At 33.4% G+C, this 72089-nt stretch overlaps 2 protein-coding genes across 2 annotated transcripts; both read left to right on the top strand.

Moving 5' to 3' along the window:
• The first annotated feature begins 44291 nt into the window (after positions 1 to 44291).
• LOC120165337 lies at positions 44292 to 45456 on the top strand. Its single transcript, XM_039174883.1, has 2 exons — positions 44292 to 44699; positions 45024 to 45456. The coding sequence occupies exons 1-2, from the start codon at positions 44308 to 44310 to the stop codon at positions 45130 to 45132; spliced, it is 501 nt and encodes a 166-aa protein (XP_039030814.1). The 5' UTR covers positions 44292 to 44307; the 3' UTR covers positions 45133 to 45456.
• Positions 45457 to 46196: 740 nt separating this feature from the next.
• Positions 46197 to 46700, top strand: LOC120165413 (LOB domain-containing protein 16-like). The gene is made up of 2 exons (XM_039174937.1): positions 46197 to 46286; positions 46383 to 46700. The coding sequence occupies exons 1-2, from the start codon at positions 46197 to 46199 to the stop codon at positions 46698 to 46700; spliced, it is 408 nt and encodes a 135-aa protein (XP_039030868.1).
• The last annotated feature ends 25389 nt before the right edge of the window (positions 46701 to 72089 follow it).

Genomic DNA, 72089 nt, shown 5'->3' with positions numbered 1-72089 from the left:
CTCTGTCAACTATAATAACTGGGCGCATGCAAGTAATAAACGAACGAATCTACAAAATCATATACACAAGAAATATAATCATTTAAATGTGAAATGCATGTAACTAACAAAAATGAGTCAAAAAAATTATATTGATTTACTAATCGCAACACCAATGGTGATAAACAGCAACTCAAAATGTCCATCTCTATCTGTTTTGATATGAGTTACCGACCCAGGATTTTTCAGCTTTAAATTATGACAATAAGCCGACAGTTGGGCAAACGATGCTTCTAGCGACCCCCTCAACAATTCCAAGGTATAAAATTTGGCTCTCCAAGCTTGAGAATATGAGATACTAATCTTGAACCGAGCATTCATGTCAGTTATAATTTCATGTCCCCGATATACCCTACCATTCAAAAATATTAACTTAGCCAGAAAACCACCCAACACCTTTTTGTTTGCCTGTCTATGGTGAGGAAAAACTTGGGTTCTTGAACATGTATGTTTATCAATAAAAGTCCTAACTTGAAACATTTCGTAATCTTTTATCCTCTTTGCAATCATACGCCACATACAGTTTTTGTCAATCATACACCTTGTTTCGAAATGATCTTTGCTTGATTTGTTAACTTTTAGTTGATAGCCATCTTCCACACATTTCGTATACAAAGCTATCTTCAAGTCTTCCTTTGTATCAAAACAATCATCTTTCTTGATACGAATAATTTTTGTGCAACAATCAACTGCTATTTTTACCAACTCTTCTTCCGGTATCTGAAGTAATTCTGGCATATTCCAGTTATACTCCCGTGGCATTTTCTTCGGGGACTTTTCTTCGGGGATTTCTTCTTCTTCTTCTTCTTCAGGGTTATATGAATTACAAAATGGATGTTCAACATGTTCATTCACAGTCGTAACTTCCTCCTCATTATCATCAACAACATCTTTCTCGACAGCGGCTGTTTCACCATCAAAATTCGGGTATTGACCAATATCAAAATCATTACACGTAGGGTCTGTTTCTTATTCTGAAACATCATCAAAATCCGAGTATTGATCAAGATCAAAGTCTGGGTATTGACCAAGATCAAAATTTGAATACCAACTAGTACTCACAATTTTTTCTGTTGGCTCATCATCGTCTAACTAGTTAATACGAAAACCGGAATTTGGTGCTGAAAGTTGATTAGGATTTGGATTAGGGAAATGTTGTGGGTTTTGAGATTGTGTTTGGTATTGGAAATGTGGTGAAACAAAATTTGCTTGGTGATGAAATTGTGGTGGAACCATTAAATTTTGAGCACCATAAACCGGGGTTGAAAAACTTAGTTGATTACTACCCGCTACTGACCCAACTTCACTAATTCTAGGTTCAACAACATACAATGTAACATCATCTTGCGAAACACTAATATAAGCAATGAATCGTTCAACATCTTCATTGTCGGTTAACAAATAAACTTTACCTTTTCTCTGATAAGATAGCCTAAATCCACTTAAGGGCTCTAAATTCAATTTATTTGCAACACGTAACATTAGAGTTTCATAAGTTAACTTTTTTAATGACAGTTTTAGTTGAAGATTCATGGGTAAAGGAATATATTGTAAAACACCATGAACATTCTCCCATGACCCTCCAAAACACAAATCTATCCAAACATGATCAACATTAGATGATTTCATTATTGTAAATTAATTTACTAAACAAACGAGCTGCGAAACTAAAACCTGTTGCCGGATGGGGAAGGATGTCGTTGGATATAGGAACGGATGTCGCCGGAGAGAGTGATAGATGGAGATGGAATGAGTTGTGATTTAGGGATTTAGGTTATGAGTTGATGCTGCTGCGTAGTAGTTATATACCCATTTGTTTTGCGAAACTAAAATCTTTTGCGAATTTGAAATTCAGTGATGCGTTAGTCAGAATCGCGTTGCGATAGTCTGAATCGCGTTGCGATCACGTATTATCGCGTTGCGATAGTCAGAATCGCATTACGATCACGTGTTATCGTGTTGCGATTTACATATTCGCAATGTGATTTACATATTCGCATTGCGATTATCTAAAATCGCAATGCGGATTTCGAAAATCGCAATGCGATGGTCAAAATCGAGTTGCAAATCTGGAAACTGAATTGCGATAATGGAGATCGCGTTGCGATTTAGAGATCGCATTGCGATTTTGTTGGTCATTTTGGCAAATCATAAAAAAGTTGATTAAAATCGTATATTGTAAGGAATTTTCGGCCATTGAGGTTATTTTCTCTTATTATAAACATAGACATACACAAGAATATTTCATTACCATTTCTAGTCGTAATTTAGGTTACTATTTGTTGTTATCTTAAATAACAAATTAATATAGTTAAATGTTATCTTTAGATTCAATACACAGTCCCTACCATGAAATATATTCAAATGCAAAAGCTATAAACAAGACAATTTATAATTTTTCTTAAACACTAAATTGAACAAAAAGAAACTAATGAAGAAACATATAAATAATATTTGAATCTTTGTGCAATAATATTCAAATCCTTAATCCAATCCATACATTATTTCTCCTATTAATACTTTATCAATCGAATTTGCAAACCTACAAAAACATTATTGATCTTTCACTAACTCTTGGGTAAATCATTTGAAATTTTGAAAATATCACTATTATTTATCATACTTGCTAGAACAAAGGTAACAAATCATATATTAGAGGCTACTGTTTTTCTTTCATAAAAACACAACTATATTTTTAATATTTTATTTTACCATTTCAATTACCGTAATAAACTATATCAACCAAATCACCACTATTTACTTTATAATATATTCTATTATTATATATTTTATTTAATTTTCCACTGTTACCCTACGAAATCAAAGCTAATGGAAATTGGACCTTGTGATTTGTTTTGGCTAGGAATGTAAAATCGGGTAATCGTTCAGGTTTCAGTCGGATTTACTAAAAATTAACTGACCCTATTCCCATATGTAATGGGGTAAGGGGAGGTAGGGTAGTAGGTTGCTCCCAACACCAAGTTGAGAGCAGCTTCCGTGAAAGACCTCCGTTATGAATTGCCCTCAGTGGGACTCGATCCCACGACCACAAGGTTAAGAGCCTTGTGCTCTACCAACTGAGCTAGACATGCAAGACATTTAGAGTAAATTACTAAGAATATAAATAATCATGGTTTAATTTTATGAAAAATACAAATTTAAGAATTAAATTGAACAAATATGAAATTACAAATTAAAATTTTAATAAATTAAACAACACACATTGATGAGGGATTAAATCGAAATAATTTTAAATTGTGAGCTTTAAATTAATACAAAAAGTACTAAATTATACCCATTTAAAAAGTTATGGGCAAATTAAAAAATAGAAATAAGTAATAAGTATGGGTCAATTTCATATGCAAATATAATTTTAAGGCCTAAATTGAACAAATATGAAATTACAAATTAAAATTTAAATAAATTAAAAAATACGAAGGGATCAAATCGAAATGATTGCAAAATGTGAAAAAATACTGTAAAATGGACTAAATTGCATTCATTTCAAAAGTTGAGAAAAAATTGAAACAACTAATATATATATATATATATATAATATAATATAATATAAACTATATAGTTTATTTTTATATTATTATATACTATATATTATATATATATTATGTATAAACTATATATACCATGTATAAATTATAATATTATATAGTTTATATATGAACTATTGAACTATATAGAAACTACATAGTTTATATATAAATTATATATGAATTATATATAAACTACAATTTATATTTATATATTATGTATAATTATAAATAATATATATTGTATAAATTATATAGTTTATTAATATAAACTATATAACTTATAATATATATATATAGATATAGTATATATGGTTTAAGGTTTAGGGTTTATGATTTAGGGTTAATTTATGGAATTATATATAAATTATATAGTTTATAGATGGTAGTATTTAAACTACATATAAACAATATAAACTAACCTATATGTAAACTATTTATACTATATAGTTTACATATGAACTATATGTATAAACTATATATATAAACTATGTAAACTATATAGTACATATGACCTATATATATAGTTTATTAGTGAACTATATAAACTATTTATATAGTATATACTATATATATAAATTATAGTTTAGATTTATATACTACATATTATATATATTTATATACTATATTTTATACTATTAATATAAACTATAGTTTATATTTATATACTATATATATGAACTATAGTTTACATATAAATTATAGTTGATATTTACATATGAACTATAATTTACATATGAACTATATATATAATGTATTAGTGAACTATATACACTATTTATATAGTATATACTATATATATAAACTATAGTTTATATTTATATACTACATACTATAGTTTATATTTATATACTATATATTATATATATAAACTATATATACTATATAGTATAATTTACATATGAACTATATATAAAAACCATATAAACTATATACTATAGTTGATATTTATATACTATATAATATAATTTATTCTATAGTATATATAAACTATATAAACTATATATTATATAGTTCATTAGTATATATAAACTATATGGTATATATAAACTATACATTATATAGTTTATTAGTATATATAAACTATATATATATATAAACTATATGGTATATATAAACTATACATTATATATTATTCATTAATATATATAAACTATATATTATATAGTTCATTAGTATATATAAACTATATAGTATATATAAACTATATATTGAAAAGTTCATTAGTATATATAACCTATATATTAATTTATTAATATAAACATATATATTAATTGAAAGAATTGGAAAATATATAAGGATCAAATTGAACAAATTTTAAATATGAAGCTTAAATTAATAAATTGTAAAATTAATTTTGGACTAAATTGAAAAAAGTTGAAATATAAAGCTTAAATTAATATATTGCATCATTAAATTTGGACTAAATTGAACAAATTTAAAACTAGGAGACAACGCTACAATGCCAAATGAAATTAAAAAACACGTAGGTCAAAACCCAAACTCGAAACCCAAACGAACCCGTATAAAAGGATTTTTTTTTCATTTTCACCCATTTTCCTTTCTTTTTCTCAGTTTGTTATTTTGCTCTCTCTCTCTAACTCTCTAATTCTCTCAAAATAATATGCATTCTCTCTAGAAATTCATCTATGTTCATCACTTGTTCATCCCAGTTGTTCCCCAAAATCCTCTTTTGATCTTAAAAAACACCAAAACCCAAACCATTTCGTATTGTTTTCGATCAAACACCCAAAAATTCATCCGTGTCCATCCCAGTTCTTCCCCAAAACCCTCATTTGATCTTCAAAAACACCAAATCCCAAACCATTTCTTGTTTTTTTTATCAAACACCCAAAAATTCATCTGTGTTCATCCCAGTTCTTCCCCAAAACCCTCCTTTGATCTTCAAAAATACCAAAACCCAAACCATTTAGTGTTTTTTTAGTCAAACACCCACAAATTCATCCATTGTTCATCAGTGTTCTTCCCCAAACCCTTACAAACACCCAAAACTTAAAACCAACTTGGTTTTTTTCGATCAAACACTAAACTCAAACATCATTTCATCACTGGTCATCTCGAAACACTTCTTTGATCCTTACAAACTCTGAAAACCGAAACCCAAACTGTTTATCTTCTCTAACCCTAACCCAAACCCAAACTAAAGCCCGAACCAAACCCAAACCCAAACCCAAACCAAACCCAAACCCGAACCCAAACCCGAATCCAGGTATTTCACATTCCCTTTTTTCTTTTTTCATTTTTATTTTAATATTCGAATTAATATATTCTTTATTTGTTTTGTAGGTGAAAACCCAACATATCAGAATGACGAACATTCTGAAAGAGGTAAAATGTCCATTCATTTTTTTGTATATTCTTGATATATATATATAATGGTATAAAGTGATGTAAATGATATACTATCAGAAGCAGTTAATGCAAAACTAACCCTGGCTTTTTATTGCAAGATGATGTAAATGATATATGCTGAAAACATTTTGATGTTTCGATATAACAAATTAAGTATAAATGAATTTTAAGATTTTACAAATGATTTTCTAAGTATATTCGATTTAATTACTTGAATATCAAATTAGTATTCTAAGTCTTCAAGATCAATTTCAAACCTTACTAAATGTGTAAAACTGTGTTTTATACTTAATATATTTTTGAAACAATTTTCACAAAGTATTTTGAACCAAAATCAAGCCTAAAATCAAATTTTCAAAGTGATGCACCGATGCACCAATCCATGCATCGATGCACCATGGAATAAATTGAACATCGAATGCATTTCATGCATCGATGCACATATTATGCATCGATGCACTCAGAGTTTTATGAAAACATCGAATGCATTTGATGCATCGATGCACCAGCCATGCATCGATGCACTCTGGCTATTTTGAAACATCGAACGCATTTCATGCATCGATGCACTCTTAGTGCACCGATGCACTAAGGGTCCAACAGTCAAAATATTTGAATTTTACACTTGATGCACCGATGTACCTTGGGTATGCATCGATGCACTGACGCTCCCAACTGATTTAATTAATTATTTTCACACTTAAACGGCTCTATTAACTTCACTAATCATCCCCAACGTTCATAATCATTTGAAGGTGTATTTAAACAAGCTTAGAAGCCATTGATCAACAACAAGAAAACACAAGAAACAATAATCAAGAGAGAATCAAAGTGAAAGTATCAAACCTCAAGTTTGAGCATTTCAAGACTATTTTTCATTCAATATTCATTTTGCTTTCAAGAACACTACTTGTACTCAATTGTATTCATTTTTTAGTGTTCTTTTCTTTGTTCTAGAATTGTGCAAACAATCTACCTTGTGAGAATTTCCTTGTAAGTTTGCAAATTTGTAATCTTCTCTTTGAGAAAGAGTGTTCTCAAGAATTGGGGTATATTCTTGAGGGAGTTGTAAGGTTATCTCTTTGGCCTCAAAAGAAAGAACAAAATAGTGAATTTGTTGGAAAATCCTTAGTGTGGATAGCTAAGGTAGTGGACGTAGACTTTGGTTGAGAAAGTCGAACCACTCTAAATCGCTGTGCAAATTTTTTCAATTTTCTGTAAAAGCTTCTACCAAAATTTTTATTGCAAATTCACCTCCCTCTTGGCCAATTCCATCGATCGATTAACTCAACAATTGGTATCAGAGCCTCACTCATTTGAAGGTTTAATCGCCTCTTGAGTCGATTCGGGAAGAGTTACATCGATTATCAAGTCATCAATGACATCTACTTCAAATGTCGACTCCGGTCTCGATTCGATGCCCGTCAACAAGCCTCATTTCTTCAATGGAGCTAACTATGCCTATTGGAAGAATAGGATGATGTATTTCATTCAAGCAAGTGACATGGGAGCATGGAATATTGTAGAAGACGGATATATCAAGCCTCTCACTCATTCAAGATTGTGGAGTGAAGGAGAGACAAGAATGTTCCAGCTCAACTCCAAAGCCATCCATATCATATTTTGTGCTCTTGGACCAGATGAATATGAAAGAGTTTCATCTTGTACAACCGCCAAAGAAATATGGGATAAACTACAAGTCACTCATGAAGGCACCGACGAGGTAAAAGAATCTAAAATTAGTCTTCTAACACATAGCTATGAAAATTTCAGGATGAAACCAAATGAAGATATCAAAGCTATGACGGATAGATTCTCAACGATTGTCAATGGTCTCAAATCATATGGAGAGATCATTCCAAAGGAAAAGCTTGTGAGGAAGTTAGTTTACTCACTTCCAAAATCGTGGCAATCCAAGAAGACGACAATCATCGAGGCTAAGAACCTAAAGTCCTTAACTCTTGAAGAGCTAATCGGTTCCCTCCTCACTCATGAAATGATACTTGAAGATGAGGTGGACCTCGATAAGATTGACGAGACACCGAAGGAGAAGGAGAAGAAGAAAAATATTGGAGTTGCTCTCAAATCCACAAAAGATGAGAGTAATTCGGATGAAGATGATGATGATGAGGAAATGGCATTGTTTGCCAAACAGTTCAGGAAAATGATGAGGCCTTATCGAGGAAGAAAATTCAAACGAAATGAAGGCCTCAAAAATTAACCAAAAAAGAAGGACCCTATCATTTGCTATGAATGCAAAAGACTGGGGCATGTCAAATATGATTGCCTATAATTGAAGAGAAAGGGTTAATCAAAGAATAAGCACAAGGCTCATATGGCTACATGGAACGATGAAGAAGGTTCCGATGAAGAGGAACAAGAAGTAGCAAACTTGTGCTTGATATCATTCGCGGAAGATTCTAAGGTAACCTCTAACTCATCTGAATTAGATGATTTATCTTATGATGAGTTATTAGAGGAATATAATGGGTTGGCTTAGGATTATGAGAAATTATTTTTAAAATATAAAAATGATGTCTCAAAATTAAAAAATTAAAATAAGCTCATATCCAAGACCAACAATGATTTTGAAAGTAAAATCAAAGATTTGCAAATCAAACTAGAAGAGTTTGAAAAGAAAAATTCAGATTTGCAAAATTTACTTTCAAAGGTCAATGACGATCATCAAAAGAAAATTGATGATCTTAAAGCTTCTTTTGATAAAGTTGGATAAAACATTTTGAAAATGGAGAAAATTCAAAATCCAACTTTGTTAGAAAATGTTTTAAAAACTACAATCATAGAGGTCCCCGAAGAACCTCTAATGGAAAAATCGTTAGAAGTATCTGGGCTCCTAAAGGACTCATTACTACTAAAGATAAGGATATCCTACACAAATGGATACCTAAGGGGACTAGGATTTTGGAAACTAATGAATATAGGCCCAAAATAATTTGGGTACCAAAAATGTAACACCCCAATTTAGGGGCTAAATTTTAGGAATTTTAAAGTGGTGAATTTAATTGGGTATTTTGGAAGAAAATTGAGGATTAAATTGTAAAATCATAAAGTTGTTAGACCATTTTAAAAAGTGCAGGAAGTTCAGTGACTAAACCCATGATTTAACCACTTTTAATTTGGAGAGAAATATAAACTCTCCCCCGTGCGCAAGTTCAACAGAATTTTCCCAGTTTTCCCTCTCCAACAAGCCTCCTTTCAACTCCAATCTACTCGCTGTCCGACCTCCGATCGACTAACCGAAACCACCATCGTGTTCGTTGTCGACCGAGGAACAAAACCCCTCAAACCTTTCTTCGTGAATCGTCATCGTTCGTCGTTAATTTCAATCGGAAGTATCATCGGTAATAACTCGATTTCAGTTGGTTTTTCGTCGATTCACGATGATCCGACCATCCTTTTTCGACACCTCCCGCACCATCGTGTTCCTTGCATCCTTCCGAGTCCTCCTGTGTTCTCTGTTTATCCGTCGTCGACGGCGCGTGAAGGGGTGAGACCGTCAAAGTTTCTGACATTTCGGAATCGAGCTCTCCGCCGTTCAAAATTATGAACCGAGATTTGTAAGTGCCTTAAAATCGCTTAAAATAATTTTTAGGAATTTTTCCGAGAATTTTCCGACACCGGGTTACTGTTCATGCGCCGCACGTGCCACCCCTGAGAGTCGGCATCGTCTGGGTGTTAATTTTGTAATTAATTTCTGTTTGGGGTGCTATTTGTGTAAAATTCAGGCGTTAGTTTGGTAAATATGTGTAGAATGTTGCTAATTTGGAAATTAATTTCTGTTAGGGTGATATTTGTGTAAAATGGTCGACTGTTGACCATTGACTATTGACCACAGTTGACTAGAACTTTGACCAGCTTTGACCGGGCATTAAACGACCTTTGACTTTGACCGATTATACCTATCCTGACGTTTTTCGACATTCCAAATCCGATTCCGCAGTCCGTTTTTCAAAATTCGGACCCGAAGACCTCAAAATTACCAGTCAAACCCATTGAATTTGATTTTGACCAAAAATTCCAAATTTTTGAAAAGTCATATTTTATGCTTTCGACATCATGAATCCGAATCCGAAGTTCGTTTTGTCAAATTCAAACCCGGTAAGTTGGTTTTCACTTATTAATCACCCGATTCGATCCGTTTATCGTAATTAAGCTCCGTTTTTTATATAATTTATGTTGATATGTATCTGAGGCATTATTGGAAGTTGAATTAAAGATCAAAGGCGTTCGAATGGAATTTTTATGGTCGATCAGTATGGCACGAAAATTAAGGTAATACTTTACTACCTCTTTATGCTTTATGGAACATGTGAATATTGGTAAATGCATGATTAAGATAATGTTAGTCTCATTTGTGTAGTTAATTAATTCCTACACTCGATCTGAATACGGTAAAAAGGTTCAGTAATTGATTATGGTTTAAATGATTAATATAGGAGATTGAGAGATTGTTAGAATTAAATTACAAGTTTTGTGATTAGTGATAAAGGAATCATCCCTGGATCTGTAACTTATATGTTATATCAACAAAGGTTAAATATTAAAGGTACTCGGATGAGAAATTATGAGAATATTCTAATAAGGTAAAATTACGAAAATACCCTTATGTTGTAGGATGACAAGAATTATCCCTGGAAGTTGGTTAATAACTCTGAAAAGGCATATTGATCTGATAAATTTACAGATGTGCATAAGAAATGCTAGTTTTGCTTGGAAAATTCAGTTAACCAGTTTTTAACACCAAGAGGGTTTATGTACGATACTAGAAGTCTGTTAAGGAATCATTTCAAGATTTGAGAATGTTCCGAAAAGAAATTAACCATGGGATCTCTAAATTATATTTATTTTTGTTAAGAGTAAATACTGAAATTATCTGGTTAAGAATTACGAAAATGCCGTTGTGAGGTAAAATAGTCTGAGATGACCCTGAATAAGAAAGTTCTTTGAGGATTCATATTTAACTCGATTAAGTACAGATTTGATTGTTAAGATCCTGTCTTAGTGCAGAAAAATTCATGATATTCCGTTTGTAAAATCTAAGAAGACATTTGACCCGAAAATATCCGAGTTATGAGTAAATACATAAAGAACAATTTATCGAAGGGTGCTCTTTTATCAGTATTGTTCGAAGGGACTGAAATAAATGATAAATTGAAATTAAATAATAAGACTAGATGGAAGGAAAATATTGAAATACCGTAGATCTGTAAAATGACCAGAATACCCCTGTAATGGAAATGACCCAAGAATATCACCAAGCTCAGAAATGATTGGATATCATCGAGCTCTGAAATGAATGAAATAAAACTAAACACCAAAATACCCTTATGGCCTATATTAAGTAAATGTCTTGGATTAATTAAGGAATCCAAATAAGCATAGGTGTTGGACTACCTTTAAAAGTTATGGAACACAGCTTAAGTGAGCCGATCAACCTTAATGATATGTTAGTACCTGAACGGCATAAATATTACTTGAATGCGTGTTTGTCTACTCAAGTTTGGCTCGATGATAATTTTGGAAGTTTTCAACTCAGCTCAACTCTAGATCGCATTCAGCACTAAGAATTGAATATTTGTTCGACAAATCAACCACAAAGACCGAATTGAACTGAACAAAAGTACAATATGTATCCGAAATTCAGAAACGTCTGAATTACTCTGGAAAACCCCAAAGTAACTATAATGGACTTGACTGCTAAATAAGCTAAGTAACCTCAATGACTGATGATTAAGTAAGTGAATTGGATAAGTCTGGAAATTCTGATGAGTTTATAAGATGAATTGTCCTTATGGAACATGAACTACAAATCAAGCACGTCAGTATTTCATGATATCGTAGAAGCTTGGAAATGAAATAAAGATAATTGAAAGATCTATTCAGGGATGATTCTGAAGATGATCTATGGACAAGAATTTGTGGCATTACAGAGTAAATACCCTAGAAGGAAAATGAATTGACCAGTCGACATAAATTGCTAAGGTTCTGAATCTTCATTCTCAAGTTGTTCGATTATCTGATCAATTGACATGGATGTGAAGGATTCTAAATACCCTTCTAATTACGTACAACTTCTGAAAACTGTCCGAATAAGATATGATCCTGATAATTCACATTCTGAATAACTGATGATTCTGTTAGTTAATGAACTTTTCCAATAGTATTTCTAACTTCCGGTATTTTATCGGTATACTGAAAATCCATGTTTCTCTACCTGCTAAGATTATTCAGTACCTCTGAATAATATTTATAAACTCTGGTGTGTTCCCTAATCATATAAATATTTTATCTGATTTCCGACTTGAATTCTGTTATGGTACATTGCCTGAATTCTGTTATGATTTCTGATCTGGATTCTATTCTGATATCTGATCTGAATTCTGTTTTGATTTCTGATATCTTCGTTTATCGACGGAGAAATGTTTTATCTGGGTGGTTTATTATTGGAGAAAGATTATCTACAGGCTTCTCGGCTGTGTGCTTAGGGCCTCACTGTTTGTGCGGGGTGTATGGTTCTGGGGAACCTACACAAACAGACTGTGAAATGATGGGGGTGTATATATATATGTTTTAAAATAAAAATCTGTATATTTTTATTGGTTTTACGGGAACACACTAGATAACCTATTCTGATCTCCTGAACTCAGTCATTCGAAATATTTATCTGAACATAAATCTCATTGTCTGTTACCATCTGAAATATCAGTAGGATCTCCGATCAGCATAAAAATTTGTACATGTTCGGAAACAATAAGAAAACGTATGTTTATCTGTATCTGCACATTCTTCAGCATCATCTGGTAGTTCTGTATTTCTGAGCTTTCTAAAGCTCACTATATTACTCAACATTGCAGGTTAAAAGAATTGTATCATTGCAACTATCGTCATCAGTAAGGGAGTTCTTCGGGTTCTGTTTCCAGAGTACGGTACATGTGATTAGGGGGGCATGTAATTGTATTTTGTTTTATACGTGAGTCTGAAAATCTGTTTTAAGTTTACATACCGATTAATGATTTTATGAATTTACATGTTTTGATAAAAAGTTTTAAATTTTCCGCTATTTTTACAGTGGGTTACTCCGGTGGCCCTAATGTGACACTCCACATTGGATCGGGTTACCCGCATCGGTATGAGGGGGTTACATTTAGTGGTATCAGGGCTATGGTTTGAGTTAAAAAAATTTCAAGATAGACCACCCCGGTCGAATGTCAAAATATGTCTGATCAGTACATGCCCCTAGACTGCAATCGTACCTCTCTGAGCCTAAACTCCAGGGCTGAGCCCCTATCTGTAGTGAGTAAACCGAAGTTTCTATCCGTTAAGTCTATACTTGTACAAAAAGGAATACCAGTAACATCTGTCTAAACGCTGTAAAGTACCTCACGAGCCATGTGAGAGTTATTTATCTGAGAAATTCTGACTCGACTCCGGAAATGAAATTGGGGTATGCTACAACTCTATGAGCCTATTCTCATGACAAAGACTGAATTGATTACTCAAGGAAATTTTCGTTCGGATTCTTTTATTGAAATGAGGAAAAGTTATGATAAGAATGTATGCTCAGCTGGTTAAGTCCGTACTTTTGTAAAAGCTACATAAAGATATGAGAGAACTGATGGAAGTTTTATTTATGCAATTATGTGACATGAATGAATTTCAGGATGAAATTCTTTTAAGGAGGGGAGAATTGTAACACCCCAATTTAGGGGCTAAATTTTAGGAATTTTAAAGTGGTGAATTTAATTGGGTATTTTGGAAGAAACTTGAGCATTAAATTGTAAAATCATAAAGTTGATAGACCATTTTAAAAAGTGCAGGAAGTTCAGTGACTAAACCCATGATTTAACCACTTTTAATTTGGAGAGAAATATAAACTCTCCCCCGTGCGCAAGTTCAACAGAATTTTCCCAATTTTCCCTCTCCAACAAGCCTCCTTTCAACTCCAATCTACTCGCCGTCCAACCTCCGATCGACTAACCGAAACCACCATCGTATTCGTTGTCGACCGAGGAACAAAACCCCTAAAACCTTTCTTCGTGAATCGTCACCGTTCGTCGTTAATTTCAGTCGAAAGTATCATCGGTAATAACTCGATTTCAGTTGGTTTTTCGTCGATTCACGACGATCCGACCATCCTTTTTCGACACCTCATGTACCATCGTGTTCCTTGCATCGTTCCGAGTCCACCGGTGTTCTCTGTTTCTCCGTCGTCATCGGCGCGTGAAGGGGTGAGACCGTCAAAGTTTCCGACGTTTCGGAATCGAGCTCTCCGCCGTTCAAAATTGTGAACCGAACTTTGTAAGTGCCTTAAAATCGCTTAAAATAATTTTTAGGAATTTTTCCTGGAATTTTTCGACACCGGGTTACTGTTCACGCGCCGTACGCGCCACCCTTGAGAGTCGACATTGTATGGGTGTTAATTTTGTAATTAATTTCTGTTTGGGTGCTATTTGTGTAAAATTAGGGCGTTAGTTTGGTAAATATTTGTAGAATGTGGCTAATTTGGAAATTAATTTATGTTAGGGTGATATTTGTGTAAAATGGTCGACTGTTGACCATTGACTGTTGACCGACGTTGACCAGAACTTTGACCAGCTTTGACCGGCCATTAAACGACCTTTGACTTTGACCGAGTATACCTATCCTGACGTTTTTCGATGTTCCAAATCTGATTTCGCAGTCTGTTTTTTGAAATTCGAACCCAAAGGCCTCAAAATTGCCAATCAAACCCGTTGAATTTGATTTTGACCAAAAATTCCAAATTTTTGAAAAGTCATATTTTATCCTTTCGACATCCTGAATCCGAATCCGAAGTTCGTTTTGTCAAATTCAAACCCGGTAAGTTGGTTTTCACTTATTAATCACCCGATTCGATCTGTTTATCGTAATTAAGCTCTGTTTTTTTATATAATTTATGTTGATATGTATCTGAGGCATTATTGGAAGTTGAATTAAAGATCAAAGGCGTTCGAATGGAATTTTTATGGTCGATCAATATGGCACGAAAATTAAGGTAATACTTTACTACCTCTTTATGCTTTATGGAACATGTGAATATTGGTAAATGCATGATTAAGATAATGTTAGTCTCATTTGTGTAGTTAATTAATTCCTACACTCGATCTGAATACGGTAAAAAGGTTCAGTAATTGATTATGGTTTAGATGATTAATATAGGAGATTGAGAGATTGTTAGAATTAAATTACAAGTTTTGTGATTAGTGATAAAGGAATCATCCCTGGATCTGTAACTTATATGTTATATCAACAAAGGTTAAATATTAAAGGTACTCGGATGAGAAATTATGAGAATATTCTAATAAGGTAAAATTACGAAAATACCCTTATGTTGTAGGATGACAAGAATTGTCCCTGGAAGTTGGTTAATAACTCTGAAAAGGCATATTGATCTGATAAATTTACAGATGTGCATAAGAAATGCTAGTTTTGCTTGGAAAATTCGGTTAACCGGTTTTTAACACCAAGAGGGTTTATGTACGATACTAGAAGTCTGTTAAGGAATCATTTCAAGATTTGAGAATGTTCCGAAAAGAAATTAACCATGGGATCTCTAAATTATATTTATTTTTGTTAAGAGTAAATACTGAAATTATCTGGTTAAGAATTACGAAAATGCCGTTGTGAGGTAAAATAGTCTGAGATGACCCTGAATAAGAAAGTTCTTTGAGGATTCATATTTAACTCGATTAAGTACAGATTTGATTGTTAAGATCCTGTCTTAGTGCAGAAAAATTCATGATATTCTGTTTGTAAAATCTGAGAAGACATTTGACCCGAAAATATCCGAGTTATGAGTAAATACATAAAGAACAATTTATCGAAGGGTGCTCTTTTATCAGTATTGTTCGAAGGGACTGAAATAAATGATAAATTGAAATTAAATAATAAGACTAGATGGAAGGAAAATATTGAAATACCGTAGATCTATAAAATGACCAGAATACCCCTGTAATGGAAATGACCCAAGAATATCACCAAGCTCAGAAATGATTGGATATCATCGAGCTCTGAAATGAATGGAATAAAACTAAACACCAAAATTACCAAAATACCCTTATGGCCTATATTAAGTAAATGTCTTGGATTAATTAAGGAATCCAAATAAGCATAGGTGTTGGACTACCTTTAAAAGTTATGGAACACAGCTTAAGTGAGCCGATCAACCTTAATGATATGTTAGTACCTGAACGGCATAAATATTACTTGAATGCGTGTTTGTCTACTCAAGTTTGGCTCGATGATAATTTTGGAAGTATTCAGCTCAGCTCAACTCTAGATCGCATTCAGCACTAAGAATTGAATATTTGTTCGACAAATCAACCACAAAGACCGAATTGAACTGAACAAAAGTACAATATGTATCCAAAATTCAGAAACGTCTGAATTACTCTGGAAAACCCCAAAGTAACTATAATGGACTTGACTGCTAAATAAGCTAAGTAACCTCAATGACTGATGATTAAGTAAGTGAATTGGATAAGTCTGGAAATTCTGATGAGTTTATAAGATGAATTGTCCTTATGGAACATGAACTACAAATCAAGCACGTCAGTATTTCATGATATCGTAGAAGCTTGGAAATGAAATAAAGATAATTGAAAGATCTATTCAGGGATGATTCTGAAGATGATCTATGGACAAGAATTTGTGGCATTACAGAGTAAATACCCTAGAAGGAAAATGAATTGACCAGTCGACATAAATTGCTAAGGTTCTGAATCTTCGTTCTCAAGTTGTTCGATTATCTGATCAATTGACATGGATGTGAAGGATTCTAAATACCCTTCTAATTACGTACAACTTCTGAAAATTGTCCGAATAAGATATGATCCTGATAATTCACATTCTGAATAACTGATGATTCTGTTAGTTAATGAACTTTTCCAATAGTATTTCTAACTTCCGGTATTTTATCGGTATACTGAAAATCCATGTTTCTCTACCTGCTAAGATTATTCAGTACCTCTGAATAATATTTATAAACTCTAGTGTGTTCCCTAATCATATAAATATTTTATCTGATTTCCGACTTGAATTCTGTTATGGTACATTGCCTGAATTCTGTTATGATTTCTGATCTGGATTCTATTCTGATATCTGATCTGAATTCTGTTTTGATTTCTGATATCTTCGTTTATCGACGGAGAAATGTTTTATCTGGGTGGTTTATTATTGGAGAAAGATTATCTACAGGCTTCTCGGCTGTGTGCTTAGGGCCTCACTGTTTGTGCGGGGTGTATGGTTCTGGGGAACCTACACAAACAGACTGTGAAATGATGGGGGTGTATATATATATGTTTTAAAATAAAAATCTGTATATTTTTATTGGTTTTACGGGAACATACTAGATAACCTATTCTGATCTCCTGAACTCAGTCATTCAAAATATTTATCTGAACTGAAATCTCATTGTCTGTTACCATCTGAAATATCAGTAGGATCTCCGATCAGCATAAAAATTTGTACATGTTCGGAAAAAATAAGAAAACGTATGTTTATCTGTATCTGCACATTCTTCAGCATCATCTGGTAGTTCTTTATTTCTGAGCTTTCTGAAGCTCACTCTATTACTCAACATTGCAGGTTAAAAGAATTGTATCATTGCAACTATCGTCATCAGTAAGGGAGTTCTTCGGGTTCTGTTTCCAGAGTACGGTACATGTGATTAGGGGGCATGTAATTGTATTTTGTTTTATACGTGAGTCTGAAAATCTATTTTAATTTTACATACCGATTAATGATTTTATGAATTTACATGTTTTGATAAAAAGTTTTAAATTTTCCGCTATTTTTACAGTGGGTTGCTCCGGTGGCCCTAATGTGACACTCCACATTGGATCGGGTTACCCGCATCGGTATGAGGGGGTTACATTTAGTGGTATCAGGGCTATGGTTTGAGTTAAAAAAAATTCAAGATAGACCAGCCGGTCGAATGTCAAAATATGTCTGATCAGTACATGCCCCTAGACTGCAATCGTACCTCTCTGAGCCTAAACTCCAGGGCTGAGCCCCTATCTGTAGTGAGTAAACCGAAGTTTCTATCCGTTAAGTCTATACTTGTATAAAAAGGAATACCAGTAACATCTGTCTAAACGCTGTAAAGTACCTCACGAGCCATGTGAGAGTTATTTATCTGAGAAATTCTGACTCGACTCCGGAAATGAAATTGGGGTATGCTACAACTCTATGAGCCTATTCTCATGACAAAGACTGAATTGATTACTCAAGGAAATTTTCGTTCGGATTCTTTTATTGAAATGAGGAAAAGTTATGATAATAATGTATGCTCAGCTGGTTAAGTCCGTACTTTTGTAAAAGCTACATAAAGATATGAGAGAACTGATGGAAGTTTTATTTATGCAATTATGTGACATGAATGAATTTCAGGATGAAATTCTTTTAAGGAGGGGAGAATTGTAACACCCCAATTTAGGGGCTAAATTTTAGGAATTTTAAAGTGGTGAATTTAATTGGGTATTTTGGAAGAAACTTGAGCATTAAATTGTAAAATCATAAAGTTGATAGACCATTTTAAAAAGTGCAGGAAGTTCAGTGACTAAACCCATGATTTAACCACTTTTAATTTGGAGAGAAATATAAACTCTCCCCCGTGCGCAAGTTCAACAGAATTTTCCCAATTTTCCCTCTCCAACAAGCCTCCTTTCAACTCCAATCTACTCGCCATCCGACCTCCGATCGACTAACCGAAAACCACCATCGTATTCGTTGTCGACCGAGGAACAAAACCCCTAAAACCTTTCTTCGTGAATCGTCACCGTTCGTCGTTAATTTTAGTCGAAAGTATCATCGGTAATAACTCAATTTCAGTTGGTTTTTCGTCGATTCACGACGATCCGACCATCCTTTTTCGACACCTCATGTACCATCGTGTTCCTTGCATCGTTCCGAGTGCACCGGTGTTCTCTGTTTCTCCGTCGTCATTGGCGCGTGAAGGGGTGAGACCGTCAAAGTTTCCGACGTTTCGGAATCGAGCTCTCCGCCGTTCAAAATTGTGAACCGAACTTTGTAAGTGCCTTAAAATCGCTTAAAATAATTTTTAGGAATTTTTCCTGGAATTTTCCGACACCGGGTTACTGTTCACGCGCCGTACGCGCCACCCCTGAGAGTCGACATTGTATGGGTGTTAATTTTTGTAATTAATTTCTGTTTGGGTGCTATTTGTGTAAAATTAGGGCGTTAGTTTGGTAAATATTTGTAGAATGTGGCTAATTTGGAAATTAATTTATGTTAGGGTGATATTTGTGTAAAATGGTCGACTGTTGACCATTGACTGTTGACCGACGTTGACCAGAACTTTGACCAGCTTTGACCGGCCATTAAACGACCTTTGACTTTGACCGAGTATACCTATCCTGACGTTTTTTGATGTTCCAAATCCGATTTCGCAGTCTATTTTTTGAAATTCGAACCCAAAGGCCTCAAAATTGCCAATCAAACCCGTTGAATTTGATTTTGACCAAAAATTCCAAATTTTTGAAAAGTCATATTTTATCCTTTCGACATCCTGAATCCGAATCCGAAGTTCGTTTTGTCAAATTCAAACCCGGTAAGTTGGTTTTCACTTATTAATCACCCGATTCGATCCGTTTATCGTAATTAAGCTCTGTTTTTTTATATAATTTATGTTGATATGTATCTGAGGCATTATTGGAAGTTGAATTAAAGATCAAAGGCGTTCGAATGGAATTTTTATGGTCGATCAGTATGGCACGAAAATTAAGGTAATACTTTACTACCTCTTTATGCTTTATGGAACATGTGAATATTGGTAAATGCATGATTAAGATAATGTTAGTCTCATTTGTGTAGTTAATTAATTCCTACACTCGATCTGAATACGGTAAAAAGGTTCAGTAATTGATTATGGTTTAGATGATTAATATAGGAGATTGAGAGCTTGTTAGAATTAAATTACAAGTTTTGTGATTAGTGATAAAGGAATCATCCCTGGATCTGTAACTTATATGTTATATTAACAAAGGTTAAATATTAAAGGTACTCGGATGAGAAATTATGAGAATATTCTAATAAGGTAAAATTACGAAAATACCTTTATGTTGTAGGATGACAAGAATTATCCCTGGAAGTTGGTTAATAACTCTGAAAAGGCATATTGATCTGATAAATTTACAGATGTGCATAATAAATGCTAGTTTTGCTTGGAAAATTCGGTTAACTTGTTTTTAACACCAAGAGGGTTTATGTGTGATACTAGAAGTCTGTTAAGAAATCATTTCAAGATTTGAGATTGTTTTGAAAAGAAATTAACCATAGGATCTCTAAATTATATTTATTTTTGTTAAGTGTAAATACTGAAATTATCTGGTTAAGAAATTACGAAAATGCCATTGTGAGGTAAAATAGTCCGAGATGACCCTGAATAAAAAAGTTCTTTGAGGATTCGTATTTAACTTGATTACGTACATATTTGATTGTTAAGATCATGTCTTAGTGCAGAAAAATTCATGATATTCCGTTTGTAAAATCTGAGAAGACATTTGACCCGAAAATATCCGAGTTATGAGTAAATACCTAAAGAACAATTTATCGAAGGGTGCTCTTTTATCAGTATTGTTTGAATGGACTGAAATAAATGATAAATTGGAATTAAATAATAAGACTGGATGGAAGGAAAATATTGAAATACCGTAGATCTGTAAAATAACCAGAATACCCCTGTAATGGAAATGACCCAAGAATATCACCAAGCTCAGAAATGATTGGATATCCTCAAGCTCTGAAATGAATGGAATAAAATTAAACACCAAAATTACCAAAATACCCTTATGGCCTATATTAAGTAAATGTCTTGGATTAATTAAGGAATCCAAATAAGCATAGGTGTTGGACTTCCTTTAAAAGTTATGGAACACAGCTTAAGTGAGCCGATCAACCTTAATGATATGTTAGTACCTGAACGGCATAAATATTACTTGAATGCGTGTTTATCTACTCAAGTTTGGCTCGATGATAATTTTGGAAGTATTCATCTCAGCTCAACTCTAGATCGCATTCAGCACTAAGAATTGGATATTTGTTCGAAAAATCAACAACAAAGATCGAATTGAACTGAGCGGAAGTACAATATGTATCCGAAATTCAAAAACGTCTGAATTACTCTGGAAAACCCCAAAGTAACTAGAATGGACTTGACTGCTAAATAAGCTAAGTAACCTCAATGACTGATGATTAAGTAAGTGAATTGGATAAGTCTGGAAATTCTGATGAGTTTATAAGATGAACTGTCCTTATGGAACATGAACTACAAATCAAGCACGTCAGTATTTCATGATATCGTAGAAGCATGGAAATGAAATAAAGACCATTGGATGATCTATTCAGCGATGATTCTGAATATGATCTATGGACAAGAATTTGTGGCATTAAAGAGTAAATACCATGGAAGGAAAATGAATTGACCAGTCGATATAAATTGTTAAGGTTCTGAATCTTCGTTCTCAAGTTGTTTGATTATCCGATCAATTGACATGGATGTAAAGGATTCTGAATACCCTTCTGATTACGTACAACTTCTGAAAATTGTTCGAATAAGATATGATCCTGATAATTCACATTCTGAATAACTGATGATTCCGTCAGTTAATGAACTTTTCCAATAGTATTTCTAACTTCCGGTATTTTATCGGTATACTGAAAATCCGTGTTTCTCTGCCTGCTAAGATTATTCAGTACCTCTGAATAATATTTGTAAACTCTGGTGTGTTCCCTAATCATATAAATATTTTATCTGATTTCCGACTTGAATTATATTCTGATACATTGCCTGAATTCTGTTCTGATTTCTGATCTGGATTCTATTATGATATCTGATCTGAATTCTGTTTTGATTTCTGATATCTTCATTTAGCGACGGAGAAATGTTTTATCTGGGTGGTTTATTGTTGGAGGAAGATTATTTGTAGGCTTCTCGGCTGTGTGCTCAGGGCCTCACTGTTTTTGCAGGGTGCATGGTTCCGGGGAACCTACACAAACAGACTGTGAAAGGATGGGGGTATATATATATATGTTTTAAAATAAAAATCTGTATATTTTTACTGGTTTTACATGAACACACTAGATAACCTATTCTGATCCCCTGAACTCAGTCATTCGAAATATTTATTTGAACTGAAAGCTCATTGTCTGTTACCATCTGAAATATCAGTAGGATCTCCGATCAACATAAAAATTTGTACATGTTCAGAAATAATAAGAAAACATATGTTTATCTGTATCTGCACGTTCTTCAGCATCATCTGGTAGTTCTGTATTTCTAATCTTTCTGAAGCTCACTCTATTACTCAATATTACAGGTTAAAAGAATTGTACCATTGCAACTATCGTCATCAGTAAGGGAGTTCTTCCGGTGCTGTTTCCAGAGTACGGTACATGTGATTAGGGGGCATGTAATTGTATTTTGTTTTATATGTGAGTCTGAAAATCTGTTTTAATTTTACATACCGATTAATGATTTTATGAATTTACATGTTTTGATAAAAAGTTTTAAATTTTCCGCTATTTTTATAGTGGGTTACTTCGGTGACCCTAATGTGACACTCCACATTGGATCGGGTTTCCCACATCGGTATGAGGGGGTTACAAAAAATTAGAAATTAATATATGTTTGTAGGAAAAGGAGCATTGCTACAAGGCACGGGAAACAAATTCAAACTCATGGTACCTTGATAGTGGATGCTCAAGACACATGACTGGGGACAAAAACCGGTTCATATAGCTTAACGCCAAAAATGGAGGAGAAGTGACTTTTGGTGATAATTCAAAAGGTCACATTGAAGGTATAGGTACAATAGGTAATACCTCTTCCATACAAATTAAAAATATTTTATATGTGAATGGGTTATAGCATAATCTTTTGAGTATTAGTCAATTATGTGATAAGGGATTCAATGTCATGTTTGAAACTAATGGTTGTAAAGTCATTGACATTACATCCAATCAGATTATGCTTGTTGGTCATAGAATAGGAAACATTTACATGGTGCATTTAGATTCTATTGATATGACTAATTTATGCCTAGTTGCTAAGGATGAGCATGATAGTTGGTTATGGCATAGGAGCTAGGACATGCTAGTATGAGCGTTTTGCAACGGCTAATTCAAGGTGATTTAGTTCGAGGGTTGCCTAAACTAAAATTTGATAATGATAAAATCTGTGATGCTTGTGCTAAAGGAAAACAGAAGTGAGTTTCTTTTAAATCCATTAACGATGTATCAACTAGTATAGTATTACAATTGATCCACTTAGATCTTTTTGGGCCATCTAGAACTACTAGCTTGGGTGGAAAAAAATATGCATTTGTCTTGGTAGATGACTATTCTAGATATACTTGGGTTCTATTCTTAAGTACTAAATATGAAGCATTAGAAAAATTCATCACGTTTTCAAAAGTAATCCAAAACGAAAAAGGTTACTCTATAACTAGTGTTAGGAGTGATCATGAAACTGAATTTGAAAATCTTGGATTTACTGAATTTTGTAATTCAAATGGTATTAGCCATAATTTTTCAGCACCTAGTACCCCTCAACAAAATGGAGTTGTTGAGAGGAAAAATTGAACTTTAGAAGAAATGGCTAGAACCATGCTTTGTGAAAATAATTTGCCAAAATATTTTTGGGCAGAAGCCACAAATACCGCTTGTTATATTATTAATCGAGTAATGATTAGGCTTATTTTAAAGAAAACTCCATATGAACTTTTTAAAACTAAAAAGCCTAACATTATCTATTTCATCCTTTTGGATGTAAATGTTTTGTTTTAAACAACGGTAAAGACAATCTTGGCAAATTTGATGCTAAGAGTGATGAAGGAATTTTTCTGGATTATTCCTTAAATTTTAAAGCTTATCGAGTATTTAATAAAAGAACTTTGGTTGTAGAAGAATCTATACATGTTTTCGATGATAATCTCCTTCCGAGAAAGGATTCTTGTTTGAATGATGATGTAGGTGTTATAAATACAAATGGCGTTAGACATGACGTTGGAGAACCATCATCAAAGGAAGAAACGAAAGATGAGGAAACCCATGATCCTCTCGAGAATCCAACCATTGAAGAAAGGGAAATATCTTACCCAAGAGAGACAACTATGTCAAGGATGGTGAAATTATAGGTGATCCATCCAAAGGGGTAACAACTCGATCTTCTCTTAGAAATATTTGTAATTATGTTGCATTTATCTCATGCATAGAGCCTAAGAATATTAAAGAAGCATTAAAAGATGAACATTGGATTATGGCTATGCAAGAAGAGTTAAATCAATTTTGAGAGAAGTAAAGTTTGGACATTAGTTGAAAGGCCTAGTAATAAATCTACTGTAGGTACTAGATGGATATTTAGGAATAAGCTTGATGAGAGTGATAATATAGTGAGAAACAAGGCTAGACTTGTTGCTCAAGGGTATACTCAAGAAGAGGGCATAGACTATGATGAAACATACGCTCCCGTAGCAAGGATGGAAGCAATTAGAATGTTATTAGCATTTGCATGCTTTCATGAATTTAAATTAGATCAAATGGATGTTAAAAGTGCATTTTTAAATGGTTTTATAAAAGAAGAAGTGTATGTGGAACAACCTCCAGGTTTTGAAGATTCAAAATTTCCAGATCATGTTCTTAAATTGACAAAAGTGCTTTATGGTTTAAAACAAGCTCCTAGAGATTGGTATGAAAGATTGTCAAACTTTTTAATTGAAAAAGGTTTTTTCAAAAGGGAAGGTTGACAATACATTGTTTTTAAAGCATAAAGGTAAAGATTTATTAGTAGTTCAAATTTATGTTGATGATATAATATTTGATTCTACAATGATGTTCTTTGCCAAGAATTTTCTATGCTAATGCAAAGTGAATTCGAGATGAGCATGATGGGGAAGCTCTCATTTTTCTTGGGACTCCAAATAAAGCAAAGAAAAGATGGCATCTTCATCAATCAAGCTAAGTACGTCAAAGACATGCTCAAGAAGTTTGGACTGGAAAATGGGAAACCGCATGACACTCCAATGAGCTCATCAACAAAGCTTGACATAGATGAAGGAGGTAAATGTGTGGATGTTAAATTATATAGGTCAATGATTGGTTCTTTGCTTTATCTAACTGCAAGTAGACCGAACATTATGTTTAGTGTTTGCTTATGTGCTAGATTTCAATCATGCCCTAAGGAATCACATTTATTAGCTGTTAAGAGAATCTTTAGATACCTTAAGGACACTCCTAATTTAGGACTTTGGTATCCTAGAGACTCTAGTTTTAGCTTGCATGCCTTCTCTGATGCAGATTATGAAGGATGCAAAATAGATAGGAAAAGCACCTCCGGTACTTTCCAATTCCTTGGAAATATGTTGATTTCTTGGTTTTCAAAGAAACAAAATTGTGTTGCATTATCTACCACTGAAGCGGAATATATTTCAGCCGGTAGTTGTTGTGCACAAGTTTTATGGATTAAACAACAACTTTTTGATTATGGAATTGAAGTAGGTACCATTACTATCAAGTGTGACAATACTAGTGCTATTTGTCTCACTAAAAATCCCATCCAACACTCTAGAACTAAGCATATTGAAATAAGACATCACTTCATTAGAGACCATGTCGCTAAGGAAGATGTAGTTCTAGAATTTGTTGATACTTTGCATCAATTAGCGGATATCTTTACAAAACCTTTAGACAATGAAAGATTTTGGACACTTAGGAGAGAATTAGGTTTAACTGACCTATCTTCACTTAATGTTTAAAATAATTTTAACATTTTTAAGAATAAATGAAAAAATGCTTATAATAGTAATTTTTATTGCATTCATTGCTATTAGTTAGGGGGAGTTTATGTTCTTTGGTGAAAATTAATTTTATGTTCAAATGTTGTTTAAGGATTAATTTGATTGATTGAACATGATTAATTTTCAATAAATGAGTTGCTAATACCACTAGAGCTAATTAATTTAGCATTTTTGAGTGTTTAAAATGGATTTTTGTCATTTTTGTGCTTCTTGAATCGATACACTTAACAGTGCATCGATGCATCCCTTTGAATGTGCATCGATACACCATGAAGGTGCACCGATGCACGCCTTGAATGTGCATCGATGCACAAGGCCATGCATCGATGCATCCATCAGGTTTTGTTTAAAAACCCTGATTTTCTTCTTTATTTCAAAACCCTCAAAAACACTCCCTTGCCCCCTGTCTCTCTCTAAATCTCCATTTGCTCAAAATCAACAAAATTTTGTCGGAATCATCAAGCTTTTCATCTCTATATCCTGCTACTATCATTAAATCGTGCAACACACCATCTCATTCTCATCAATCCGAAATTTTCAAGGTATTTTTCTAAAAACTTCTAGTTTATCATATTTTGATCTTAGGACTAGTCTTAATTAGTTATAGGACGAACATTATATTGGGCATTGATTGTTTGATAATTTTAAACTAGATTTTACAACCAATTTCATAAAAAACTCACAAATTTTCAAAAAAAAATTGAATTTTCGAAATTAAAAAAAAAACGAAAAATTTGAATTTAATTTTTAAATTTGATGTTTTTGATTTAATTATGTTGTTTTCATGAAAACTATACATATTATGATTTTCAAAAATTATTTTCAAAACCTTACCCATTAGGATTCGGTTTAGAGAACCTTGAATTATTGAGGACTCAATTGAGTTTTGGAATTGATTATTGTGTATACATGTGTTTCAAATTGCTGGTTTCATTCATTTTCCGATTTCTAAATCATGTCTAATCCCAAATGCCCTAGAACTTCGTTGAGTCATTCTCGTTCAAACCAACCTCCTAATCCCATTCCTCCTCCACCTACATCTCTTATAGGATCCTGTTTTAATATGCCTGAACGTCGTAAAGATGACTTGTACCCTAGGTATATAAATTCTTTCCAATCCTATAGAATCCGGAAAGAGCGTATTCCTTCTCTTCAAGCCATGATAGATATTGACTTCAAATACCTTTTGATTCTTAAAACTCGGAAGTTTGATAAAATGTTTCACCTCAAACCTATTGTCTATCATCAGTTAGTCAGCATTTTCTACTCCAATGCGGTATGCATTCAAAACCAAACTCAATGTGGGACTATAGCAATTAGATCATATCTTTTAGGCCAATATATTAATATTGACCCCGAGACTATAGCTTTCCGTTTTGGGTTAGATGACGAAGGTTTATTTAATGAGAATGAAACTGTGGATTATCCCTATGTTCTAAACGCTAGTGTTAGTACTCTACGTTCTCATCACGATCGTTTTCTTTATTTGATGATCTCTTGGTGGTTTAAACCATCCAGAGGTAGGTACTCCACTCTTCGTGCTAGGGATTTATGGTGGATTCACTGTCTCAAGAATAAAAACAAAATAAATCTACCCACATTATTTTTAGTCAACTAGTGGATATCATAAACATTGTTCCTTCAAAACATGTTGAAACATTAGTTTATAGATGTCTTCTTAGTAACATTTTTATCAAACTTGGTCTAAACATCTCTCTTGACAATCCAATTCCTCTCCAAAACCCAATCAATCTCATCTCGTTAAAGAAAGCCGATTGGAAACAAGACGAGGTAACCGGTCTTTAGGTCGGTCTTTCGACCCGGTAAGAAAACTCTGGGAGTGAGTTCTTCACGAGCTGCTCCTAGCTCTTCTCGTGCTCCTCCTCCTCCTCTGGCATCAGCTACTGACGATGATCCAGAATTTCAACAGCTCATGCAAGATATCGACGATCAGGTACCAGACGATGAGCCTGCACCGGAACCAACACGACAAGAAGATCAAACACCACCATATTTTTGATCTTTCTTAGAGTCGTTTGATCTGAGGTTTGCCTCCATGGAGTCTCAGATTACTGAGTTTCAGTGGGAGATGCGTGAACGAATGGACGCTCTCACTCTTGAAGTTCGAGCTCATTATCCTCCTCCTCCCGATCCTCCGATGGAGTAGATTTGTTTCCTTGTTATTCTTTCTTGGTTTTCTAAAACTTGGATTGATTTTGATGTTTCTGGATTGTTTATTTTGGATCCTTAAATGTTTGAATTTGTTAGGAGTTATGTTTTGGATGCTTGGGTGACTGAACTTATTATATATATATTTGGTTTGATTTTAACTTTATTATTTTGAGCTTAATGTTTCTTAATTTTTGCATCATATTAGTTCATTATGACCAATTATGCCATTTCACATTTGATTATGAAACTAATGGCTAATCTCTCTTTTGATCTTTGATCTTAGCAGCTTAAGCTATATATATATATATATATATATATCAATTGGCTATGTTTTTCAAAACCTTGTTTAAATCAATTTTTAAGTCTTTTTGATTTAACAAAAAGAGGGAGAAATGTTAAAGTGTTAAAATGTTTTAAAGGGGAGAAGTGTTAAAGTAAGGGGGAGTAATTTCAAACTTAATTTTTCAAAATTTATTTTCAACGAAAATCTTAAAATTACACACATGTTTTGTTATATCAAAAAGGGGGAGATTGTTGAAAACATTTTGTGTTTCGATATACAAATTAAGTATAAATGAATTTTAAGATTTTACAAATGATTTTCTAAGTATATTCGATTTAATTACTCGAATATCAAATTATTACTCTAAGTCTTCAAGATCAATTTCAAACCTTACTAAATGTGTAAAATTGTGTTTTATACTTCATATATTTTTGAAACAATTTTCACAAAGTATTTTGAACCAAAATCAAGCCTAAAATCAAATTTTCAAAGTGATGCACCGATGCACCATGGAATAAATTGAACATCGAATGCATTTCATGCATCGATGCACATACTATGCATCGATGCACTCAGAGTTTTATGAAAACATCGAATGCATTTGATGCATCGATGCACTAGCCATGCATCGATGCACTCTGGCTATTTTGAAACATCGAATGCATTTCATGCATCGATTCACTCTTAGTGCACCGATGCACTAAGGGTCCAACGGTTAAAATATTTGAATTTTACACTTGATGCACCGATGCACCTTGGGTATGCATCGATGCAATAACGCTCCCAACTGATTTAATTAATTATTTTCACACTTAAACGACTCTATTGACTCCACTAATCATCCCCAACGTTCAAAATCATTTGAAGGTGTATTTAAACAAGCTTAGAAGCCATTGATCAACAACAAGAAAACACAAGAAACAAGAATCAAGAGAGAAAGCATCAAACCTCAAGTTTGAGCATTTCAAGCCTATTTTTCATTCAATATTCATTTTTCTTTCAAGAACACTACTTGTACTTAATTGTATTCATTTTTTAGTGTTCTTTTCTTTGTTCTAGAATTGTGCAAACAATCTACCTTGTGAGGATTTCCTTGTAAGTTTGCAAATTTGTAATATTCTCTTTGAGAAAGAGTGTTCTCAAGAATTGGGGTATATTCTTGAGGGAGTTGTAAGGTTATCTCTTTGGCCTCAAAAGAAAGAACAAATTAGTGAATTTATTGGAAAATCCTTAGTGTGGATAGCTAAGGTAGTGGACGTAGACTTTGGTTGAGAAAGTCGAACCACTCTAAATCACTGTGCATATCTTTTCAACTTTCTGCAAAAGCTTCCACCAAAAATTTTATTGCCAATTCACCCCCTCTTGGCCAATTCCATCGATCGATTAACTCAACAATATACTGTCAAAAGTAGTTGATATCAATAAATCATCTAAGAGGAAGGCTAAATGTGCAGCCGATTTCGGGAGAAGAACTTCTCCTGTTTGGGACCATTACACCTTCATCAAATTTGTCGATGGTTATGTTTATGCCGAGTGTAAGTATTGCAAAAATAAAAGGTATAAAGCTGATTCTTATATTGGTAAATCTAACCCTATAAGGCATACTGAGAAATGCTAAGCATATAAGGATTTTCTTGCTGAAAATCCTGTTTGTGTAGCTTCTTTTGATCAGAACAAATACTGTGAATTGTTTGCTGAGCCTATTCCGTGTCATGGTTATGCATATAGTATTGTTGAGCATGAAAAACTTAGGGATTTAGATCATTACCTTAATTCTTCTGTTAAGGATATATCTAGGTATAATGTTACTAAGTATTGCATGTTGGAGCATGAAAAGCATAAGAAATTTCTACTTGATTCAATGCATACTATTCAAGTCGTGTTTGTTTTACATGTGATGGTTGGTCTGCCTACACTTCACGTTCTTATTTTGCTCTTACTGCTCATTATGTTGATAATAATTGGAAACTTCAGTATAAAATTCTTAATTTTCGTCGTTTTCCTCCTCCTCATGATGGAGAGTCAATATTTAAGTTTGTTAAAAAGATGATATGTGAGTGAGGACTTGAAAAAAAACATTTACCATAACACTTGATAATGCTTCTGCAAATGATAAAATGGTCAGGAGACTGAAAGATGATTTGAATGTCATTTCTCCTCTTCCATGCAATGGTAAGTACTTCCATATAAGATGTACTGCCCACATTTTGAACTTGATAGTTCAAAAAGGTTTGAAGGTAATTGATTCTTCTATTAATAAATTGCGTGAGATTGTTAATTTGATTGATTCTTCTGATTCTCGACTTTGTGCATTTGAATTAACTATTAAAGACTGTGATACTTCTTTCTCTGGTAAGTTAGTATTGGATGTTCCTACTCGATGGAATTCTACTTACTTGATGGTTCATAGGGCACTTGAGGCTAGATTAGCTATTAACTTGTTTGTTAATAGGGAAAATGAGTTGGATTTCATTAATGATCATGAGTGGGAAATTGTTCAAACAATCTGTGATTTTCTTGAGCCTTTTTATGAAATTACTACTCTGTTATATGCTTCTAAGTATCTCACTTCTAACTTGTATTTGGCTAATGTTGTTACAATTGAAAAATTATTGTGTGGTGCTCATAATGATCTCTGTGAAGGTATTTCTGCAATGGCTAAACCCATGTTTGAACTATAGGAGAAATATTAGTCTGATCACTCAATGATTCTGTCTTTTGCTGTTTTACTTGATCCTCGATATAAATTACAACTTCTGAAAGAGTTGTACAATGTTCTTTATGTTGAGGATGAGGTTCAAATGAGGGTAAGTCTCATTTATAATGGGTTTCTTGATTTATATGTATTTTATTCAAAAAAATGAACCTTGTGGTTCTTCCTCTTCTTCTTCTGCCCAAAGTAACACATTCTTAGGCAGAAGTGACTCAAGTTTCAATCGGCCTCGAATATTTAGAAAATCATATATATTTCAGGTTAGTTATTACAATTTTAAGTTGAATTTTATCTTATTTATTTCTTGTTTTCATTTACTAATTTTTGTCTTTTATTTTTTTAGACTTTTGATGCCAATTTAGTTGCTTCAAGGAGTGCACGATATGATGTTGATTCTTACATCAGTTTGCCTCTTGTCCCTCTTACTGGAGAAACTGACTTTGATATTTTGGATTATTGGAAAAATCAAAGTATTTCATATCCGGTACTTTCTCGCATGGCGAGAGATATATTGGCTATTCTAATTACTTCAATTGCATATGAATCGTCCTTTAGTATGGGGGTCGAATTTTGAACAAATTAAGAGCTAAACTCTTACCTAAAAATGTTGAGAATTTTGTAACAACTCGTAATTGGTTGTATGGTTTACTTTTCTGTGGTTAACGAGTCTTTGTTGTAAAGGCAATCCAAATTGTGTTTTTATGTTAATGACATTAATATTTTAAATTGTTTATTAATTATTTTATTTTGTTTTTAATTTTAGGGTGTTTAATGGTCCCTAAAATCATTCGAATTGGAGATTCTATCTTTGTTATTCCTCTAAAAGGTAACTTAATATTTTATATTTATTATGTTTATTTAATAAAAGTTTTAAATAGTTCATTATTAATTCTTTTTTTTTGTAGGGTGCCTTACAAGATGCAATACTTGGTGCTTGATTCTGCTTGATTCTGTTTTATATTGTTTGCTTTTGTTTGATATTGCTTGCTTCTACTTGTTATTTGTAAGGGTTTGGTAAAGTCGGAAATGTTTGGCATTGTTGGCCATTGAATTCCCTTTGGCTTTACCACTGATTGTATGCTTTCTTAATGCAGGATGCTTGCTGAATTGGTACATTGATGCTTGCCAGTTTTTTCTGTCTATTACTCACTGATGCCTTGTAAATTATTGTCGTTGGTCTGACTTAAATCAATTTTTGAACCTTATAAATTCTTATCTAAATAGTTACTCATGTGGAATTAGGTTGGTGGCATTTTGGCTTTTAAACCTAGAAAGTTGCCCATAATTAAACATGTTGGCAGCATTTAGGTATAAAGGCTCGATGATGATATTTCTGGTAGTATAGTTAGGCTTTTTAGCCTTGTAAAACATTAGCTATAAGATCTGAGAGCATTTATTTCAACATAAATATATTTTGTTTAGTTGATTTTATTGTAATTTTAGTGTTTTCAAGTGTAATAAAATTAACTTCATTTATAAAATTTTGTTTTAGTATATGTAATGTTATTCAAGTTTTAAATCTTTAATAAGTCCATCATTTCAACTAATATATTTTGATTTTAAAATTTCAAGTTAAGTTATACTTAAATTATTAATCAATTTTCACATTAAAAGTAAATTAGATTTATGAATATTTTAACTCAATTAATATAACTTAATAAAATCAAGTTTAATAAGATAATTGTAACCCCCCAGACCCGGTCTGTAAGTTAGACTCAAACCTAAGTGGTCACATATCCCATTCAGAGAGATATTTTTTAAAATAACTTATAAAACATTACAGGTAATACTAAACAAAATATCAGTAATACAAATATATCCAAAATGATAGAAAAATACATGTCACCAAACACAACTAAAAAACATATTGAGATATACGTTTGTACAAAATAAAGTAGTTGATCTCCTCTGATGCCAAATCTGATGCTTACTGTCTGCTGTTATCTGAAAAAGGGTAAAACTATAGAATGAGCTAAAAAAACCCAGTGTGCTTCAAACAGTGTATAAAAACATACTAATAAAATATTCCAGTAAAATCAGTTCATCAAACATGTTTGTTTTTTTTAAATATGAACACTACATCCATCTGTCACGAACAAAATGTGTAGGTTCCCCAGAACCATACACCCCGTCACGTCCAGTAAGGCCCTGAGCACAAAGCCGAGGAGCCTGCAAGTATTCTTCCTCCAACAATATTCCCCCAATGTCAGTAATAAACAAGTATGTATTCAAGTGAAATTGGTGAATAATTCATGCTTAAAAAAATCATATACCGAAATACATAAATCAGATATCAGGTAACCAATATTCAGAAATCAAGTATCATGTATCATGTCATAACAGTATTATGAATTATCACCAATCTAAAACAATTCAAATAATATTTTTAAAATAGTAAAATAACACTGTCATGAAACACACATGTAACAGTCTGAGAAATCAGATAGGGAAGCCTATTACTGGATTTGTTGATCACGCTCTGCTGCAGCGCTAGATCCTACGAATTGGAAAAATCCATATTGGAATCCTAATATAAATAATCTTAATCTTTATTTAAATAATATACGGAAACCTACGGGTAATTCTTGTAGTACGCGGTTCGGGCTGATTTGACGAACGTACAACTCCGGACCTAACTGATCCTCGCTCAGGTGAAATACGAATACCTTCATAAAATATTTTATTGAATCAATTTCTTAACCAAATTTCAAATAAATAATCAAAAATGCTAAAATACTAAGCTCGTTCGGTTTACAAGCTTGATTCGGGAATTTCGGGTCAGAATTTTGCAAAACGGACTTCAAAATCGGATTCAGAATGTCGAAAAACATAAAATATAACCTTCCGAAAATTTGATTTCTTGGTCAAAATCAAAGTCAATGGGTTTGACTGACGATTTGAAGACTTTCGGGTTTAAATTTGGTGAAACGGACCCCAAAAACGGATTCGGGACATCAAAAAATGTCAGGATAAATATTCCCGGAAAAGATTAACGGTTGTTTAATGGCCGGTCAAAGTTCTGGTCAAAAGTGGTCAATAGATGCTCAACCATTTTACACAATTATCACCATTTTCAAAATATTTTCCAAAATATCACCATTTTAAAAATAATTACCAAAATATAACATTTTACAAAATAATTACCAAAATGTCACTTTTTTAAAAAATTATAAAAATATCACTTTTAAAAAAATTACGAAAATAACATCATTTTAAAAATAATTACCAAAATACCACTATTTTCACAATATTTACTAAAATATCACCCGGTCAACGATCAACAGTCAACGGGTTAGGTCGGGTTGGAACCGGTAAAACTGGTCAAACCCGTTCAAAACTGGTCAAACCGATCATTTTGTTATTCCTCACGCGCAGTGGGGGCGCGTGAGAGCTCCTCCGCCTGCCTAAAATTCACGAAAAAATTCCTAAAAATTATTTTGAGCGATTTCGAGATACTTACAAAGCTCGGTTCAAATTTTTGAACAGCGGAGAGCTCGATTTCAACAAATCGAAAACTTTGGCCGCTTCACTTCTTCATGCGCCGCCGCCGCCGGAGACCAAGGATGACACCGGCGGACTCGAAACGGCACAAGGAACCCGATAGTGCGGGAGGTGTCGAAAACGGAGCAACGATCGGCGACGAATTTAAGATTTTCTCATCGATGGAGCTAAAAAAACGTCGATACTTTGACTTGAAATTCCCGGCGTTTGGCAGCGTTTCACTTCAATTAATTTAAGGGATTTGTTCCTCGCTCGATGATGAACACGATAGTGTTTTCAAAACAATGATCAGAGGTCGGACGGCGTCGAGATCGTGGTTGGAAGTTGAGATGCGTGGAGGGGTAAAAACTTAGCAAATTGTTCTGGTATGAAACCAGAATCAATTTGCACGCATATAAGAAAAAAATATGTCGACACTCCTTGGAAATATTCAGTGATCGGTCACTGAATTTCCTTCACTTTTTAGAAGAGTGCATCGATGCACTTCAGGTGCATCGATACACATAGCCCAGAATTCCAATTAATACCCTTCAGGTGTTCGATATTCGTATTTTAGAAGAGTGCATCGATGCACTTCAGGTGCATCGATACTCCTTGAACAATTTCTGGGATTTACCCTTGATGCATTGGTGCACATTGAATGTGCATCGATGCACATAGCCCAGAATTCCAATTAATACCTGAAAATCCACTCTTTGCAGCTTAATTACTTCATATATCATCCCCTTTCTTATTATTAACTTACATATACAAGTTTAAACTCATTTATATTCATTTATCTCGTCTTTAACCTTAATATCCTCTCATCTTCATTAACTTCAAGAATCATACCATATTTTCAACATGTTTTAAAACTTATTATATCACTTCACATCTCTTAATTTAACCATTGACAAGTCAAATTCAACTTCAAAATCTATTAACTCCTTCTATTTCAAAAATTCACTTAAAAACTATTTTTCTTTAATCTTTTCTATATCTTTCATCTTGTTGTTTTAGAACAAATTAAGCTTTCCTTAAGCTTAATTATCCTCTAATGATCATAACCCAACCTTAAAATCAATAATTAATCCACAAGCAAAGAAACTCACCTTTGAGCTTAGAGATACGGGAGGAAGAAGAAGAAGAAGAAGAAGACTAAAGAATGCTCTGGAGAAATTATCTCCTTCCCACGTGCTTATTACCCTTTATAAAGGGAAATAAAAATCTTTCCTGAAAAATGACCATAATACCCTTGTTACTTCAAACTTTGTTATTTAAATCCAACATCAATACTTTTCATTTAAATCCCTAAACTTTTAATCTCTTCTGAGATTGGTCACTAAATTACCAAAAATTCTATTTTGGTCATTGACCCGACTTTTGGGATGTTACAAGCCCCTCGAAATTGGTCAAATAAATCATCGATTCTGGGCAGAGTATATTTGTTTTTAACCGTGAGCTTGTTCAGTTTCCTATAATCGATACAAAGTCTTAATGTCCCATCTTTTTTCTTGACAAAGAGAACTGGGGCTCCCCACGGTGATACACTGGGTCGGATAAATCCCCTGTCTAACAACTCCTGGAGTTGGACTTTCAGTTCTTTAAGCTCTACTTTGGAGCCATACGATAAGGAGCCATTGAAACCGGGGTGGAACCAGAATAGACTTCAATTTCAAACTCAACCTCTCTATCTGGCGGTAATCCAGGAAACTCCTCGGGAAAAACTTCGGGAAATTCCTTGACAATCCGGATGCCTTCAATATCATATTGAGAACTCCTAGCATCCAATATATAAGCAAGAAACGCCTCAGAACCTTTCCTAATCATCTTCTCAGCTACGAAAGCAAATACAACATTTGTCATAAATCCACGACGTTCCCCGATCATTATAATCTTTCGATTATCTGGGGTCTTCAGAACAGCTCTCTTGGTTTCAAAATCAATATTTACTCGATGTTTGTCCAACCAATCTACGCCGAGAATCAAATCAAACTCTTCCAAAAGTAACTCCATCAGGTCAGCCAGAAAAATCTCCCTATTGATCTCTATAGGACACTTTCTAAAAATACGATCCAACATTATGGACTTGCCTAAGGGACTTTGAACTATCACCGAATGCTCATTATTCTCAACAGGAATATTTAGACCCTCAGAAACGGAATGCGATACGTAGGAATTAGTAGAGCCACTATCAAACAATGCAAAGTAAGGAACTGAATGAATAGTAACAGTACCTGCAGTCACATTAGGCCCATCAAGATCTTGTCGAAGTCTGGTAGTGTAAACCAATACAGGTTGTCTGGCCTCAGATCTGACTGGACCCTACTCTGAGAGATACTTGGCCTCTATTAGTCGATCCTGGTGCTCTTCCCTGAATACGACTCATCGCTGGAGTCTGAACAGTACTCTGAGTACGAGCGAGAGTACGAGCTGGTGTCTAAACAGAATGAGGTATCTCTGGATAATCCTTCAAATGATGGTCACCAGACCCATATTTATAACAAGTGCCCAATTTTATCCTGCATTCCCCAAAATGATATTTCCCACAATAATTGCATGTTGGCAAGGACTGTGACCCAAAAGAACCACCATGTCTAAAAGATTGAACATCTGAAGAACCAGATGCAACAAGTCTGACACTCTTACCACCTCTCTGAAATAACTCACACCTACCTCTCTTGCTAGGGTGTGTAGAAGAACCAACAGAACCAGAAGGCCAACCTCGTAGTCCATAACAGACATGCTACCATACTCCAGATTCTGAAACTCCTGACGTCGCTCCTACAGGTATCTCTCTCCAATGTAACGACTCCAGAAGCACGTCTTGAAAAGATCCCATGTTAATTGGTTTCTCGAAATACTACCATAAATTGATTGCCACCATCTGAAGCTCTATTTCTTCAACATAGTTAGGGTCACCTTCAACTTCTATTCAGGTCTGAGGTCCATCTCATCATAATCCTTTATGTGTCATCCAGCTAATATTCAGCGTCTGTCGGAGGTCCACCAGTAATACCCTCGAATGGAACTACACCAGCAGCAACCAGAGAATTTGAAATCTCAACCGCAGTCATATTACTAGGGGCTCTGGAAGCTCTCTGAAACATGCGGAATATAGCTCTATTAATGGCATCTTCGTTCATGTCAGTATCCTCATCTCCAGTGACGAGAGGATCTCTCACAGGAGTAAACTGATCATCATGAGAAAGGGTCGGATCTACTTGCGGAACAAGAGGATCACGTGGAGACATCGGATCGTCTATCGTAACAGAAGGTCGAGTGACTCGTCCTCTACCATAGCCACGTTCTGTCCTACGACCTCTAGCAGCACTCATTGTTGGATCTATAAGGCTCTACAGAAAGAATTTGAAACATATGTCAGATTAGCATCAGAGATCTCGAGAAAACTTTAAATCATAAAATAAGGTGACATTTGTTTTCTTAAAAATTTCTTAAAAATCCAAAGTTTAGGACCCATATACAGTCCGAGTGTTTAAAATCGAAAGCTCTGATACCACTAAATGTACCCCCAGACCCGGTCTGTAAGTTAGACTCAAACCTAAGTGGTCACATATCTCATTCAAAGAGATTTTTTTTAAAATGACTTATAAAACATTACAGGTAATACTAAACAAAATATCGGTAATACAAATATATCCAAAGTGATAGAAAAATACATGTCACCAAATACAACTGAAAAACATATAGAGATATACGTTCGTACAAAATAAAGTAGTTGATCTCCTCTGATGCCAAATCTGCTGCTTACTGTCTGTTGTTATATGAAAAAGGGTAAAACTATAGAATGAGCTAAAAAGCCAAGTGTGCTTCAAACAGTGTATAAAAAATACTAATAAAATATTCCAGTAAAATCAGTTCGTCAAACATGTTTATTTTTTTTAAATATGAACACTACCCCCATCCGTCACGAACAAAATGTGTAGGGTCCCCAGAACCATACACCCCGTCACGTCCAGTAAGGCCCTGAGCACAAAGCCGAGGAGCTTGCAAGTATTCTTCCTCCAACAATATTCCCGCCAATGTCAATAATAAACAAGTATGTATTCAAGTGAAATTGGTGAATAATTCATGCTTAAAAAAATCATATACTGAAATACAGAAATCATATATCAGGTAACCAATATTTAGAAATCAAGTATCATGTATCATGTCATAGCAATATTATGAATTATCACCAATCTAAAACAATTCAAATAATATTTTTAAAACAGTAAAATAACATTGTCATAAAACACACCTGTAACAGTCTGAGAAATTAGATAGGGAAGCCTATTACTGGGTTTGTTGATCACGCTCTGCTGCAGCGCTAGATCCTACGAATTGGAAAAATCCATATTGGCATCCTAATATAAATAATCTTAATCTTTATTTAAATAATATACGAAAACCTACGGGTAATTCTTGTAGTACGCCGCTCGGGCTGATCTGACGAACGTACAACTCCAGACCTAGCTGATCCTTGCTCAGGTGAAATACGAGTGCCTTCATAAAATATTTTATTGAATCAATTTCTTAACCAAATTTCAAATAAATAATCAAAAATGCTAAAATACTAAGCTTGTTGGGTTTACAAGCTCGATTCGGGAATTTCAGGTCAGAATTTTGCAAAACGAACTTCAAAATCGGATTCATAACGTCGAAAAACATAAAATATGACCTTCCGAAAATTTGAATTCTTGGTTAAAATCAAAGTCAACGGGGTTGACTGACGATTTGAAGACTTTCGGGTTTGAATTTGGTGAAACGGACCCCAAAAAACGGATTCGAGGCGTCAAAAAATGTCATGATAGATATTATCGGAAAAGATTAACGGCTGTATAATGGCCGATCAAAGCCGACCAAAGTTCTGGTCAAAAGTGGTCAACAGATGCTCAACCATTTTACACAATTATCAGCATTTTCAAAATATTTTCCAAAATATCACCATTTTAAAAATAATTACCAAAATATCACCTTTGACAAAATAATTACCAAAATATCACTTCTTTAAAAAAATTACAAAAATATCACCATTTTCAAAATAGTTGCCAGAATACCACCATTTTCAAAATAATTACTAAAATATCACCCGGTCAACGGTCAACGGTCAACGGGTCTGGTCGGGTTGGAACCGGTCAAACCGGTCATTTTGTTCTTCCCCACGCGCAGTGGCGGCACGTGAGAGCTCCTCTGGCAGCGTACAATTCACGGGAAAATTCCTAAAAATTATTTTGAGCGATTTCGATATACTTACAAAGCCCGGTTCAAATTTTTGAATGGCGGAGAGCTCGATTTCAACAAATCGGAAACTTTGGCCGCTTTACCTCTTCACGCGCCGCCATCGACGAAGACCAAGGATGACACCGGTGGACTCAAAACGGCACAATGAACACGATGGTGCGGGAGGTGTCGAAAACGGAGCAACGATCGGCGACGAATTTAAGATTTTCTCGTCGATGGAGCTAAAAAAATGTCGAGACTTTGACTTGAAATTCCCGACGTTTGGCAGCGTTTCACTTCAATTAATTTAAGGGATTTGTTCCTCGCTCGATGATGAACACGATGGTGTTTTCAAAACAACGATCGGAGGTCGGACGGCGTCGGGATTGTGGTTGGAAGTTGAGATGCGTGGGGGTTAAAAACTTAGCAAATTGTTCTGGTATGAAACCAGAATCAATTTGCACGCATATAAGAAAACAAAATCTGCCGACACTCCTTGGAAATATTCAGTGATTGGTCACTGAATTTCCTTCACTTTTTAAAACATGCTACAAGTTTTAAAAACTTCCAATTAAATCTTCAAATTTCGCCAATTTACTTAATTAAATATTTTTTTTCTTCAAATTTTCGGGTTGTTACAACAATATTTAAATTCAATTTAGTGATTATAAATAAAATTTATAATATAAGAAATATAAATAATATAAAGAATTGGAATTAATATTAAAACCAAATTTATAATATACAAATTATAATTAATATAAAAACTAAATTTCAAAAAGTAATCATATTAATTTAATTATCATAAGTTTATTATAAATTTAATTATCATAAGTTTATTATAAATTTAAAATAACATAATTATATTAATTGTAACTTTACTTATAAGTCAGGATAATATCAAATCACTTTAACAACATGTTGGATCATTTACATGTTGAGTCAATTACATGTCAGGTTCATAATAGGTCAGGTAATACCAGTTATTTATCAGGTCAATCTCGGGTTCGATTTCATATCAGTCGGAGGCAGTTCGGGTTCGGGTATCATATTTTCAGTTCAATTCGGGTTCATGTCGTTCTCAAGTCGGATATAGGTCGGGTTCAGATCCACAATTTCCAGGTCCAACTCGGGTTCATGTCAACACCAGTTCCGAATCGAGTCGGTTTCGGATCGCCGTAATGCATGTCAAAAACAGTTTTGACTCGAGTCGATTTCAGTCAGTTTTACAGGCCGTGTCAGCTTTTTATACCCCTAGTTTTGGCTTCAAGCGGAGGCTCCACGTGCTCAAGACTTTGGTTAAGGGGTGCCAATTGCTTGTGGATTGAGGGGTTTGCACAACCTTGAAGTTATAAGGTTTAAACGAACACGGGTTAGGAGGTGGAGAATTTCAGGCGACCACCATGGTTACAACGCTGCTCAGATAATCGAACTATGAAGCGGGCAAGAGAGACCAAGGCAGCAGCGGCAACATTCGATCCAAACGATGATAACATGAGTGGGGTTAAGTGAGGGCCGAATCACATACGACGACTACAAAACTTTGGTGCGACGATGGAGCATTGACGGCAGCAATGAAACCTCATTTACCCTTTTTTTCCCCTTCCACGATTATACAAAGAAAACCCTCTCTTTCTTTTAGCAATTTTTTTTCCTTTATTTGTTTTCTGATTTGTTTTGGAAGTTATCAAACCTTTGAAATCCTAATTAAAGGAAGAAAGTGTAAAACCCTTAAAACGGCAGAAAGAGAGACGAATTGATTTTTTTATATATTTAGGTAGGAGTCAACCCAACATTTATGTTTAGATTGTAAAATATTTTATTTACCTTCTTTTAAATAATGAAAATAAATAAATAAATCGTAGATTATAGTTAATTTAAGATTTAAAAATAAAAATAATCTTATTTTTTTATATTTTTAAATTAAATTAATTTTTCATTATTATTTTTAAATGATTATATATGAATTATATTAAAATGTTTCAATTTTTTAATTTTTTTATATTTTTATTTCTTTCAATATTTATTATTATTTTATAATTTTTATAATAGTTTAAAATTGTGATTTTAATATTTTTTATTATTTAAATCATATTTAAAAACACATTTGTAATAATACTTTGAATTAATCATGTAACCAAAATGTAAAAAATTTGTGAGTAATAAAATTTTCCACCATTTTTCATTAATTATTGATGTCAAATATTAAGTGACACAATCTCATGATATTTTAAAAAAATGCCATATGAAATATAAGAGATATAATAATAAATGATAGATAATAGTTTTCGTCATATTAAATCATTTTTGTGACACAAATCAAATATCACCTTTTTATGTTTTCTAAAAAATGATGAATTAAATTGTCACAAATAAAAATTGTTGATGACGAGCCTGTAATGTCACTAATTAACATTAAATCGTCACAATAATAATTCTTCACTAATACTTTCATTGTATCAGTGATGACTTTACACAATGTCAATATTTTATCTAAACATTTTCGGCGAGAAGATCGATCCGACATATTCGGAAAACAAAAGGTTTTATGAAAAGATGGGAGTCGCTATCACTCATTTTTAAGGTGAGATTGGAACACCTAAAATCAAGTAAATTTAATAAAATAATTTTATTTTTATAAAAAAATACCACATTTGCTCTGCGAAATCAGAAATCGGGTTTGAGAGTCAGTTACGCATAGGGAAAGATTAACACCCCACAACACCCAAATATTTTACCTAGTCAATTACCAAATTTTAAAATTGGAAATTTTGAGTTCGGAATTTCATTTTTTTTTAAAAAAAATATCAATATGTATGCATTTTTTTAAAAAAGGATGCCCATTTACCAAGATCAATTACGATTTCCCCAAGCAAAAAAAGAAGCTTCATTACAAATCCCAATAAATGAACATTGCCTTAATGATTTAGAAATCATGATGTGTGATTTTGAAAAGGATGTTGATTTACTTCGGGAATCAATAGCTGTCACCCCCGGGAAAATGCGGAAGATACACTACTAACTCCCTAATAAATGGACATTGCCTTATTTTGAAAACGTAATGCAATCAAACAGTCGGTTATTGAACTTAATTATATTAAATGAATTAATTAAAGACTTCCCTCTAACTTAAAGGAGCAAATTTTGAAATTAAATAACATAGAGGATTAAATCTGAAAATGTAGACTCTAATATTAATCCAAATCATTTTTAATAAATTATTGAAACAAATAATTAAAATGAAACCTCGAGCAAAAGTGAGGACCAAATTTAAAATTTGCCAAAATTAAAGGGACTAAGTTTGAAATTAAGCCTAAAATGAAGGATCTAATATTAATCCTAATTAATTTTAATCAATTATGATTCGAATAATTAAAATGGAATGTCGAACAAAAGCGAGGACCAAATAAAAAATTCTCCTAAATTAAAAGGATTAAATTTGAAATTAGGCCTAAAGTGAAGGCTCTAATTATTAACCTAGTAAATTTTAACCAATAATTGATTCGAATAATTAAAATAGAATCTCGAGCAAAAATGAGGACCAAATTAAAAATTCTCCTAAGTCAAAGGACTAAACCTAAAGAGAATAATCTAGAATTAAGACCAAAGTACTGTAAATATAAATCTAAAGGTTTTATTTAAAATCTAAAATTCTAGGACTAAATTTAAAGAAATTGAAATTAAAAACAAAATTAAAAGCAATTAATAAATATAAAGGGACTAAATTAAAATAAATTAAAATGCAAAGTTGAAATTAAAATTCATCAAAAAAGGGCCAAAATAAAAGAAAACAGAAATTAAAGCTCAAATTAAGAAATTTCAGAAAATTAGAGTTTAAAGGACTAAAATATAAATGCTGAAAAGTAAAGGCATAGATTAAAATAACATAAATTTAAAGGGAAAAAATGTAAATAACAAAAATAAATCAATTGAATAAAATTAGAAGCTAAGGGTTAATTTTTAATTGTTACCTAAACCATAAATAACGCGAATCATACCCCAAGGCGAGTCATCTTGAGGTCGTAAAATGATTCGAATATATTTTTTTATAAGTTAGAAGTTAGTAGTTAGCGGTTAAATCAAAATTTTACCGAGACTACAAATAACGCGAATTATACCCTAAGGTGGGTCATTGCGGGGTTGTATTGATATTTAATATCAAATATAAATAACAAGGACTAAAATGTAATTAAATGCAAAAACATCATCCAATTCAAAAATAAATGGAATAAATTAAAAAGGGTGACTAAATCACAATAAGATAAAACATAGAGCTAACATCAGAATAAAACGAAAAGAGCATTCAATGACCAAATCGAAGCAATCATAAAACAGATAATTGAAATTGATGAAATATAAACTGAGGAGACCAGAATAAAAAATAAAAAAGTGAGCAGATTGTAAATAAACAGTGGCCAAAATAAAAGAAATGCAAGATCCACGTCAGATTCATAATAAATTAAAAAAAGAAAAGCAATCGAGGGACCAAAATGAAAGAATACGCCTAAATTATAATGGCCTAGACAGAAATATCCCAAAAATGCTAGATATAACCTATACTACCTAATCTAACCTAAAACTAAAACTAAACTAAACATATAACACTCATCTCTTCCCTTTCTTCCTATGCGTGCGGACGCTCAAAGAAAACCCCAAGGACACAAGACCATCGCCGCGCTTGGTGGCCACTCCTGCTCCGAACTGCACCGTCGGAGGCTCAGGTACACCCTAATGGAACCCAAACGTAAAGCTCCTCTCCTCGCCCCTCTCGTCTCCTTCAACCGAACCCCCAAACGCCATACATGGGATACGTTCCTCCATCCGACCACCGTCCATGGTGGTCGGGTCTGCTACAACTCACCTACAAACGAAAAGAAAAAGAGAACTTCCCCCTTTTTTGATCTAAACCTAAAAAAAACCTCCCAAAAGAGAAATAAACCCCCAAACGACCCAAAGACTCTCGGCCAAACACTTTCCGACGACGACGCACTCTCCTCTGGCGAGAAACGACGAACCAGGTAAGCAAACCCCCCTTTTGATTCTATTTAAGCTTCGAAAGAACGAAAAAAAGCTTCTTCAAAGGTTTCAATACCTCTAAAATGTTTGGTATATTGCTTTGGAAAATGTTCTCTTTTTTTGGTATTGTTATTGTTTTCTTTCGAATGGGGAGAAAAAAGTGTTACAATCTTCTCTCTGTGGAGAAAGAAGAGAAAATCGGGGGAAAGCAATCGGCCCCTTTTACTTTCTGATTTCTCCCTTTTTATAACCCCCATATTAGAGCAAAAAATCTACATCTTGTTTTGTTTCCTTTGTATGTTGATTTGGTGCTGACTGGAGCGTAGGGTCTCGATGGAGCTGCTCATGTGGCCACGAGATGTTGTCGTTGAAGGAGAGCCATCGTTGGGGGGCCTCTGCGTGAAAGGGGGGACCACATTGCTGCTTGGAGACTGATGTGGCGTGTGCTTCACGTGGGAGCCTGCTGGGGCTATTGGAGGCCTGTTGCATGCGTGGGATAAGCTGCTGGATGTGAGGAGGGGCAGGACAGACCACTGGCGCGTGACTCGGGTGTGCCAACGTGGAAGAAGAGAGCTTGGCGGCGACTGTCCTTTTCTTAGGGTTGCTGATAACCCCAAAATATGTTTTGGGCCTTGGTTGGTGGGCTCAGAGTTTGTAATGGGTCAATGGGCTAAGTGGCTGAATGGTCTGTTTGTAAATGTGTTAGAATGATGGGTTTTATTTAGAAATGAAATTGAGTTTGTAAATGGATTACTTTGATATAATGGGTTAATTTAATTTGTAAATGGACATTTAATTTGGAATGAGTTTAATCATTTGGGTATTTGGTTTAACTTAGGCTTTATATCTATGAGGAATATGTATGGTTTCAAGCCCAACTAAGCCTAATTAAGTAAAGGTTTAAATTCATCATTCACAACTAAATTTCTTCCCGGCCCCCATCATATGCATACTTCCACGAATTACTTTTACCAGTGCCATCAAAGCCACTTGAATTAATTTGACCTTAATGCACAACATCTTTCAAATGGTCTTCGATCGTCTCTAATCCGATTTGAAATGTCCATATAAAATTAGGGTATTACAACCGTTATTCGTTAACTGTGACGAATACAAAAAATCACCATGTTTATAATATTGCATAAAAACCATTATTAAATGTTCCCTTAGAACCCTACATAAAGGCCCTTCGATGCCTTCCCATTTACACTTCTTATAACCCTAACTCTTTTGGTTTTGCCCCATTTTTCTATAGCACAGTCTCCTAGTGTACTCGTGTGCTCTCCAATTCTTTTATGATTGCTACTCTTGTTTCTGCCATGGCGTCATCATCTAGCACCGCTACCGGAACTGGCTCACCTTGAGATGCATGCAAGTTCCTGAGACGAAAATGTGCCTCCAACTGCGTTTTCGCTCCTTACTTTTACTCGGAACAAGGCCCTGCGAGGTTCGCGGCCATTCATAAAGTGTTTGGTGCTAGCAATGTGTCGAAATTATTGATGCATGTCCCGGCTCATGATCGTTGCGAGGCGGTCGTCACCGTTGCTTACGAAGCTGAAGCTAGGTTAAGAGATCCCGTTTATGGTTGCGTTGGTCCGATTTTTTCCTTGCAACATGTATGTTGTAATTTTAACACTTTTGTTAATACAGATTCGTATTCTAATATTGTATTGATTTTTTCATAGGTTGCATGGCTGCAAGCTCAATTAATGCAAGTGAAAGCTCAATTAGCACAAAATAACATAGAAGAAAATCAACGGCAAGGAAACCTTTGTGGTGTGAGTTCCATCCCAAATTATCATTCAAGCTATATGAACCCAATCTACCCACAAAGTTCACTTGAGTATGTTGAACTCAACAGTGATGATAGCATGAACCTTCAAGAAATACAAATCAGAGAAGAGTTCTGTAATTTCCAGGGTTTCCCTAAGAAGAATATATCATATAATAATGGTGATCTAGGTGAGCTTCAAGCACTTGCCCTTAGAATGACGAGGAACTAAACCGATATATCGTTTTTGGTTTTTTTTTGGCTTAATATTAAAATAAGTGGTCAAACTATACAAATTTTCTCATTTAGGTATCTAAATTACTTTTTGGTTAATTCAGGTGCATAACGTTTCTAACGTTACATTTTTAGGTGTTTGAACGAACACCACTATTAAATGACACGTGTAGCCAAATTTTTAAAAATTTTATTTAAATTTAAAAGCTTAAAATTATATTTTTAAAGAAAAAAACTCAATTTTATAAAACTACAAAAGAAAACTAAAAAACACCACCCTCAATTTCGATTCCTTTTTCACCGTCGGTCACCACCAACGCTGATAGTCGGCCGAACAACCAACTACGTGTGACCGAAAAACCACCCAACGACCAAAACCTATTACTTTCGCAATTGGTCGAACGCACAACGATGTTTAAATGTAAGATTTTGTGATTGTTGATTTTTGTCGCTATTGCCTATTTTCGTTGCAATTAGAGGTTGGATTATGAGGTTTCGGTTGTTGGGTGTTCGACCGATCACACGCCGTTTGAATTTTGACTAGTTGACGACCTTGGTGGCGGCTGATGGTGGTAAAGGGATTGAAATTAGGGTTTTAAAAAAAATTTGAGTTATTTTTTATAATTTCAGGAAAAAATGGTGGTTTAAAAAATATTTTTAAATGTTTTTTTTTTAAAAATAATAAATTTAAAATTTTATAAAAGTAACATGTGTTCAGACACCTAAAAATGTAACGTTGGAAATGTTAAGCACCTGAAATGACCGAAAAATAGTTTATACACCTAAATGAGAAAAATAATATAGTATAAGAACTTATTTTTATATTAAGCTTTTTTTCTTTCTCTCTTTTGAGTATGATTTTGATTTCATGTTTGATTATCCTTTTTCTCAACAATTATATATAGAGTGAGAGACAAAACCATTTATATTTTTTAAAGATTGTTAGAAGAATGAAAATAGATTATTGTTATTAATTGTAGAAAATAAAAAGTTTTTAACATTAAAAAATAAATAAATAGTCATCGTTTATTTCTACCTGTTCAATAATAATATATATAGTTTTCTTTTATAAATCTAAATAACGGTCACAATGAAATTTCCCAGTTGATGGTGATAGTTGAACGATAATATTGTGTGAAAATTCATATAGTTTACTGTTTTGTGAACTACAATAATAGAGCAACTTCAGTTTGAAAATTTTATGAACGAATTAAAATCCGAATTATACTGAAATGGGTTAAATTATAATTTGTTTTATATTAATTTAATTAATGTAAAATAAAATATAAAACCTTAAAGGATTAAATGAAATAAAATTAATTAAATCTATAATATATATACTATAACAAAATTGAACTTTACATATTTCATCGTTATTGTTTGAATAAGATTAAAATTTTAAAATATATTGAAATTTATATGTTTCTAAATTGTGATCCTCATTTTAAATTGATTCTTAAACTTTATTCTAATTTCATCCCAAAACTATCAATTTCATTTTAAACCAGTCCTTAAACTTTTGAAAATTTATATTTCATCCTCAAACTATGAACTTCATTCTAAATTAGTCCCCAAACTTTTGAATCTTTCAATGTTATCCCCAAGGGAAAGAAATACTAAGGTGGGTTGTCTCGCTAACGGAGTTCTAAGTCGAAATGAATACTCTAAACTTGGTGGTAAGGAAACAAGGTTTCTACCTTGTAAGGGTTACGCTTTTGTATGTGAGATGTCTGTATAATTCCATTTTCCTGCTAGTGGGCACTATTTTCCTCCAAATAAGATTAGAGAGGTTTTTAACGAGGTTCACAAATCAGGTTTAGGAGCTTTGCAATTCAATAAATAAATCATAATTTGCCGAGCAGAAAAAATGTTATCACCAAAGTCATCTAAATATGTAATTAGTTTCAAGCATAGTTTAACCTAATTTGTTTTTTCAAACACATAATAATATAACCTGGCTTAATGATTTTATTAACAAATGATGTGATTAGTATATACGTATAGTTTGGGATGAAATTGAAATATTCAAAACGTTTTGGGACCAATTTAGAATTAATGTCATAGTTTGATGATGAAAACAATTTGTTTAAAAGTTTGAGGATTAATTTAGAGTGATAGTCATAATTTAGGGATGAAATTGAAATATTTAAAAAATTAAGGACTAATTTAAAATAAGAGTTATAATTTAAAGACACATGATGCAATTAATTCTAAGAGTTATTAAAAAAATTGAACCGATTATGTAGGTTTATAATTCTTTCATTTACCTATCATTCTATCAAGACCCGTAATTGGTTACATATACACATACAAATTCGGAGGTAATGCAATATATACAAGATTTAAGACCGTTGGATAAGTGAAAATAGTTAGACAAGATTAACAATAGGAAATGAGAAAAAATTCAACTGGAAAAATAAACATGGAGTCAATTTTAGTCATTTATTTTCACTCATCCAACAATCCTAAATCTGTGTTAAATTAAAGAGTTTTACATTGCGTAAGTAAATCTTAACCCCATATATATATATATATATATATGTGTGTGTGTGTGTGTTTTAAATGCTCGTGTGTATATATATATATGTTTTAAATGTTTCAATCCCTAAACGGTTCATGAGTACCATCGTCAAGGCCCTGAAATCTCTTGGATATTTTGAGACAGCTTCGTCAAGCATTCGAAGATATCTCATTATGAGGTATCCTTATGATTACTTTAGCACTGATCCAGCGATGACGGTTTCTCTCGGGTATCTCCGTTAAGGCAACAAACTATGAGGGGTTTTGATGGTTCACCCTTTCTAATTTGAACTGAAAGTTACAAATTCATCTCACTGACTAACATCCCATCGATGACATCTCATCTTTTAGGTGTCTTCCATAAATTGTGGAGGAATCTCTCATAAACCATGTAGACATTCATAGTCATCTCTCATATACTTAAAAAGTATCAATATGATACATTAATTTACCCTTTCTAATTAGGTAGTGCCGAGACGTTTCTCTGCCCAACGACGGAGAGTGCAAATAGTATACCCCAAACGGTGTAACTAGTCTCGAAAAAGTAAGTGCTTATCCTCCTTGAATCAGATGAAACACCAAGTTGTAGAGTCGCCACCAATCTTTTAATTCGGTGAGATTGGTCACCAAAATGTCATATTATTTTAATAAAATTTCTAAGAATAATATTAAAATAATACAACTCGGGTCTACTTACCAGAAAAAATGAGTTCGGGAGTCGGTTACGTATGGGGAAGGATTAACACCCCCATAACACCCAAAATTGGTACCAATATTTATTAATTAGCGTCTTTGCGGTAAATTATAAATTTGCTTTCTAAATTTGAATTTACAAATAACTTAATATAAATAATTACGAAATAATATTTAATATAAATATTAGTAGTCCTATTATAATGTTTAATATCAAAACTATATAGATTAAATTAATATATTAAAGTATATTAATATTATAATTAATCTTATACTAATAAGTAATGATTAAAACATAAAATGGAAAATATTAAAATTAATTTACATAACCTAAACTATTATTAAATTTATGTACTGCTAAGGTAATTTACCCTAAATTATTTATACGAGGTATAAATATAAATAATTGAAATATGAAGGACTAAATATGTTATTTAACCTAATTATATATATATGCATAATAATGACTAAAAAGTAAATAAATAAAATGCAAAGACTAAATTTAAATGCACAAAACATGCTTTTAATGACCAAATTACAAAGTTACAAAATTACAAAGACTCGCATGTAGTTTCCCCATTCCTGAATTTATGCACATGTCCCTCCCCAAAATGACGCCATTCGGGGATGGGTATAAATGGTCCCAAACTGACCTAAAGAGGGATATTTCCCTCATTTCTCTCATTCGAGTTCTCTCTCTAAGAGAGAGAAGCTCTCAACCCTCTCTAGGATTCCCTCACCGGAGGGAATCCGACCACCGTCGGCCACCGTACGGCACCGACACCCACTGTCGGCCATCACTTACGATGGTCAAAAATTACCAAAATACATCAAAATGACCCCCTGTCCGTCCTAAAGCCGATTCCGACGACTGTTTCTTCTAAAAAACCTTAAACCAACGTAGATCTAAGAGTTATACCTTCAAAACTTGGCTTCTCCGGTGGCGCTTGAGATCTCCGACGATGGTAAGGCTTCCATCTCTTTCTCTCTATTTTATGATTTTTCTGTGGTTTGGGTTGATATTTTTGCTTGCTTGCCTCATTGTTCTTTTCTTTGTAGGTGTATCCCTATTTATAGGGTTTTTTCGAGTCCCCTTTCGGATCGATTAAAAGGCTGTACCCTGGTGAGTCACCAGAGCTACGGTGGTGACTCAGCCTAGGGATGGTGAGTTGTGCGGTGGAGAGACTGGGTGCATTAAATGCACCCAGATATTGTTTCTATCTGAGATGATATAGCATCATCGTGGCATGTACCGGTTGGAGAGTTCGTCAGCGGAGGCATCATCATCTCTATGGCGGCGTCGGAATAGCCCTAGGGTTTCAATGAGTATCCTAGGGTTTTGCTGGTTGCACTAGTGACCGTTGATTTGCTTCCTGATCCAACGATGGAAACAAGCTTGCAATTGGAGAGACATGCTTGAAACCCTAGCAGCACTTGGGTTTGCTCCTGGGTCTGTTGGGTTGTTCAGGTTAAGTCTAGGCCTGAACCGGGTCTGGATCTGTACCGGGTTTGGTTATAATCGGGCTTCGGGTTGTATTATTTATTTTGGCCTTCGAGTTGTAATTTGGGCTTCATATTTGGGCCTGTAAAATTGTAATAATTAATATAATAATACAAAATAATAATATATTATAATACTTATAACGAATCGGAACTCGAACGAAAATGACTGTCAAAAGCTGCCCCTCTTTGCTTATTTTTGTGTTAACAAGAATAAAGCAAAGATAAAAAGACAAGAAGTTTTCGTCCAATTAACTTCATATTTAATAAAAATTCGTTCCACAACTCTTCCGTGGAGATTGAACTTTTAATCTGTTCCCGCTTCACTACTCTTTTGTGAAGGCTGGATGTGTATCGCTTCACTACTCTTTTGTGAAGGCTTGATTTGAATGACTTCACTACTCTTCCGTGAAGGTCAGATTCGAGATTGATTTGCTTCCACTACTCTTCCGTGGAGATTAAATATGCAATATGGAAAGAACTTGTTCCACTACTCTTCCGTGGATACTAAGCTCATGTAATCTTTGGATATCCCTATTTTTAGGGATTTTGAGTTGATTACTCATATTTCAAAGTTCCAATATCTTGAACATTCGGCTTTTTTTTGAAAAACCTGTAAATGTGACATTGTATTTTCTATCATGCACTTATGAATGTCATGATCCTATTTATGCCTAAAATGTGTGCAATGACAAAGTTTCAGGGTATTTTTTTCTTCAAACGAGGACCCCTTTTTATTGTTCATTCTTGACTTAGTCTCATCATGGGTGCATAAACATTTTATCTCAGCTGACCATCTTGATCCTTTTTTTTGTCGAATCTAAACCTGTTTTGGTCATTCTTGAATTTCATCAGTACAAATGACAAACCATTCAATTCATGACAAATATTTCAGATCATTCATCAAGTATCTGAAACCTCCTATATATTTAAATGTTTCATGTATCATGTCATTATATGTTAAAATCATTGTTAGCCTCAGAATGTATGTATTCTTCAAAGACTTTTTGTACAATAATACACCATAATTTTTGTGTACTCCAAATTAAACTACATGTTTTAAAATTTTCAAATCAAGATGCTTTGCAAAAAGAAAATATTTTTATTCATGCAAAGAATTTACATGGCAAACTTTTATTTGTGAAAGAAAAAGTAGGCATCTTCAAACACCAATAGCATAAATGCTCTTGAACTGGCATACTACAAAGTGATTTGAGTGTAGCTTATGTCAAAAGGATCTCAAAATTATGATGATAATATGGAATTTCTCAAATCATTCATTCCTTCTATGCAAAATATCTTTTAACTGCATCCGAATTTACTGGGTATGGTAATTCTGGTTCATTCATTTCAGTAAGGACTAAAGCTCCTCCAGAAAAAACTTTTTTACAACATAAGGTCATTCCCAATTTGGCATCCATTTTCCTTGGTAATCCTTTTAAAAAGATAAAATCCTTCTGAGTACCAGATCTCCTCCATAGAATTCTTGAAGGCGAACTTTCTTATCATGTGCTCGTATCATTCTCTTTTGGTACATCTGACCATGACAAATTGCTTTCATTTTTTTTCTTCAATCAAATTCAATTGGTCATATTTGGTTTGTACCCAGTCTACCTCATCTAGCTTTACTTCTGATAGAACCCGTAATGAAGGAATTTCTACCTCAATAGGTAAGATTACTTCTATCCCATAGGTTAATGAAAACGTGGTTGCCCCAGTCGATGTTCGTACTGAAGTTCGATAGGCTAACAGAGCAAATGGTAGTTTCTCGTGCCAATCCTTATAAGTTTCAGTCATGCTCTCTATAAGCCTCTTAATATTCTTATTGGCTGCCTCAATCGCTCCATTCATCTTTGGGCGATAAGTGGTGGAATTATGATACTTTATCTGGAATTGTTCACAAACTGATTTCATCATTTTGTTGTTCAGATTCAAAGCATTGTCGGTAATAATTCTCTCTGGTAGACCATATCAACAAATGATCTCTTTTTTCAAGAATTTACAAACTGTGGACTGAGTAATGTTTGCATAAGAAGCTGCTTCTACCTATTTGGTAAAATAGTCTACTTCTACCAAGATAAAGCGATGACCATTTGAAGTTTTGGGAAAAATTTGTCCAATAACATCTATGCCCCACATAGAGAATGGCCAAGGAGCTATCATTACATGCAATGAATGAGGAGGAATATGATTCCTGTCTCCATAGACTTGACACTTGTGACACTTTCGAGCATAATTAATGCAATCTGTTTCGATAGTTGACCAATAGTATCCAAATCTCATAATTTGTCTAGCCATTGTATGCTCATTAGCATGAGTACCACATACTCCCTCGTGTACTTCTTCAAGAATTGATTTAGATTCCTCGGTATCCATACATCTTAGTAGAACTTGATCCAAACTATTTTTGTACAAGACTTCCCCATCTAGTACATACCCTGATGATATTCTTCGGATGGTTCTCTTATCATTTTCGATTGCTTGTTCAAGATAACTCTGATATTTGATATATTGGAATATATCATACTACCAGGGTTTCTCTTTTTCTTCTTCAATGTTAAGACAATGAGCTGGATATTCATAAGCCTGCATTTCAATAGGCATCATACTTGCATGTTCATTTACCTTAAATGCTGCTGCCAAAGTTGCCAAGGCATCTTCCATTTGATTTTCTTCTCTGGGGATGTAATCAAAAGTCACTTCTTCAAATTCTTTGATAAGTTTCAGAACCAGTTTCTGATATTTTACTAGCTTGAAATCTTTTGTCTCCCATTCTCCTCTGATTTGGTAAATTACTAGAGCTGAATCCCCATAAACCTTGAGCATTTTTTACTTTACGTTCAATGGAAGCTCTAAGACCCAAAATACATGCCTTATACTCAGCCGTATTGTTTGTACAATCAAAATTAAGTCTGCTAGTAAACGAATAATACTTCCCATATGGCGAAACTAAAATTGCCCCAATTCCATGCCCTAATGCATTCGAAGCACCATCAAAAGTCAACTTCCAATATTCATTGGTGGATGTGATTTATTCTTTTACTTAAATTGTCATCAAATCCTCATTAGGAAAATCAAAATTTATTAGCTCATATTCTTGAGAAGTTATACTTGTAATAAATTCAGCTATTACACTCCCTTTTACTGCTTTTCAACTGACACGTTGTATGTCAAATTCTGACAATAAAATTTGCCAACGAGCTAATCTTCCAGATAGTGCAGGTACATTCATTATATATTTCAAAGGATCAAATCTGGATATGAGCCATGTAGTATTATATAACATATACTGCCTAAGCTTTCGAGTGGTCCATACCAAAGCACAACACAATTTCTCAATTAAAGAATATTTAGTTTCACATTCAGTGGACTTCTTACTGAGATAATGAATGTCGAGTGGTCCATTGAATTTTCCCAGACCGATAAATAAAGAATTAAAGGTTTATCTAGGATAGGTGGTACCAAGATTGGAGTACTTGATAGATATTTCTTAACTGTCTCAAAGGCTTCTTGACATTCTTCAATCCATGTCCCATAATCATTTTTTTTAAAGAGGAGAAAAATATGATCACATTTCTCAGTTAGTTGAGAAATAAATCGACCTATATAGTTAAGTCTTCTTAAAAATCCTCGAACCTCTTTTTGTGTTTGTGGGGGTGGAAAATATTGAATAACCTTAACTTTATCTGGGTCTATTTCAATTCCTTTTGGCTTACAACAAATCCCAAAAGTTTACCAGAGGTCATCCCAAATGTACACTTATTTGGGTTAAGCTTTAACTGACATTCCCTTAATCTCTTGAAAAGCTTCCTCAAATTCTCAACATGCTCTTATTCGGACTTGGCTTTAACAATCATATCATCAACGTAAACTTCTATTTCTTTATGCATCATGTTGTGAAATAATGTTACCATAGCCCTTTGATAAGTTGCCCCTGCATTCTTTAATCCAAATGGCATTACTTTGTAACAAAACGTTCCCCATAAGGTGACAAACATCGTTTTCTCCATATCATTAGGGTACATTCTGATTTGATTATAGCCAGAAAAACATCCATAAATGAGAATAAAGAATTCTTAGCAGTATTGTCCACTAATATGTCTATGTGTGGCAAAGGAAAACTATCCTTTGGACTGGCCCTATTAAGATCTCGATAATCAACACACATACGAACTTTACCATAATTTTTTGTTACAGGGACAATATTTGCTACCCATTCAGGGTATTTGGCCACTTTAAGGAACCCAACATCAAATTGCTTTTTTACTTATTCTTTGATCTTGAGTAGGATTTCAGGTTTTATTCTTCTCAGCTTTTGTTGCACAGGTTTACATTCTGATCTTATTGGAAACTTATGTACTACCAATTCTGTATCTAACCCTGGCATGTCCTCATATGACCAAGCAAATACATCCTTGTACTCTTGCAGCAATTCAATCAAATCCTGTCGTCCTTTATTAGATAAAGTGGTACCAATTTTTACCTCATTCGTTTCCACATTAGACCCTAAATTTAAGATCTCAATAGGTTCCTTATGAGGTAGAATTTATTTATCCTTTTTTTCTACCATTTTTAACAGCTCAGAGAGTAAATCACATCCTTCACCATAATCCTCAGGACACATAGGCTGCTCAAAATCAATTTCTGGGCCAACGTCATTAGCATCTATGTCATTGATATTTGAGTTCGTGAAAGAAAAATAAACAAGAGTATATACATATAATAATGAAAATGCATTTAAAAATGATTTTCATTTAGAACTAATGCATCTTTTATTGAAAAAGGAAAACACATAGTTTAACCCTTTACAAAAAATCAAACTATTGCCCCAGGGTATATGCAATAATGAAAGTTTTGGTGTATTACTCTAAAAAGACTTGAAAACTACAGGTAATTCTTCCGTAGTCCAATTATTTAACTCAAAATCTGATGATGCGGGGTAAATGCCCATAGCTTCTTTTTCTACAGATTCATCATCTGATATGACATTGATACTCATTTCTTTCAAAGAATTTTCAATAATTATCCTTTTGCTCTGCTGATTCCTTTGAAAAGTATATACCCAACCAAAAGTATCATTTAATGATGGAAAGGTCATTGGTTCCCATGTAAGATCTTCTCCAGCTAACTTTGCCTTTCTCAATTCTTAATTCATTCCAATGCCCCTCTGTCTCTCTTTTATTGTCCGATGATATCCCAAACCAAATCGATCTTTCTTGGAGATAGGAAAAACTGGATTAACTGGTCCTTGCAAATAGCTTCTTAATCATTTTCCAGTTTTTGCCCCTCTTCCTAAGGTCAATCTGAGTCTCATTTTTGTGCAATTGGAAATTTTGGGTTTAAGTATCTTTTTCCCCTCAGCCACAAATGTTACATTGACAAATTCTAATGACCTGAAAGAACACTCAATAGCTTCTTCATCCAATTCGACATATGGAACAATGGTAGAGACTGAAGCAATGATGTCTTCTTCAATATTAAGACATATCAGCCTATCATCTATTACAAATTTTATCTTTTGGTGTAACGTAGATGAAACTGCCCCTGCTTGATGAATCCAGGGTCTTCCCAACAAACAATTGTAAGTGGGTATAATATCCATTACAAGGAATTCTATCTCATGTGTAGCCAGACCAATAGTTAAGGGAATATTGATTTTTCCTAATACCTCATTCTTGGTTCCGTCAAAAGCTCGGACAATACTCTGACTACTTCTCATGAGTGTGCTATCAATTGGTAATTTCTTCAGAGTCACTAATGGCATTACATTCAAAGCCAAGACATTATCTACTAACACTCGAGATAAAATATGTCCCTTGCACTTAACTGTAATATACAGAGCTTTAGGGCTACCATTCATCTCAGAAGAAATTTCTTCTTCGGAAAAAGAAAGGAAATTATCTACCTGTATATTTGCAATCAACCTATCCAATTTGTTTGCAGGCAATTCCTTTGGTATAAAAGTTTGATTTAACACTTTTAGCAAAGCATTACGATGTGCTTCAAAGCTTAATAAAAGTTCTAAAACTGATATACGAGCTGACAATTTGTGAAATTGTTCAATAATATTGTATTCATTTTTCTTGAGAAACTTCAAAAATTCTACAGCTTCGGTTTCAGTTACAGGTTCATTAATGATAGTTTCATCCTTTTTCAACTGTAGCTCAACCTTTTTCCCTTTATCAACTAGACCTTGTTTCTCAGATTCCTTAGAATAACATCTCCCACTTCTGGTAAAATGTCCAACTACATCTACTTCTTCATTTCCTCCCATTGTTTCCTTCATTTGGCATTTATAATTCCATGGCACTTGCTTGTCATCTTTATAAGGAAACGGGGATGGTGAAGTAATAACCACCTTTGGAACTTTTTTATCTGGTATCTGATTCCTTGGTGTGATAATTAGAGGATGATTAGAGTTATAAACCTCTTTAGATGATCCCTTAGATGCGTAAATATCCATTTCTTCTTCTGATATTTCCTTAAAAAATTCCATCTCATTTTCATCCATCATTTTTTGTACCAAATCCCGAAAATCTGAGCATTGTTGTATAACATGTCCTTCATAACCATGATAATGACATATATTTTCACAATTTAATTATTCTACTAACAGATCAAATTTTAGCAAACCAACTTTTATCATTTGAGTCCATACCATAACATAGGTGATTTACTTCACTAACTTGTTTTATCAACTGCTTTCATTTTTCCTCTTTAATTGCATTGATCCCTATTCTTGTTTAATTTGGCAATGGATTTTGAGCCACATTTGGTTTCTCTTTATCACCAAAATTTATGATATTCTTTGTTTTCAGGCTTCGAACAATTCTTTTGAATTCAATGCAATTTTCGATAGAATGTCCACGGGCTCCTGCATGATATTCACATTGCAAGCTATCATTGTACCACTTAGGATATAGAGGTTGTATGGGTGATACATGATAGGGTGATATTATATGATTATATGCTTGTCATATAATATCTGGTATAACTCTTAGTAGGTCATCGGAATTAGGTCAAACTGAAGTTTCTCTCTTTCCATCATTGATTCCCTTGTCCCTTGTCTGGAAAAATTTTGTGTAGAAGATCCAATATCCTGAGATCGAGACACTGTAATATTATTGGACTCATATTTCCTTGCATCATTCACCTCACTTTCTTTCTTTTTCATAAATGGCTTCTTACTAGATTCACCACTTTCAAGTTTCCCGCTCTTAACCGCCATTTCAATCATCTCACCTGCTGTAACTATGTCATCAAAGCTTTTGAAAGAATTACCTATGAGGTGAGTAAAGAAAGGAGTTGTCAAAGTGTTCACAAAGAGCACATTTGTTTCTTCTTCTTCCATAGGTGGATGTACATGTATAGATATGTCCCTCCATCTTTGGGCATAGTACCTGAAACTTTCATTGAATTTCTTTTCCATGTTCTATAGTACCATTCGATTAGGCCTTATATCCTTCACATGCTTATATTGTTCCAAAAAAGATCTGGCCAAGTCTTTCCAAGATTTAATATGAGCTCTACTTAATTGGTTATACCATTGAATGGCCGAACCAGTTAAGTTTTCTTGGAAACAATGGATCAGTGGTTGATCATTCCTTATATAACCCGTCATTTTCCTGTAAAACATTGTGATATGGGTAGAAGGACATTTCATTCCATCAAATTTTTCGAAGTCTGGGATTTTGAGCTTGGATGGTAATACCAAATCAGGTACCAAACTCAATTCCTTAGCTTCAATTCTATATACATTAGAGAATTCCTTTATTACCCTAACTTCTTCCATTAGTTGTTCCAATTGTTTATTTGGCTCTTTCTTTTCTTCCTAATCAAAATATAGAACATTCTCAACTTGTTGTTAATTTATAGAAGCACTTGGTAAATTTATGTTTACCCCCTTGTTTGAGTAAATGCCCCGAACTGGGCTTTAACATAAGAGGTTGCATAATCTTGACGGTATAAAGGTTCCTCAATTACTTTAGCTTTTAAACAATCTGCTCTTAGTGTAAAGCCTGGAGGATACAAAGGATCTTCGGTGAAAGTACCAATGGCTGAGGCATTTATTTGATCCATGCTTCTCCTTTGTAACATACATGCAAATTTTTCCATCATCTCATTCTGGGATTTCATCAACTGTTCATGCATTTCTTCCTGAATTTTCTTGAAATTCTCTTGTATCTCAAGCTAATTCATTTCAATTTGAGCGATCTTATCATCCATTTCCCTTTTTTTTGGCATTATATGGATGCTTAGGGGGGTCAAGTATTTTTCAAAAAAGAAGAAAAAAACATTTTTAACGAATATGGATGAAAAATATAATGTTAAAATGTTCATGCTCAATATGTAAATGTAAGGTGTTGATATCAAGATGATTTCTTCAGAACAACTTTTATATTAAAACAAAGCTTTATTACAAAGCTTTAAAATAGAGTACAGATTACAAATAAATCTGAGCAGCTTCTCCTAACTGTTGTATATGTTTAATTAACTCAAAGACCTTATAAGCTTCTTCGGTTCCTGGTTCTAATTCTTCACTCAAAGTGGTAGCTTCATATGCCAAGTCCACTAAATATTGTGCCACTCCCTGTAACTGCTCCAAATACTTTGCAATGAGGTCGTCTCTTTGTTTGACTTTCCATTGAGCACGTTCCCAACGATAGCGCCATTGTAAAATTTCTTTGTACGGGACAATAGGGAGTTGATTCTCCTTTCTCTGAAGATCTTGGACTTTGGTTTCCAGATCATTCACTTGCTTTCTTAGATTCTTAGCTTCCAAGTTACTTTATTTACTTCGCAGTACAGTTTTTAACCTTTCTATCTTGCTTTTTAGTCTCTGGTTTTGAGATTGATTTTCCAATAGTCTTTGTTCTAATGCCTATTTTTCTTTGACAAGTATCTTGAAATGGTGTTTACTTTGTTTGAGCTCCTCTTTACCTTCTGTAGCTTTTCTCGTCAGCCCTGTTGACTCTTATTTGCTTGATTCTTCAGTAATATGAGACTTTACCACATGCTGATAGGTTGACTGGAGATCATTGAAATCTATCATGAGCTATTTTTTAACTTTGCTGACTTAATCTGCTCGCCCTTTATGTATGTCTATCTCAATTTCTTTGTGGTATACTTTTTCTTCCAGCTTTTGCAGAGTTTTTCTCCATTGCTTTCTTTTGACCTCAAAGTCTTGTTTTGCTAGCTCTAATGGAGATGGTATAACTCTCAAATGTTCTTTGATGGGTTGAACATTCTCGAAATTAATCATTGGAATGTTGTCGTTGATTCGGTTGATTCTCCATTGTTCGTATTCGGATGAAAGCTTTTGACTAAAAGTGAATAAATTTGCTCGATGAATCTATTTCCAAGCCTCAACAACCTTTCCGATCTTTTCCTTGTACTGATCACTTTTGAATGCAAATTTTGATTCAGATAAACCAGATGTCGTAGGAATGAACTGGCTTGATCCATATTGTGTGGAAACCATCAAAGGTGCATATCCTACAAAACCCCATATGCTTGGTAAGGGAACCCAATCATGCTCTCCACGCTTATACACTATGTTTGAAGAAGTATTCCATGAGGCTCGCCATAATATGTAATTATCTTTGAGATATCGAAAGATGTTCATCCATTTTTCCTTGTCGTAACCTCCAAGCCATTTATGAGAAAGGAAATCTTGTAGAGGCGAGAAGTCCTCCAAAAATACCCGTCCAGGAGCTCTTTCTTTATGTTTAAAATGATTAAGAATCCATACCAATAATAGGGGTGCACAACCTATTAAACGTCCCTCTCATTCGCGTCTGCAATAATTCAAAGAACGAAATGTTTCAGCTAATATGGCAGGAACAGGATCTGCATTCTTATTCAATCTTTCAAACAGTTCTACAGTTGATATATCCACATGCCTCAGAATCTTCGGGAAAATAATTAATCCATAAATTCCTAAAGCCAACATATCAATCTGCTTTCTTTTGCCAGGATGACGGTAGATTACTTCTTTCAAGGCAGTCCAAGTAATGCATTCACTATCACCTTTCCTCTTGATATTTCTTGTAGCCCATTCTTCACTCATCCCGGTCAATAAAATCACTTTCTTCTTAAAAGGAGCAGTATTAGGTGACTTGATATATACTCTGTCTTCATAGATTCTTAGACAACGAATAATAGCTCGATATTCCTCTATAATAGGTGTGAAATCTATTTTACCAAAGGTGAAGCAACTATAGATAGGGTCCCAAAACTACGATAGAGCTCTGAACAGATGTCGGTCAATAGGAATGTCTAAAAGATAAGCAATGTCACCATATAGCTGATAAAATACATGCTTGTCCGCTGCTTCCCATTTCTCCCAGATTTCTTTAAACTCACCCAGGTTATTCTGGCGAACGCTAATATGTGTATATTTGGCTAAATTTGACACTCATCCAGGTGATAGACTATTTCCTTTGATAAGTTGAGATTTCTCAGACCATCTTAAAACAACTGCATTCTATTCTACTTCATATTGGACTCTTTGTTCCATATTTCTAGCTTTTCTATATGAAATCAGTCATGAATTAACACCATGATATGAAAATGAAAAATGCAGAAATGAAAATAAAGCATAAAATTAATAAAAAATAATTAAACCCTAGTTTCATGTAATCTAGTTCATGCTTTTATTTAAAACAACAAACATAACCACATGATTTCTAGTTCACATGCGTTTATTCAAAAAATAATACTAAATAAATAAAAGACTCAACATTCTTTTCCTTGTGTGCTCATCTTAAAAGACTTAATCGGGCTAGGTTTCGCCTGAACTTAAGTTCTAAGTTTTACTATATGCTGGGTTTTGGCTCTAGGGTAAAAGGGTCAATGAATTGTCCTTTGTTGGTGTCCCTTTGGACTGCCAAGCCCTCAATCCTGGTCCATTACAAACTTTCAGATTAAGTTCACTTCGAAGGAACACACTTCCTTATATCAAAACCACACGAGGAACATAAGGTGTGAGCTCAAAGAATGATCCCCTATCCCATACGGAGGTGAAAACCACACGAGGGAGTAGTTTCTCATTCACTTAAACATGATAAGAGTGGGGTTTTAGTTCATGTCATGAATGTAGTGTACAGTGGGTGAGGAAAAGCATAAAAAGGATAAAATAATATATAACCAATTATTCTATTATAATGACCAATATTAAATCTGTACACACATAAAAAAAAAAAGTTAGTAAAATAATAAAAATAATTAAAACAAAATTAAAACAAATTTATTATTTTTGCAAAGACAAATAATTAATAAATTAGTGGATGAACTTTCTTTTTAAATTCCCCAGCAGAGTGGTCAAGCTTTCGAGACGTATATCTGCCTGGCGATGGAGAGTGCAAATAGTACACCCCAAACGGTGTAACTAGTCTCGAAAAAGTAAGAGCTTATCCTCCTTGAATCAGATGAAACACCAAGTTGTAAAGTCACCACCAATCTTTTAATTTGGTGAGATTGGTCACCAAAATGTCATATTATTTTAATAAAATTTCTAAGAATAATATTAAAATAATACAACTCGGGTATGCTTACCAGAAAAATGAGTTCGAGAGTCGGTTACGTATGCGGAAGGATTAGCACTCCCATAACGCCCAAAATTGGTACCGGTATTTATTAATTAGTGTCTTTGCAGTAAATTATAAATTTGCTTTCTAAATTTGAATTTACAAATAACTTAATATAAATAATTACTAAATAATATTTAATATAAATATTACTAGTCCTATTATAATGTTTAATATTAAAATTATATAGATTAAATTAATATATTAAAGTATATTAATATTATAATTAATCTTATACTAATAAATAATGATTAAAACATAAAATGGAAAATATTAAAATTAATTAACATAACCTAAACTATTATTAAAGTTATGTACTGCTAAGGTAATTTACCCTAAATTATTTATACGAGTATAAATATAAATAATTGAAATATGAAGGACTAAATAGGTTATTTAACCTAATTATATATATATATATATATATATATATATATATATATGCGTAATAATGACTAAAAAGTAAATAAATAAAATGAAAAGACTAAATTTAAATGCACAAAACATGCTTTTAATTACCAAATTACAAAGTTACAAAATTACAAAGGCTCACGTGTAGTTTCCCTATTCCTGAATTTACGCACATGTCCCTCACCAAAACGACGCCATTCGGGGAGGGGTATAAATGCTCCAAAACTAGCCCAAAGAGGGATATTTCCCTCATTTCTCTCATTTGACTTATCTCTCTTAGAGAGAAGCTTTCAACCCTTTCTAAGATTCCCTCACCGGAGGGAATCCGACCACCATCGACCACTGTATGTCGGCACCAACACCCACCACTTACGGTGGCCGAAAATTACCAAAATACATCAAAATGACCCCCTGTCCGTCCTAAAGCCGATTCTGGCGACCGTTTCATCTAAAAAGCCTTAAACCAACGTAGATCTAAGAGTTATACCTTCGAAACTTGGTTTCTCCGGTGGCGCTTGAGATCTCCGACGATGGTAAGGCTTCCCTCTCTCTCTATTTTATGATTTTTTCTGTGGTTTGGGTTGCTGTTTTTTCTTGCTTGCCTCGTTGTTCTCTTCTTTGTAGGTGTATCCCTATTTATAGGGTTCTCTGAGTCCCCTTTCGGACCGGTTAAAAGGCTATACCCCGGTGAGTCACCGGAGCTACGGTGGTGACTCACCCTAGGGGTGGTGAGTTGTGCGGTGGAGAGACTGGGTGCATTAAATGCACCCAGATCTTGCTTTGATCTGAGATGATATAACATCATCGTGGCATGTACAGGTTGGAGAGTTCGTCAGCGGAGGCATCATCATCTCTATGGCGGCGCCAGAATAGCCCTAGGATTTCAATGAGTATCCTAGGGTTTTGCTGGTTGCACTGGTGACCGTTGATTTGCTTCTTGATCCAACGGTGAAAACAAGTTGGCGGTTGGAGAGACATGCGTGAAACCCTAGCAGCACTTGGGTTTGCTTCTGGGCCTGTTGGGATGTTCGGGTCAAGTCTAGGCTTGAACCAGGTCTGGTTATAATCGGGTTCAGGTTGTATTTTTTATTTGGGCCTTCGAGTTGTAATTTGGGCTTCATATTTGGGCCTGTAAAATTGTAATAATTAATATAATAATACAAAATAATAATATATTATAATAATATTACAATACTTATAACAAACCTTGAATAGGCTTTTGTTGTTGTTATTGTTGTGCTTATAACGAATTGGAACTCGGACGAAAACGGCTGTCGACATGTAGGATAAACAATTTTTTTTCTCTCACGCTACAAGTCAAAGGCTCTAATCAGGAAGATTCTCTCGATGTATAGAAGGAGACTTCTCAATTAAAGGTATCTACATGTATACGTAGAACAAATCTGGTGGAAGATCTACAAGAATTTATGTTTCTCAAATAGAGGTCTTTGAGGAGGGATATATGACACTTAGGGGTGAGCAAAACTCGACTCGACTTTAAAAATCGAATTCTTTTTTTCAATTTCGAGTTATTCAAGTCCACTCGAATTATCGATTCAGTTTTCAATTTTGAGTCGAGATGAAATTTGGAAATTTGGAAAATAAAAAATTTGACTGACTATTTTGACATTTTTGCGATTTAGTCCATGATTTCCTTATTCATTCAATTCCTCCTTCATTTTAAGTCCATTTGTTTTACTAAATTTGAACCACTTGCTCCTAAACCATCTTATAATACATACGTGCTTTCAATTCCTTTTTTGATAACATTTTTTAATTTTCAATTTAGTCCCTCAACTTTTCATGATTTCATTATCTCTTCAATTCATCCTTCATTTTAAGTCCATTTTTAATCAAATTTGAACCACATGCTCCTATACCACTATAGAATACTTATGTAACTTCAATTTCTATTTTTTACTAAAAATATACTCTCTTTTTATTTAGTCCATTAACTTTGCATTTAACTCATTTTGGTCTTTTGACTGCAATTGTTTGCAAATTCTTTCTTCCCATCAATTCCTTGACTCTTTTATACTCTCATCAATACTTCATCCTCAAAATATCTTCTTTAAAATATAATATTGTAAATATATTTTATAATTTTAGATTGTATTTGATATATTAAATAACATTATAATATAAAAAGAATATGAATATATATATATATATATATATATCTATATGGTTAGAGAAAATCGAAAAGTTAGAATCATTCCTGACCATAATACTATAAATAATTATAATACAATTTGTATAGAAACTCGAATAACTCGACTTGAAAAAATTTAAAGTTAAATTCGAGTTACAAAATATGACTCGTCAACTTGAATAACTTGAAATTTTTTTAACTCGACTTAACTCGATCAAATGCTCATCCCTAATGAAACTAGTATCAACGATTCTTTTTATTTATTGAAGGATTAAGTATTTCATCCTTTTTGATTGGGATGAAAAGTTGCCAACTCTAATACCATGACTTTAAATGTTTCAATTTTAATTCTGAAACTTTCAAATTCAATTCTTTATGATGTTGTCTCTATTGATTTATTTTAACATTTAAATTATTTACCCTTTCCGATTTAGATGAAAAATCTAAAAAAATAAACATACTTTGTAGAAAATGAAGTTTCATGCGTCTTTTAGTTATCTTTTTATATTTATTAGATTGGTTTGTTTAAGTGAGATTTTAATATCGGTGTATCATTTTTTCGTACGCTTAAAATGTCTCTCACATCTTAAATATCATACATGCAACTTCTTTTTACATTTGGTTCGAGAAAAAGATCATTACTATAGAGAATAATCTTTTCTAGAATCACATATTCACGTTTGGTTTATGAGCATTCACTCCATGTGATAATAAATTATTACCTACAGTAGTGTTTTTTAAGCTTTTTTCGATAATGTCATTTCCCTTGTTTTTTTAGATATTAGACAATTCTCTCCCTTTAAGACAATAATGCCCTTGAAATAACGTGGCTATTTCAAAATGATCATTCCTTTCGTGTATAATTATATTGGTATAAATCTATTTTATTCAATTTTTTTTTATTGTGGTTCTAATTTTTTTAATACTTATTGTAAAATAATATGATGCATATAATAATAAATAAAAAAATACAAAGTTTTTATTTTATTTTGAGTATTTATTATGTATGTGCTTAATTAAAGTTTTATTTTTATATGTATTTTATTATCTTTGTTTTTTAGAATTAATTTTCATAAAATGTTTTTATATTATAATTTTTATGTTTTCTATTAATTTTGTAAAAATAGTTTGATATGATATTTCATTGTACAACTCATACATGTAGCATGGATAAAATAAAAAAGTGTAGCAATTAACACATTCTTACACCGATGTAAGTATGTACATCTCCCAATATATTAGTAACTAAAAAGAAACACATAATTATATTGGTGTAAATACGTTTCTGTTTTTTTAAAGAAATTAAAAATTAAAAATAATAAAAAATTAAAAATAATAGTATATATTGAGTTATTTACGTATAGATTTTATTAAAAATATATAACTTAAAAGTAATAGAAAATTATATTTTTTTTTGAACTTTAATGTAAAGATTTTGATTTTAATATTCAGAATTCAATAATTAGAACAGAAAACATATCTTAAAGATAATTTGGTAAAACATACATTTTTCCTATTTTATATTCTTTCAACAGAACATTGTGATATTACATTCCAACCAAACCAAACAATGTAATACAACATTCCTAGTAATATGTTAAGTAATGTAACATTTCGCTAATCTTATTCTCAATGGTAATCTTACATTCTGTGAATCAAAGAACTCATTTAAGTTAATACTAATAAGTAATGCTTTAAGTTTCCCTTGGTTAGTCCATTAGGGTAATAAATCAACTAAGCATTACATTACCTCCTTACATATAATATATTTTGAAACGTCTATTGTTCCATGTCTTCGGGATCTCTCTTCCACTCATGTCTTCAAGCTTGTATGCATTGGATCCTATCATTTTTGTCATGCTATAGGTATCTTCCCATTGGGTCTAGTTTCTCCCTATGTTATAATAATTAAATCTCCCACTTGGAACTACTTATTGTGCACCCTTGAATTATAGTATCAGCCCACTTGCTTATTTCTAGTTGTTAATTTCATCTTCGTATCTACTTTTTAAAAGGTTTAAATTTGATCGAAGTGTTTGGTTGTTGATGTTCATATCAACGTGTTGTCCTGTATGTTGGCATTCCAACGTCAATTGAAATTATCGTCTCAAAATGTATATCAAATTAAATATGTCTACTCAGTCCCCATGTATAACGTGATCCCGGGTATCGATAATATACATGTAAGAAGTTTCTCTAGGCAATGAATCCGGACAGTCAGAAGCATCTGTTACTTCCACAACAGAAATTTCATTCATCTAAAACAAAACAAAGGCGTTTGTTAGTGAATACCTTTTGTGAGACCATCAAAAAGGACTCCAAATCGACCGCAACATCTCCAGAGGAAACGAAGATCGGAGACGACAAGCAGAGAAACACGATTGCCCAAAAAAATAAAACATAAGAGCCTACAAGATCACAAACATCTGATACCATATTGTTTTACCAAGTAAATTTCCAGGGTTTATTTTATGAAAACTCACTTTTATTATATCATCAGCCAACAATTAACTATGACATCAACACAACAAACTCACAACCTCCTAACTCCCATGCCAGCTCATGCTTCAACATTGTGAGAAGCTTCCCACCAATTTATAGGAGAGGCATGACATCTTGATACTACTAAAAGGACTTTCTTAAATACTCACATAGACTGTTAGATATTTTTCACTTTTAGTTACTAATTCTCTTTTTTATGTCGAATTAAATCGTCTTCGATTAACCTATAATTTCAAACTCATAGATTAACCGCACTATATTTTAATATCCTTCTTTTTGTATAAAAAATAACTCATGTAGTGTATAGAACAAGTGAAACTTAAATTTCAATTTTATGTATCTTATGTATAAAATAAAAATGAGTATGTCAGCAATCTCTAGACTTCAATTTTATGTATCTTATGTATAATCATTTTAGATTATTTAAAAAATGTATTAATTTTTTAAAGACTAATAAAAAAATGGAATATCTGTTTATTATATGAATTAATAATTTATTAGATGAAAAACGTTTACACGAATAATAAATATAAAGAGCTTCACTTAAGAGTTTAACATTTTACAAGAATTTGGCATTTGTTTGAAACTTTTGACAATCCACGTATTTTTCTACTAATAAATTTCTGATCCCTCTTCGTCCCGCCACGCACCTCTACCATCAAGCTCTCTAAATTTTCCCTATTGACTCAGCCGTCTATAGGTTTCTGTAATGATATGAGGTTTCACTGATATTTCATCGAGTAAAATCCATGAAGATTTTAGTTCATAGGAAACATTCAGAGTACCAGGTTTTCAGGAGATCAGAATATGTCTAGTGTGTTCCAACAAAAACCATTGAAAAAATACAATTTTTTTATAACAGTAACAATTTAAAACATATTTTTAAAACCATAACAGAACCCTTCAACCGATCACCTTTATGCAGTTCCCCAGAACTGCATCTATAAGGACTTACCCTAAGCACACAACAATGGAATCACCCTGAGGAAATGCCTTGGGGCCTATTGGCCTACCCAAGGGTCTCCTTAGGTCCGTAAGGATTTACTAGCTTGATCAGAGCTGAACCTCCATACTCCAGAATCCTACCCATACAGTATCCAGTAGAAATCAGATTTAAAAGTAAATAGTAATATATGGATTATGATCTAGTAAAATCTCGTGTGACAATGAAATAAACCATATAATTGTCCTCCACCCGTACACTATATGCAGCCCTATGATTAACCCAAAAGAGTGCCTTGGGGCCTGAGAGCCTACCCAAGAAAGTTTCTCGAGGCCTCGAAGCCTACCCAAAGGTCACCTTAGGTCTGTAAGGATTTACTAGCTTGATAAGAGTTGAACCTCCATACTCTAGCCTACCCAAATGATGACCCAATAAAACAGTTCAAGTAGTAACCAGTAGATTCCATGATCCATAAATCAGGAACGATAATATTTTACAGTGAAAACAGATAACCAAAGAATATACACCATGTACCAATAGCTCATAAGCCAGTAAATCAGGAAAATTAAGTTTTAAAACAGGTAAAACATTTACATGTCACATAAGGAACACACTAGAGGATCTAGATATTCTTGGGAGATACTTGGTATTTATCATGTAGGGGGAACCATGAAACTTCTGGTAATTTAATAGGATTTTAGAATCAAGATCCTTATAAAAGGGGGTTTAATGGCTAACTGATTCATTATTCATTCGGGAAGTGATTTATCAAGATCATACAATATTCATATATTTTTCAAAGGTAATTGAGTATCATAAAGGCATTTTAGACATTTGGTTCTTGGAGAATTTTTTATCAATTTAATCTAATAAGAGTAGAGAGATGATTTGTGGTATTCAAGATTATATATTGAATTATCGGGATACTGAGTTAACTCAAACTGAACAAATCCCAGCAATGATATCTGTCAACTGATCAAATCGATGCACCTCAATGGTATTCACACTTTAATACTGACAAATCTTGTCAAACTGATCATCTTTAGAATCATCGTTGAATGGATCTTAGGGAGACGAACATGTATTCCAATGGTATTTATTTCATTTCTGTATTGCAACGATATCAAAAAAAGTCGATGTGCTTGATTCTTGGTTCAACACCCTTATGAACAATACAACATATATGTTCATCGACGTTTGCAGACTTATCTAAGTCATTCACTTAATTCTATGTCTTTGAGGGCACTTAGGCCATTTATTAGTTAAGTCTATCCCGGTCACTTTGAAAGTTTCTAGAGTAATTCGGTCGTTTTCGCAAATTCGGATACTTATAGTACTTCCATTCAGTTCAATTTGGTCATATAATATAGTCATTTTGGTATTCTAGGTTGACTTATTCATTTCAGAACTGAGGGTATTTAGTTATTTCAGAGCTTGGACATACTTCATATCATTTTACACTTTAGGGGTATTCCAAATAGATCAGGAATTTAATCGATGATTCCAAGGTTCAAGTGGATCATAATATAAGTTCTCAAGTCATCTTCATTATCATAGCCATCCATAGTCCTTTTTAAACTTTAAATGTATTATCGTCATTTCATTTAATTCTGTCAGTGAAATTACTTCTAATAAATTAGACTTCAAAGTATTCTAGTTCTTTTAGAGTTCATGGTATTAGTCATTAAACATTGAAGGTTGTTTTAGTTATTTCATAGCTCGAAGACATTTCAGTAATTCAGATCAACCCAAACATATGTACATTTTCTGATAATTTGGTCAGATATATCTATTCAGCGTTATTTTTTGATCTTAGGGGTAATCATGATCTTTTTGCAGTGCAAGAGTATTTTGGTTAAATTACAATTCAAGGTTATTTCCAGTCCTTTCCTTCTATCCAGTCTTTCCATTTATTTTCATTTTTCTGAATAATTCAAACGATAATAGTACTTCCAATATTTTAGTCTTTAGGTGCTTGCTGATAATCAACAATTATAAGTCTTGTACCTTCTTGAATGTTAGGATCAGATTATCAGTGACTATTCGAGTAGATCATGAATTTAACAGATGAAATAGTGATTTATCGAATTAAAAAATACAAATTCTCAAGGTACTTATACTCTTAGGTCAATTTAGGCCATTTTTACCCCATAAGGGCAATTTTGTAATTTATAATTAAGTGATTTTGGTATTAAACCTTTTAACGAAAATACTTAGAATTTAATAATTCTAAGGTCATTGGCTCTTTAGACTAATCACTGCACTTGAAATTAATTATTATTAGTCTTCCAATTCCTTTATATAGTTAAATCGAGTCTTAACCAATTTATCACTTAAACCATATTCGGTTCGAGTCCATCCATAATCAAATATGCATAATAAACCAATCATATACATCCATGCATTTATCTATTATCAACATGTTCCATAAAGCATAAAAAGAGGTAGTAAAGTTTTGCCTCGATTTTTGTGCTCCATCGATCGAACATTTAAACTCCATTCGATCATTCTCGAACTAGAATTCAACGTCCAATAATTTCTCGAATGCATGGCAAATGAATTTACGTCAGAAACTGAACTTAATCAAAAAAACTAAATCGAATCCGAAAGCTAAAAAAACTGAAAAATGGCTTACCGAGTGCGAATTTGGAAAAAACAGACTTCGGATTCGAACTCAGAATGTCAAAAAACATAAAATATTACTTTTCAAAAAATTTGATTTTTTGGTCAAAGTCAGCAAGATGACTCGGATGAGTTAACTCATACTAGTTGACTCGAACAAGTTAACTCGGTCGGGTCAAACAGATCTGGTTCGGGGCAGTCTAGTCCACTTGGACCGTTTTTAGAAAAAAATCATGGTTGGGGAAGAGCACTACGTGCATGCGACGGCGCGTGGCAGCTGCGACTAGCCCGGGGTGATCGACCGATTACTCCTATAACTTCAATTAACCAATTGAAATCAATATTCAACCAAACATCAGCCCAAAATCTATCTGAAATAAAAGAAAAGGGCCGAAACACTTACTCACGCTGGCGATTTGTGGAACTAGCAATGTTGACGCGACCTACTTGTTAGGT

This window comes from Hibiscus syriacus, unplaced genomic scaffold, assembly GCF_006381635.1.
Source record: "Hibiscus syriacus cultivar Baekdansim isolate YM2019G1 unplaced genomic scaffold, ASM638163v2 tig00111582_pilon, whole genome shotgun sequence".
Lineage (NCBI taxonomy): Eukaryota > Viridiplantae > Streptophyta > Magnoliopsida > Malvales > Malvaceae > Hibiscus > Hibiscus syriacus.
The sequence above is the reverse complement of the archived record's forward strand: the minus strand, read 5'-3'. Positions and strand labels throughout refer to the sequence as shown.

Bases quoted from the DNA above. Each gene is read 5' to 3' on its own strand.
- LOC120165413 (XM_039174937.1), top strand. From the start codon at position 46,197: ATGCATGTCCCGGCTCATGATCGTTGCGAGGCGGTCGTCACCGTTGCT. The intron at 46,287-46,382 runs GTTGGTCCGATT...ATTTTTTCATAG, and splicing joins GAGATCCCGTTTATGGTTGC to GTTGCATGGCTGCAAGCTCA.
- LOC120165337 (XM_039174883.1), top strand. From the start codon at position 44,308: ATGCGTGCGGACGCTCAAAGAAAACCCCAAGGACACAAGACCATCGCC. The intron at 44,700-45,023 runs GTAAGCAAACCC...ACTGGAGCGTAG, and splicing joins GGCGAGAAACGACGAACCAG to GGTCTCGATGGAGCTGCTCA.